Raw genomic sequence first — 72,089 nt, forward strand, 5'->3', positions numbered from 1 at the left:
GATTTTGGTCAAGTAAAACAACCTAGAATCATCTTTGTAGGCTTTTGCCTCGTTAGGTTTGCTTTAGAGTAAATGTCTTTTTGATTTGCTTGTGAGTCATTTTTTCATAGATTTTATAGATTTTGAGATTGATTTTCGTTACAATAGATTTATATGCTTTATTAAATAAGAAAAATACAAAAACATCTCCTTTGAAAAGTTTTGTTTCAAGTAGCTTTGAGGGATTTTGAAAGAAAAAGAATTTTTCGTGCACGTAAGGAGTGGTCATGTTTGTATGCTTGGAAAGATAAAGAGAATTGTTTCTTTGATTGTCTTTACTAAGAAAGTTGTTTTCTATAAAAATTTGCATTTTCCAACTCTCTTAGTTAGGAATTTCATCGAAAGAGAAAAGTAGCGTAAATCATCTTAGGTGCATCTTTGTAGTGGTTTGAGTCGAGTCTACACACCATTGGTTTCATTTCCGCTACTTTTTGTCTTTAAGAAAAACCATAAAATTAACGCTTAAAGTAAAATCAACGTAGTAACTTTTATTTACTAGGGCTCTGAAACACCAATTTAGATCAGGCTAGTGTCTTGGAGTAGGAGAGTAATTAACTCTCCAAGACAACAAAATCAAACAAGTAGCTTATCTTGTGATAGAATAAATCCAATTGTCTCATTTGTACTCTTGGAAAGCTCCTCTTAAAGGAGAAGCACGAGCTCGTGTCCGAACCAGTGAGGGGATCAATCCTCCCTCATTGGGGACGACGCCAGACATGCACGTATTACAAACAGTAAACCTCTGATTAACCATTGTCGAGGAGCCAGGGGTCACTTGTCGGTAAACCTTGGATTATTGTCAAGGAACCGGCAAGGGGATTGAGCTTGATACTCTGCCCTTGCGTGCTGTCGGAGTGTAGACTGTTCCCCCAGGTGCATTTGTTGCGGTTGGTAACCTTAGTGACCATTATCTTTAGGATTCTACCGAGGTGACGGTGGAGGGAAGATCCCACTGTACCTGGAGTAGACGTCGGCTAGACTCACTTGGATTTTCCGGGGGGTTCACTTCACTCGAGACGGTTAAAGTGGAGGAACTTGTGCCGGTCTATTCATTAAGCAGGTTGCCGGGGTAACTGTTCCACCCGCCACTTCTGTACTGAATCCGGCCATGTTGGGTTTCATCTCCAACTAGCGTTTTTGGTCTGGAAGGCTACTGTTTGTGCTTGGTTTGATGCCCTAGATTCTTTAGGCGTGTGATTCAAATTTGTTTGGTTCTTTAGCGACTTTAGGTGGTTCGATTTGAGATTTTACTTTGTTTTAGTGTGTAGTAGTTAAAAGTTTTTAGCTGTGGCGGAATTACCGAGACAGTCCCGTAGACTTCGGGGCAAGTCACCTGAGATTGTTACCGGAACTGATTTGTTGCGGAAACTCCGTAGATCACGGGGTGGATCTCCTGAAGACGTCTCGGGTCAGTACGAAGGATTGAAGGTCCTTGTAACTCCTCCTAGTGGCAGTAGAGTAGGTTCACCTGAAGAAGGAGAATCTTCCTTGGTAGTCCATCCAGATTACCAAAGTCTAGAGACAGGTTATAATCCCGAAGCTGTTACAGTTTCTGAGCTTGCTGGTAGTTTTTCGTCTACTAGTGATATAGACGAAGAACCTGAAATATCTGAACCTGTTACTCCGACTTCTAGTGTTCCAGATTCACCAAGAGTAGAACGAGTTATCACCGAAAATCTTCCTACTGGTTTGATTGCTATTGAAGAACTTGCTCCAGAGGAAGAAATAGGCATCTCTAACCTTGAAGGTCAACTTACTATTGACCTCAGGGAGTGTGAATCTATCTTTTACAGTCTTCCTAGAAGTACTACTTGGTACCTTTCGCTAACCAATTATTTAGACAACTCAGGGATAGGTTTTTCTACACCTCGTACTCCTTTTCCACCTAGAGGTATTTATACTCCTGTAAATATGTCTGGTCAGTCGTCCGTGTTTACTCAAACTCCTGAATCTTTCTTACACGGCGGTCCTTCTGTTCCCACTGGGTATCAGTCGCTTTCTGGTACCTTTGCGGGGGCATCTCCTCAACCCGTCAATCATGGGTTATTAGCTGGAAACAATGGTAATAAACCGTTGGGTATAGGGGACATTTACATGATGTCAGGTTCAGTTCCCGTTTCTCAACCTCAAGGTGGCCAATTACTGCCTGGGGGGCAGCCTCAGTTAACGCTTGGGGGGCAACCTCAAGGTACACAAATTGTGTCTGGGGGGCAGCCTCAAGGTCAGTATGTACCTATGGTGCAATACATGCCTCAGGGTCAACCCCAGCCTCAATATGTACCCCAAGGTCAACCTCAGTATCAATATTTACCTCAAGGGTATCAACCCCAAGGGTATCAACCTCAAGGGTATCAACCTCAAGGTCAAGGTCAACCCCAGTATCAGTATTTACCCCAAGGTTATCAACCTCAAGGTCAATACTCGAGTCAAGGTTATCAACCACCTCAAGGTCAGTCATATGTTCAAGGTATGGGAACTGTACCTTTCAGTTATCAATCCTATCCTCAATCCGGTTATGGATCTCAATATCCTCAACCTGTCATGGGTCAAACGGGTCAATACCCCGGAATGATAGTGTGGGATCCATCCCAAGGTCAACAGGTGTTGCAGCCAAGTATACAGTTGTTACCTCAAGCTGGACAACCCGTAGTTTCTGGTTCACCCCAGCAACCACAACCTGTCCAGTCAAATGTTCAAACTTCTGTAACTTCGGTAGTTACTCAGCCGCCAATTGCACCTAGTACTCCATCTCAAATGGCTGCTGCAACTACTGCTACATCTGCTGTACTTACTTCTGGAGTATCGACAGCTCCGGTTTCTACTGTCTCTGCAACCACTCCTTAGGCATCTTTACCGTTGTCTGGATCTACGATTCAAACCATGGTCCAGATGCCTATAGGTCAGCCTGGTATAAGTACGGTTGTCACTACTCAACCTCAATTTGTTCAACAACCATACCAGGGACAGTACCAACAAGGGCAATCTATCCAACAGTCGGTTTACCAGTATCAACCGTATCCTGGGTACACTTATCAACAACCTCAACAACCCCAGTACGGTCCGGTTAATCCTGGTTTTCCAGGAGGATATAATATCCCTAATGTGATTCCTGTTCCTAGTTATCCTGGATATCCTCCTCCTGGGCCTGGTCTTATGACCCAGAGTTTTATAGATCCTAACCGGCAATTACCGTTTATCGCAACTTTGGATTTACTAGACTTGACGCGCCTAACGAATGATCCAATTCAATATCTTCAGTTCTGGCCGCCAATGCCAAATAAGTTGCCTAGTGATATACCCAAGTTCGAAGGTAAGCCTGGAGAGGATCCGTCCAATCATGTGATGACTTACCACCTCTGGTGTGCTTCAAATTCTATCTCGGATGATTGATCCGCTTACGTCTTTTCCAGCGTACACTCATTGGTCTCGCGGCCAAGTGGTACATTGAGTTGCCATGGGCCTCTTTTTACAATTTTAGGCAGTTAGCCACCTCGTTCTTAACTCACTTTCAGTTTCCAGTCAGATACGATAACGGCACGGAGTTATTAACTTCACTAAAACAATCGACGTCCACGTATATTTCTGATCACATTCATGAGTGGAGAAGTCGAAGAAGGTTAGTGAAAGTTTTTATTCCGGACCAAATCTTAGTTGAATGGTTTGTTAAATCATTATTACCGAAGATTACTGAAGATGTAGCTAAGGCCGGAGTAGTTACTGAGGAGCAAGTCATTGCTCAGGCGCAGTACCTTGACTTAGTTTATACTCAGTCAGGTACGTTACACGAGAAGATCCCAGATCTTCCAAAATCGAATCAAATCGCTGCTGCTCCTTCGAGATCTCATGCCGCTGATGGTATGATTGGTACGGTGAACACAAAGAGTAAGAAGAAGTCTTCCAAGAGTTCTACTACTCCTATAATCACCTTGCCTGATTCCCCGACAGGAGAGTCTTCTCCTGAACTTTCCGCCGATATTCACGCTGTAGAGTCATCTATGGCCAAATCAAAAAACGGTGGAAAGAAGAAAGGGAAGAAGAAGGCTAAAGCAGACAAGGCTCCGAAGGAGAAAACAGAAAAGTCGGAAACCAATGACGAAAAGCGCAAACCTCGATATCCTTGTCTTATTTGTGAAGAGGATCATTTTACAAGAGATTGCCCTCATCGGGCCGAGGTTGTGAAAATAGTCAAAGGTTCTCCCACTCCTGCTGTGTTGAAAGATCCATTTCGAAAGCAGGAGAGTAAGATGATAGGTTCTTCCTCGACTGCCAGTGAAGAACCCATTTTGATGATGTCTCATGTGAGGATTGCGACTCGGTCGCAAGATTATGGTAGTAAGAATCCTGTTGATGGTAAGGAAGCAGAATCTTCTCATTCTAATCCATCAACCTCAGCTCCTGGTTCCGATCCACTACAGATCGAAAAACCTAACCCGAACTTAGTAATCAAACCGCCCGCTAAGGGTGTACTTCGAAGGTCTGCTTTTAATCCACATGCGAGAGCAGCCCAGAATTACAACATTGTTGAGGACTTAGCTATTTCACCCTCAGCAATGTCGGCTTTAGAAGTGCTGCAATCATGCCCAGCACAACGAAAATTACTTTTGTCGGCTATCAAAGCTATTGATGTTCAGGACCCGAATCTGATAATCTTCGATCTAGAAAATAGTACACCGTGTCTACCCCATCAAATGGCTTTCCAAATTCCAGTGATAGTAAAAAACAAGCCTATTCATCGGACTGTGATTGATGAGGGAGCTTCTACGTGTATTATGTCGATTCAATGTTGGAGATCGCTTGGTTCTCCTTCGCTGAACCAATCCCCAACCATCCTTAAGGCCTTTGATGGCCGTGGGTTCCGTCCATTTGGTATTCTACAGGAATTGCCTATAGGGGTAGAAGGTAAAACCGTTAGTCTGGATGTGGAAGTGGTTGATGCCCCTCTAGACTACAACCTTCTTTTGGGTCGAAGTTGGTCATATGCTATGACAGCGGTCGTTTCATCGGTCTTCAGAGTAATAAAGTTTCCACATAATGGTAAGATCATGACAATTGATCAGCTGACATACTTTTCATCCGACCCAGCCTCTTCAGAGAGTATCCAGCATGTCGGTAAGACGACAATCCCTTATAGGGACGTTGGCGTAGGTTTAGTTAAAGATTCCGGTTTACTGGGAACTTTTCCTTTCCCTCCAATCAACGCAGACCCTTCATTTGCATCAATTCATATGATTACATCAGACACCATTATTTACGATGATCCTTGGATTGTCCCATCTGAATCTGAGATAGACTCATTCGGTGATGCTATGCCTTTGAGTCCATATGAAATTGCTTATGAAGCCGTCATGTCTTTTACCGACTCGCGTTCAACCCAAATCGACCAAATGAATGTGGTCAGTGAAGAGTCACTTTTCACATCAACCTTAGAATGGATAGCGTTTCCCGAAGTCGTGTCATCTGACGAGCAACTTCGCGAAATCCTAAGTGTAGACGATCTACCATGGGAAGATCTTCATCATAGATCTTCGTTTTTACCTGAGGATGATGCTTTTGAAAATGATTTTTCATCTATCTTTACCACCGAATATGTCAAAGACGCTCAGAATCCAACGAAACATTCTGATTCAGAGTTGAATTTAGGGAATATTTCTCGCACTATTCCCATTGACATTTCAGTGAAGCCCGGAATTGAGGAAAACATTCATATAGGTGCCTCATGTACAGAAGATGAAATTCGAACTTACAAGGCCCTATTCCAAGAATTCCGCGATGTGTTTGCCTGGTCTTACGAGGAAATGCCAGGAATCGACCCTGCCATTGTTGTTCATGAAATAAAGACCTACCCGGACGCTAAACCCGTCCGGCAACGGTTGCGTCAGATTCACCCTCGGAAAGTGGCTGCGATTAAAGCAGAAGTCGAGAAGCTGTTGAAAGCAGGTTTCATTTATCCAATCCCGTTAACGGATTGGGTATCGAATATTGTTTTGGTTAACAAGAAACAAGGAACAATAAGAATCTGTATCGATTATAGGGATATAAATCGAGCTTGTCCAAAAGACAACTATCCAACGCCTTATATCGATCAAATAATTGATGATTGTGTCGGAAGTGAAATGTTTTCCTTTATGGATGGTTTTTCGGGCTATAATCAAATCAATATTCTACCTGCCGATCAACCAAAAACGGCATTCATTTGTCCATGGGGGACATTTGCTTACTGCAAATTACCTTTTGGGCTTAAGAATGCCGGAGCCACTTTTCAATGGGCGATGTCTTACGCATTTCATGACATCAAGCACATTGTGCAACCATACCTCGATGATTTTCCTGCTCATTCTTTACATCGAGCTGATCACCTTGTCCACTTACGAGCAATCTTTATGAGGTGTAGGCATTATCGAATTTGGTTGAATCCCCACAAGTGTGTATTCTGTATAGAGACGGTTCGATTGCTGGGATTTGTTGTTTCAAAAGCCGGCATTCGCGTCGATCCCTCGAAGGTCGAAGCTATCATCAAATTGCCTCCTCCTTCGAGTTTGCGCCAACTCCAAAGTTTGCAAGGGAAAGCAAACTTTTTACGCCGATTCATTCCAAACTACGCCGAGGTCACTAAAGGTTTTACACGGTTGTTGAAACAGAACGCTCAATTCTTTTGGGATGAGATTGCCCAACAATCTTTTGATGCACTTAAACACGCGTTGACCCATGCACCGTTGTTGCATCCTCCCAACTACAACCAAGACTACTTCTTATACCTCGCAGCTTCGCATTCCACCATTGGAATGGTGTTAGTTCAAGAAGATGAATTCGGAGCGGAACATGTGATATATTATCTTAGTAGGACATTAAACCCCACTGAGCTAAAATATTCGCATGTGGAGAAATTGGCCCTGGCAGCCGTTCAAGCTGTCCAGCGTTTTCGTCACTACATTCTTCTCCGTAAAACTACAGTTATTTCGGATTGCAACCCTATGATTTATATTTTGACAAAACAACTGCTAGGGGGCAAGTACTCTAAATGGATCGTTATCCTGCAAGAGTTCGACTTGGAGTTTGAGAAGTCCAAGTCTAAGAAATCCTTAGTTTTTGCGGAATTGATGTGTGATTTCCCGCGTGCTGACACAGAAACTGTGGCAGAGGAGTCCATTGTGGACGAATCTTTGTTTCTTATCAGTACTTTAGATCCGTGGTACGGGGATATAATCATCTATCTCCAAACCCAAACCTTTCGGCCTGAAGCTTCAAAGTCGGAACGTCGAAAAATTCGGTTTCAATCCCAGCAATACAAGATTATTGGAGATACACTTTATCGCCGGGGGGCAGACTTAGTTTTTCGACGTTGTTTAACTCACGAAGAGGCTGAGAGGGTTTTGAATGATTGTCACTCTGGAGCATGTGGCGGTCATATGTCTGGGTATGCCACAGCTCAGAAGGTGTTGCGCGCTGGCTATTTCTGGCCGTCCATGTTTAAAGATTGTATCATTGCGGTCCGGAAGTGCCACAACTGTCAAGTGTTTGATCGCAAGATGCGCGCACCACCTGCTCCTCTCCATCCTATAATTGCCGTTGGTCCTTTCGCCAAATGGGGTATCGATTTTATTACTTGTAACCCTCACTCGGTCGGGGGGCATGCGTATATCATCCTCGCGGTTGATTATTTTACTAAATGGGCCGAGGCGATGCCTACATTCGACGCAAGCGGCAAAACAGCTGCAGTTTTCGTATTCAATCATATTATAACTAGGTTTGGTGTCCCACAAGCAATCATCACTGACCATGGGAGCCATTTTCGAAACATCATGATGACTGAGCTTACAAGCCAGCTTGGTTTGCGCCACGATAGCTCTACTCCTTATTATCCGCAAGCCAACGGTTTGGTTGAGTCTATCAACAAAGTTCTGGTTATCATGATCCGACGAACCATTGGTATTCATCGGTCGAATTGGCACAACATGTTATTTTCAGCGCTATGGGCATACCGAACTTCAGTGAAAACTTCAACAGGGTTCACTCCTTTCCAGCTAGTTTATGGCTTGGAAGCTGTGTTACCCATTGAATGCGAAATCCCATCACTTCAAATGGCTGTCGAATTACTCCCAGCCACTTCCGAAGAGGAGAAACGTTTATTATACTTAGCTCAGTTAGATGAGACTCGACGTGACGCTGCATTGGCAATCGAGACTCACGCGAAGCGAATGAAAGCTCAGTATGATAGAAATGTGACCCCTCGAGTTTTTCGGAGGGAGACCTAGTACTATTATATGATCAAGCTAACGATAAACTAGGTGCTGGAAAATTCGTTCCTATGTGGCATGGACCCTACATTGTAAAGCGAAAGCTAGCAAAAGGGGCCTATGAGCTGGTAGATTTTGATGGGGACTCTTTGGGTAAACCCAGAAATGGACTTTACCTTAAGAGGTATTATGCTTAAATGATGGGTATGGAGAATTTTAGTTAGGTTAGGTTTTCTTTCTAGCTAGTATGTTTGTTAGTTTAGATAGTGTGCTTAGCTTAGAAAGTGTGTTTTTCGTCGTTATTCTGGCTTATCTTGGTTTTACTCTTGATATTGCAGATGTCGACGCCTCTCCAAACATACATTGGATTTGCTGATGGTGCTTGTCGTAGTACACGGAATATCTCTTCCACAGCTTGGGTTATCTATTCGCCCTCTGACGAGTTAGTTTCTATGCATGAGGTGAGCCTCAGTCAAACGACGAACAACATTGCAGAATACAGTGCAGTGGTTGAATTATTGTCTGAATCTATTTCATTTGGAATTCGACGTTTGATAGTGAGGTTAGATTCTGAACTCGTTGTATTACAGCTTAATAGAGTATATGCCATTAGAAATCCTGTGTTATTAAGGTTGTTTTTGAGAGTGCGTCTCTTGGAACGTGAATTTGATTACATTGAATATCAGCATATTCCAAGGTCTTTAAATACATTAGCAGATGCAATTGCTTTTTGAATGTTGTACAGACATTTACGATAATCATGCAAGTAAATTTAAAAACATTTCATCACATATGTTAAACAAAATGAGCCGGTAATAATGATATATATATAGATAGGAGTGTGTCAAAAATATACATCGTCTTCGATCATAGGTTGAAAAACACCTTATGATCGGCAAAAATGATAAGTACAAAAAACCAAAAATGTCATATGTGTCTACAAAAGTGACTAGCCAATCACTGGTGGTGCTCTCTATACGAGACCACTGCCCGCACTACCCTACACAAGAACCTCCTAAAAGGTCCTGGGACTGCGACCACATAGCGCTGAAGTCGAATAGGAATGTCATCTATGGTGGTCTCTGGTATATCCGCCGTCAGACGCTCTAGATCCTGTTCCAGCTCGGCTAAGGTCTCTGCGGCCACATCCTGTGGGGCTGGTGCTGGTACAGCTGGTACTCTCCTCTCAAAAGCCCGGAGGTTGGCTGGATGCCATGGACCTACATCTGCATTTTGAAAATTTGTGCTGTCAGTTTTGAGGCGATATATAAAAACAAAAAAAAAAAAAAAAAAAAATACATAATTTGAAAACTCGTGGAAAATGAAATACCTCTGTCATCCCACTGTTCTCCCTGTGGAAGAACCATGTCCGGATCATTCCGAAAATCCATTCCGGCATAAGGAAAGTCCTGAATAGCAAAGACCTGGCTCTCTAGCCAATGAAAGTAACCATCAGGAAATCGAACAACTGCTGCGCCCTCATCAGGATGTCGGGCCATTACCGCAACCCATCTCGTCAACTTAGGCTCCCGAGGCGGCCCAACTGGAACTGTAAGATGCTGGGGGACCAGCATTGGAACTCTCTCTAGGGCAAAGCTCACGACTATAGGCCCATATCCAAAGGTCTTCAGTTGTCCTCTCTTTGCCCTGGTTAGTTGGCCCTTCAAATTAGCCAACACAGCATCGCACCAGTTGAAAATGGTGCCGTGGAAGCAGTCTATAGCCATCCGCATTTGGGACCCGGTGGCTTGGTGCAAAGCGGCCACGCCGCAAAGTCTGGTAACAGTAAAGGCTATCACCATAAGTTCAGGTCGGGATATGTACTTGATTTCTATCCCCTTCTCATGGTTTTGGTTGTTGCACCACTCTAGCCGGAGACTAGCAAGGGATTGGCCACCCGGCCTAGTCCCGAATAGAGAAAGTTGCTCACCCCTGTTAGGAAAGCCAGTGAGAAAATATATGTCAGAGGGCTCTATCTCGAGCTGGTGCTCTCCGATGTAGAAACATTGCTCCTGAATGTTCCACCTTTCAACCAGCCACTCAAGAAAAGGCACTTGGCCCCTCATGCCAGGTATGGCCCAGTATTTGTACAGTCCGCATGTTTTTAATGCATCAATCGAAGGTTGATGACCTATTGCGGCCAAAGCAACGTCCTCGTGCTCTCTTTCACGCCAATCAAGCATGGTGTGCTCCCTGCGCATCATAAAACATCAGTTAGGATCCATAAAATTTAAAAATTTTGGTCTATTTTGGAGGTATGAGGGTTTCAATTTGTGTTTTGCAGGGTACGCATCCCGACCTTTAGGGACAGAGCGTCCGGACGCAGCTTCCCTTAAGGCCGGGTGCGCACACCCCGTAATTTTCCCATTGGGAAAATATCGGGGTACGCAGGTCAGCAGTGCATGACCTGCGTACCCCGAAGTGCGCATCTTGAAACCCCAAGACCCCCAAAAAATAAAATAAAAGCTTAAAAATGAATTCTAAACGGATGGAAAACAAGAGAGGGGTGTTGTAGAATACCTGGTGAAACGGCGTTCAGTTCTGACGGTCGGATTCTCCGCAATCTCCACGGGAAGTTTCTTGTCAAAAGCCCTTTTTTCAACCTCAATAGTAAAATGGTAAAAATGACATGGTAAAAAGTCTTTTTATAGGTTTTTTGGATGAATGAATGCTAAATTTGTTTATTTTTCACCATGAAAGGACATTTTTCAATTTATTTTTACCCATCTTAAACAGGTATGAGTAATGTGTCGTTTTTGTGCAGGACAAAAGGACTTTAGAGTAAAAACATCATTTTTCATGAACCAAAACATCAGAGTCATCTTTTAAGCTCTTTTCTGACTCCTAAAACATGAAAAGATTGCCGAGCGTTTCTTTAACACTCGTTAAAACGGAATTAAAAGACGGTCCCCTTATAGCTCTTTTCTGACCGTAAAAACAGGAAAAGATTGTCGGGTTTTTGTCGTTTCAAACTCGATATGGAAATAAAACGACGTGTCCTTGATCGCTTTTTACTTTTCAGGTCAGAGACACTAATCATGAAAGTACTCCTTGGTCGCAAGATCAAGCGGTTCTCCCAGGTATTATTTTATACTTTTTCGGGCTTGGGGGACACAAATTTACGAAAAAGTTCAACCTGGAGTCTTCTTAAGTTTTTCAGACTCTCTAAAATTGAAAAACGCCGAGTTTCTCCTATACTGGGCTCGTTAAAATTTCACAGTAAAGGACCTGTTCAATTACAAACAGGAACAAACCACTCCTTCCTAGGGTTCGAATCAAAACTAGGTTGGACTCATCCAAAGGATGAGCTTATAATCAAGCATATGTTATCCTCCTCAAGCTTGTTAAAAATAAAGAGGTACTTGCCAGAAATGGTGGGGGAAAAGAGAGAAGAATGAGCCTATTTGTTATCCTTTGTCTCAGAAGAAACCTTATTACCACTCTTGAACACGACACTTTTCATTCACCTGGGTTGGGAAATCCTTTACCTCACAGTTGATCAAACCACATTGAAAGTCTTCAGCCGGGTTCCGGGGATTAACTTTGAGTCGTTTATCACCAAGCCATCTGTTGTGTCGTTATGTGTTCAAGAGGTCTGCAAGCAAAACTTTCATCTGCAAAATACTTGTCATCCATTTGACCATCCCTGAGTCAGTCCTTACAGCAACATTTCTTCAACTTGAACAATGATTTCGTGTTGTGGGCTTGCCTGCAACGGGTCGCTTTCTATCGACATCAGCACATTATCTAGAGAGATGACTTAGAAATCGTCAGTACCTTGAAGTCTGCATGCATCAATGGCAGGTTTCTCGCCTTTGACGTCAGTTTACATCATTGACTTTCGATCGAAGGATTCCGTGAAATGTTCGACATCAACTCATTCATTCACATCTCATGGATTGTACTGGGTACTTTGAGAACCATTGACATTACTGGTGGTCTCTCTCACACTTGTTAACAGTTTACATCATTGATTGGTAATCAAGTGGTTTCTACCATGTTCGACATCAACTCATTTATTCGCATGGCTAGAATCGTACCAATTCGGGAAGTAGAAATGAAGACCCTGGATCTAGTTTCCACCATCCAGGCTGCGAGGAGTTTTGTATTCATTATCTAAGTAGACTAATCATAAACAGATGGCTACGCCCATACTGTGTCTACAAAAGTCTATGATTATGATGTACTGCAAGATCATTCCTGTATCAGAGTAGTTAGTCTGTTAGTTAAAGTTTTGATCTGAGTATGGGAATGCCTACCTCAGCGATGATATAATCTTATACATGTATTTTGTGTTGAAAATTGCAGGTTCTGACCAGGCTCTCCACGAGATAATCCTTGAAATGATAAAGCGCTTCACCCTTCCTAGATAATACAAAACCCTAATCTACTACAGGCTTCGCACTTTAGGGGGCAATCTGTTACAATAAAAAATGTCACCATGACTATTTACAGTTAGTATGGCTCTATCAACAGTCATGCTATCCTCCTGGGCAAGTATTATGCCTCTGCTCTCCATGTCAAACTCCAAAAAGAGAGAAAGTCTTTATAAATGTATTTATCTCTGGGTACGCAGGTTCTCTCAACCTTACCTGCGGATACGCACCTAATGTTCACAAAAGCTGCATACTTGTAAGCTCTGTATGTAAAGGGGCAGGTGCGTACCCCTGTAAAGGTCAAAATGCGCAAGTTTCATCTTTAAAAAGTTACTTGTGGTCATTTCTAGAGCATTCTAGAAGGTTGTTCGACGTGTATTGAGCGCCTCCAGATGGTTCATGTACCCCTACCAAAGAGGAACTTATCCCATCAATAAGGGAGCTATCCCATCCAAAGAGGGGATTATCCCATTGATGGTGGACCTGATTAACTTCCTCTTGAGCACTATAAATACAGGCATTGGGCCAGAAGGAGGAGAGGTTGGAAGCTAAACATTTCTAAGGGTAGATGCTGCTGGAATTAGGACTCCCATTTAGAAGCTTGTGAGGAGAGATTACCATCTTTGCTTGTTCTATTTGGAAGTGGGTGAGCTTTGTCAAAGTAAAGGAGAACTCTTGATGGACCCTGGGAGGGACTTGCACAACACCAAGGCTCAGGTTGTAATTGTTCCTTTTGTTTCCTATTAATGCAAATGAGTCCATTCTTCTCAATAACTTGTTATTTATGAGTTGTTTCATGTACTCCTTGGTCTATGTGTTAAATATGTTTTATTTTATGAGATTATCAAGTGCTATTTAATCGTTTGATTGTTAGTGAATGCAGGTTTCGAAGTGAAGGAGGAGCTCATCCGGATCAGCGAGGTTGGACTACTACAACAGCGTTGGACTACAGGTAGGATCTAAACACTTGATTTCTTATATAGTAAATGCATGTTTAGAGAAGGATTGCTCTTATTTGTCTTGTTTGTCACTAGAGAGTCTTAGGCTCCTAGGGAGGTTGGTTGTGTCCGCACTATCGACTCTTTCCGCCTGACAATAGGCCTGAAAGAGGTTAACACTCAAAAAATATATTGGCCTCTCATTGTTATGATAATCCTTTTGTGCAAGCACGACGACAAGAGATGTGTTAGAAGCAAAGATATAAAGTAGAAAATCCTTGTTGAAATCTAGGTTGTACAAGGCTGGTGCTTCTATGATAGCTTTCTTAATATGGGAAAATGTGTCCTTTTCCCTTTTTTCCCACTTGTAAATTGCATCCTTCCTCACTATCTCCTGCATATGTTTCACAATTTGAGCATAATCAGAGATGAACTTGAGGAGAAAGTTTATCTTCCCCTGGAAGGACTGCATGGATTTCTTGTTCACATGGAAGGGAATCTGCATAATATCCCTGACCCTTTCAAGGTCTACTTTAATCCCATTTTTAGCTATAATATGGCCCAAAAGGTTTCCCTTGGATGCTACAAAAATTCTCTTCTTGGAATTAAAAGATATCCCGTATTTCCGACATCACTCAGAGATTTGCTTCAAGTGGTGTAGGTGGTCAGATATCTTCTTTGAAAACACCATGAAATCATCAAGATACACCGCTATGCTCTAATTGATCAGTCCATGAAATATGATGTCCATCACATGTTGAAAGGTTGCACCAACATTAACTAGCTAAAATGCGATTCTTCTAAATGCGTGCATGCCCCACTTTGTTTGAAAAGTAGTTTTAAGTCTATTAGGCTCTGAGCATAGAACCTTCTTGTAGCTAGAATATTCATCAAGTAAAGAAACCATTTTTGACCTTGATATTGTTTGTAATATATGTTTGATTGACGACATAGGATAATTGTCTTTGTCCTAGGTGTGGTTTAGATTTCGGAAATCCATGCACAAGCATATTTCCCCTAACTTATTTCTGATTGGGACTAGATTAGATACACATGTTGACTGTTGCACTTTGTAAATGATCCAAGCATCTAGCATCTTCCTCAATACCTTCTAAATCATGGGCTAAATCATCGAATGCACCTTCCACAACTTCTGCTGAAAATTCTTGGCCCCTTCCTTAATTGGGATGACATGATGGATTATTTGCATGTTGTAAGTTTTGAGCTCATCATATGTCCACGTAAAAACATCTCAATACTTCTTGAATAGGCAGATAAATGATTACCGCTCTTGAGGTGTGAAACAAGTATTGATATTAACAAACTTTGGATCTTCCTTTGTTCCAAGATTAATCTGCTCATGTGACAATGTTGAGCCATGGGTTTTGGCATTGAATGGTCCTCTAAAGCAATTCTACAAGCCATACAACTTTTCTAATGAAACCGTGCCCTTCGGCATGGGGTTTTCCTTGCTTGCCCAAATTGTATCTGGAAACACTTGATAATGCTCATCTTCATCAATGGCTACATCTTTGAATACATCAACGTTTGTCAAGAAATGAAGTATCTGCTGGTCATCATTAAAAATGCGTAAATTCATGATATTATCATCGATGAATGGCTTATAAAATATTTCAATAGAAAAATCATCCCTAAGCGGTGACAACCTAGCAGTGACATTTGCTAATGCATATGTAGTTGTGTTACACATTCTAGGAACATATACAGTATTGAAAGCTTGGAATTGAGAAATTAAACACCATACCTTTTGTTGATAACTTTTCAAATTAGGTGACACACATTGTATAGTATTTCGCACCTGTCATACGACAATCTCGGAGTCACCTATTGCTTTAAGAACCCCAACTTTGAGGTTTGTAAGCCCAGGTTGAGTGCTTCATATTTCACAGTGTTGTTAGTGCACTTGAATTCAAAGTGGCTAGAGATCAGGTGTTTTGTCTGTCACGGGTCTATTAAAACACAACCTGCTCCAGAGCCCTCCTATGTCTTTTTTTTTTTTTTCCAAACATCATATGTACAAGAACTATGCCCTACACTAGTACTACTCCTATCTATTGTACAAAGATCATTTCCACCAATTGGACTAGGAAGGAGTTCTAATTATGTGCTTGGTGGGACTGGCACTTTAATTCCAAGTGGCTATAGATCAAGTGTTTTTCTCTGTCGCAGGTTTATTAAAACACAACCATCTCTAGAGCCCTCCTATGTCTTAGAACCGTAAATTGCTTTTTGCAAACATCATATGAACAAGAACTATGCCCTACACTAGTACTACTACTATCCATTGTACAAAGGTAATTTCCTCCAATTGGACTAGGAAGGAGTTTCAATTATGTGTCTTGTGGGACTGGGGAAGGTTGAGCATGGTAACACCCTAGGACAGTCTCCAAGAAGAAATTTCCAAAGATCATATATGCGAAAGAAACTAACTCATTTTTCTCCTCAAAGGGTGTGACAATTGCTTCATGTAAGGTTTTGAGTCTACATGGATTTGGTTATTCTTGCCCTTATACGGAAGCCATAATGTGTCCAGTCAGTAGAAAAGTACCCCTATAATTTTTTGGACCGGTCACTACTCAGTAATACACTGTAGGCTTTTGGGATGTCTACAAGTACGATGTTTATGCATTGGTGAACTCATTGATTAGATGATAGGCGAATAAGCACATTTTTGAGTTCACCAATAACTCAGACAAGAGTCTTGTCTAGCTAATAATTTATGCATTTGTCTTATCCCATGTAGCATTGATTTCATTAGCCATGGAAAATGGAATTACGTTTATAGATGCACCAAAATCAATTAAGAAATCGTGTACATTGTAATTAAAAATTTCAAATGTTAATAAAAATGAAGGGCATAGTGTATTTTCTTCTAATGTTAATGCATTCAGAATAGATTACAGGGGACTAGAAGACTTACTAGATCCCTTCTGCGAAGAAGCATTATCACCTGAGGAAGACTGATCAAGAGCTCAGACAAGCAGTTCCCACTGGCTTGCGATCCTTGTAAGCTAGAAAATTGAAATATTAGCATGAGCTTTCTTCATGTCTTCAACTATATTATAATCGAGAATGGTGGGCATCGCCGAAGTGTATGGGGGAGTGAATTTACTTGACACTTCCGGAATGGTGGGATTTATTTTTCCATTTGCAAAAGTATTTTTTGTTGTAGCAATATTTCTAGAATTATTCTGTGTTCTGAGTTTAGTTGACAAGTGTTGTGATCTTCCTTAACAAGTGTTCTTTAAATTTATGCCTCACCAACTCTTGTTTGGAAAACGACCCTTGAATTCTCAACTTATATTGACTATTCTGCTTTTGAGTCGGGTCATCACTCAGTGATGGTTCTTTGATAGTTTTCTTTTCAGCTGCAAATACACAATTGAAAGCATTCACTGCATTCCCAACACTCTTAATTTCTTGAACCCCAACAATTTCTTCCTTTTCTTCCACTGGCTCAGTTTTCTCATATGAAAGTATAGTGTCAATGATATGCACATCCAGAGTGTTCATGTTGTGATTGCACTGTGGGCATTCCTTTTCTGAATGATATTCTTGATGGAAAGAACAATATTGTTCCATGCCCATGCTTTCGACATTCAACACAACGTTCGAGATTTGTGCAGACTTAGCTAGGTGATTGCTACTATTGCTGGAGTTGGTAGCCCTTCTCAGGAAGTTGAACTTTGGGGGCTTACTGCTGACGGTGGTCTCGCTTTACCTCTATTTTAACTTTGCCAACTCATTGGACTGAGACTTGATGTTCTAGGTCAAGCATTCAAGATTAGTGGCTTCTTTATCCTCAGCCTTACTTGAAGAGGACTTCGACTTTTTACCCATGTCCCTATAGTCTTTTGATGGTTCATCATTGAAAATGACTCGAATTGCATGCAAGTACTTTTCAACCGTAATTTCTTCTTTGTAACTCTTAGACAAAGTTTCTTTCACAATTCTATTAACGAACTACGCGATGCTTGTCGGTAAGGCATAAGTGTAGTAATCAACCGTGATGGAGTCATGAGATTTTGTATTCATTGGAAATTTGTTCAATATACGATTGAACCTTTAATTAAAATATTTAACTTTTTGTTTCTGCTCCATATTTAGATTACCCAGCTCTTTTAATAACATGGTTGGGGTTTTTTCATCGACAAAATTTTCAAGGAACAAATTTTTAAACCCCTTCTAATTCTGGATTGAGTTTAGAGGAAGACCGTGGTACCATACAATACCTCTACCATTTAGGATACAAGGAAAAAGTGTACATGGGACATCATACTAACGTACCTTGAGAGCATTTGCAGGTGCAGGTAGAAGTTTTCCAAATGGTCTTCCACTTTGGCTACTTTGTCAGGGTCATACTTCATTAACAACTTTTATGGGTGTCTTAACATCTTGCGTAAAACACTCGATAGAGAAAGTGGGCCCTGAGACATCCAATTCAGATCTTGGTCTGCCATGTCTTGATCTTTGTGCTCCTCCTCTTCTTCAAAATTTGAGGGATCTTCCTCCTCCTCTTTGTAAATTCCTAACCCATGGAAAGTGTCATCTGAGAGTACTCGCCATCTTCGTCACCTCTGTTAAAAGATGAAGACTGCTCTGGTTTCTCTGCATTTTCTATAGTCTTTGTTAACTCTTTAAGGGTGGCAAGAACCAAATATTGAATTGTAGAGATCATTATCCTTGTAGGAGTGGCTGTGTTATTCTTTGGAAAATAAGGAATATTATGTACTCCATGGATCAATCCAATAACCTTTGCAAATCAACGGGTTATAGGACAGAGGGCCCCAATATGTTTGTAAGAGATTTCACAAGTTTGTCCAAGACTGGGCAAAGAGGATCTGCCAACTTCAGGAATATGAGTAGGGGAGGTGCTGGTAATATTGTTTCCTTGACTGAAAGAAGTATGATGAGTATTGGTGGAGTTATCAACCATAAAAATATGGTTTGCCTCCTTTTAGCGTCTGAAATGTTGACAGTGTTGGACTTGCTAACATTCAAAGGGGTCTCCCTAATATTTTGTGCCAATTAAACCTCACACCTTTTGGGATTGGATCCCCATCTGAAATACGACCCAATTACCATTTTCTTAAAGGTTTTCCTTGGCTCTAACTGTTAGCAATAAATAGGAATGCATATGTGCCTTTGAAAAGCAAGTGAATGTGCTTGGTGAGTGTTTGGTTGTAGGTGTGTCTAAGTTCTTCTATTGCAGAGGGAAAAAGAAAGTGAGCCTCTAACAGAGAGGTAGTAGTACCACTCTAGCAAAGACACGCAAAAATAGGAGAGATCCATCTAAAATCCATCAGAATAGTCCACAAAGATGTGATGATCATTGCGACCATTACAACACATTCTCAATATGATAAGCACTAAAATAATTGAAATAGTTCAACTACTTTAGTATTGGTGAAAACAAACATGAACCAAAAAATTCACAAAAAAATCTTACAAATATTCATAATCGATGCATGAATAACGTGCTAGCCATCAAGAATCATATATTAAGTAAAATTCCTAGGACAAATGTATTCAACGAACACAACTAGCTATAATAGTGGAGTGTTGAAGCCACTACTTGCTCCCCAAAAGGACTAGCTTGTCTCTCTAATGCCTTGTGGGAGGAAGTAAGGTGAAAATTCCTTTGCTTGTATAATGCGGGTGTATATATAACCATTGGGGTGATCCTTCACTTCCCTTGTGACTTTTAACTACCATCATCACTGTTTGACTTCTCTATGACTTTTCGAATTTTACATGACTCTTCATATTTTGTACATGTCCCTTGGACTTTCACTTTACAATACATTTTGGAATAAGAATTTACATAATCCACAAAATGGTGTGGGATATGATGTCATGACATGAAACTGACGAAATAGTAGTGTCAAGCCATTCTTGATGTTTCTTGTTGTATGTCTTATTGAGAATGATCTCTTTTCCACCTCCATGTGGCTTAGGGATGATGAATCTTCAGTGTTATCTAGTCTTGAGTTGTGGTCATAAACTGATGTCCCTTTGCTTTCTCCTAATCGATCAACTTGCATCTTCAGCTACAAAGGTGTCTTCTAGCATGTTCTCCTTCTCCATCTCCTTCTTTATCATAGTATGATAGAGTACTTGCATTGGCAATTCACTCATGACAAAACAACATTAGTTTGATAAACCCCTAGTCTAATACAATGCATGTTGTTCCACAGACTGAGCCTAAATTGGGTGGAAAGATGAGGGAGAGGCTTAGTGATTGTTCCACAACTCAGGAAGTCAAGGATTAGGTTTGAGCCTTGAGACTAGGCAATGCACAATTCGGCCTCGACTAGGCTTGAAGATTGCACAGTTGGGGAGATCAACGAGCCAGGTTGAGGGCCTAATGACTGAAGCCCACTACATAGTGTTGGAAGGACATGGAGGGTAGGTGATTATGCAATTGCATAGTTCAACATATCAAGGGCTGGGCTTGAGGACTGAGATTGTGTAATTCGTAGTTCAGGCCTAGCTAGAGGGAAATATTGTGCAGTTTTGGGGCTCAGGGGCCGAGCTTGAGCACTGAGACTGTGTAGTGTGCAGTTATGGGAGGATGGAACTGTGCATTGTACAATGCCAAGAGGCAAGTTTACTACTTGAGGGCTGAGACTGCACAATGCGCAGTTCAATAAGGCTTCTTTAAGCTAGGTTTCCTAGTTGGGAAGTTTTCTATATTTAACTAAGTGTGGCATCTATGCAACTGATGTGAAAAGTAACAAGACTTTTCTATGATCAAACACTTGGAACACTTTACGACACAATATAGATCACCCAAAATTCATGAAAAACATACTTCCCCTAGTGTGACAACTTTGCAATGACTTACGCCAAGTGCGACATCGAAGATACTCTTTGCAACGACCGTGACGACACTTATTCGACAGTGCTTGAAACTTTGGAAATGAGTGTGACACATGTTTACATGGTAAGACCAACTCATTTACACAAATAGTACCCCTTGAAATAACCAAAACTAGCTTTTGTACAACGTGCAAAACTTGACATGTGAAAATAAGATACTTTAATTTTCTTGCAAATAGGACCAAACCACTTAGAGAAAACACATGCAATAAGTCTTAATGTTTGTGAGGACAATATGAAAGGTCAAAGTAGGCTCCGAAATTTGGGTGTAGGCCAAAATTTTGGAGGGTGTTGTAGTAGTGACAACACCACACCAATCAACAACTCAATTCAATGGTTAGTGGTTAAGACTTTAATGAGACACATGATAGTAAGAAAAGTAAAAGTTCAGAAAGTTGGGAAATTAATCTTATTAAAAATTCCTTTATTCCTTGTTTCAATTTTCCTTATAGTGGAGACATAAGCCCACGTATTCATTCTCTCTGCTAATAGCCTTCGACCTTTATATTAATTTTCAAAATAAATTTTACATATATTGAGAACACAATGGCAAGTCTACCACATGGTATAGAGAGAGTATATTTACAATAATTGTAAGCTTAGCCATTCACTAGCTTAGCATTAGCCTTGAACTCCACACTAGAAATGTATACAAGGTATTTACATCATTTTCACAAGGGTGTTGGCATTATGGCTAATGGTTGGTTGGAATTGATGTCAACTTGGGTTGTTCATGGTTGGCATTGATTGTCCCATGTTTGATTAAGTTTTGGTTACCAACGATTGATAATTGAATTGATCAATTTGGTTATTGAGAATTAAGCTTAGTCCTTTGGTCCAAGGAGAGTTGAACATATTTATTCTATATTTTTTATCTAGTCTTTCATACGTATGTTGGGAATTCTATTTAATTATATGGCTATGGATCATTGTTTGAATGGATTGAAGAGAACACACATTGATCTAGTGGTGGAGTTACTAGTATAATGATTTAATTACTTCCTATGACTTGCTATGACTTGTTTATATATCTTCTTTCATTACAATTCCATGGTTTGCGAACCATGGGCGGGTCAAAAAACATCCTATCTTCTAACAAACTAAGGGACTAAAGTCCCTTTTGAATCCTATGAAGTTTGCGCTCTGCTCCCTCAAAATGCATAGAATTTATAAATATAAAAAAGTTAGTTACAAAATTTACCCCAAGGGACCCTATCCCAATAGCCCCCCAACACAATTTCATGACTCCTCCTTGAGTCACTCTATTGGTGGCGCCTTGATCTTCGCCTGCAGATCATTGAACTCAATATTTAACATGTGCAAATATTATTTTCCTTGTGTAGCTTCTTAATGCACTTCCTTGACTAGTTTTTCAATGGTTAGGCCTTCAACTGCAAGGCCCATGGTCCTTTGTGTCTGCTGCATCCCTTTGAGCTTGCTCTACACTGACAAAGTCAACTGATTGACCTCATCTACCCACATTTGCATCCTTGAAGATATGATCACTTCCTTGCGTTGCAACTAGTTAATTTCACTCTAGATGAGATTTCCTTCCTGTAATCTAGTGAACCTTTGCATTGGTGGTAAGGTGCGTGTTGTTGATAAGATTTCATCAAACTGTCTCTGCTTTTCCCAGATGTCCGCTCCAATCTTTTGCAGAGTTGGATCCTATTGCAGCGAGGTTCATAACTCCATGGTTTGTTCAAATAGCTCAGTGCATCCCTTAAATGCATCTTCAAAATTGGCCATCCCTTCTTTAATAGCAGCTCTGTGCTACTCTTTGACTTTTGGAGGAGTAGTGGACTATAAATTTAGTTGTAACTCTGACATTTGTAGCTGCAGCTCAAACTTGACTCGGCTAATATCGTCCTTAGACTCTTTAACTATAGTGGCCATCTTTTGAATTTTATTTGTGGAGGCTGCTTCTGTTGGGATCTTGAGCTCTGGAAGTTCACTACAAGCCTATGCAATAGCTGCTTCTGGCTGCTGGCTTCGTGCTATTACCCCCTCCTTTTCCTTGAGGGCCTGCACCTTCTCCTCAAATATCTTATGGTTATTAGTCTTGACCTCATTGATGACCAACAGTGTGAGTTGCTCCCATATCCTGAGTTCGTCTGACACTCCTTGGAGTAGCTCGTGCAGAGTTTGAATGGGAAGTGCGACTAGATTCAGACTCAGGTTCTTCATATGTAGTAGATGTCCCTACTCTTTGGTTGAGTCACCGCGTAGTGACCCATCCAGAAATTGCATGGTGCGGAGATCCATGGTGATTTTTGGGTCCAAGACTGACCCACTCGCTTGATTCAGGCTTGCTTGCTTCTTGCTTGCCTATCCAACGCTCACTTGAATGAGACCTGTTTGGACCTACAAATCCCAAAGGACCTGTTGTACCTTCCTTAATGTTTTTTGTTACTACGCTTCAAAGTGGCTCATCATATCCATCGTTGCATCGTAGAACACATCCCAAATTTCATCCAAGTCCCACTCAGTGAGGACCAAAGGCGTCATGCCCACTGCTTTATCTAATGTTTTCTTCTTGCATGTCCTTGTGGAAGTCCTATTCTTCTGCTTCTTAACAACGAAGGGGGACTCCAACTCTGCGCCCCCTTCTTCTTTCAGCTCTGTTTCTTCCTCTCCATGTGTTTTATCGGTGTCTGACTTGTCGATGTCAATGGTGGCCTACGACGTAGTCATTTCCTACATTGGTTCCTTTTCCTTGGCCAATGCTTCTTTCTCCCTCGAAGAAACTTCTTTCTTCTGCACAAAATTTTCTCAAGTGGAAGCTTTCTATGCTTCCTTCTTCTTTTTTACGGTTGTGGTCTGCACTGTTGAACCTTTAGCAGTCGTACTGGTACCTGTGCTGGCATCAGAAGAGATGAGTCAGTCACTTGGCCACTTGATGACAACCCCTACGATATCTTCCTTGGAAACCAAGTAAGGTAACTTGTTTCATATTCCCTTGGCATCCTTCTTTGCATGAATGTGCAGATTATGGAAATATTCTTTAAAATTAGCAATAGTTTCGTACTGCACGTGCAAAGTGGGTGATAACTGTGGCCGCCGATTGATCACCATCCATAGTTCTATCTCAAACAAAACCCATGATATCTTTGTCTCTATTACGTGCGCATGATATTTATTAGCCCATAGTGAAGCAAAATTCGTAGCCTCCGATAGGTTTAAGTCATGCTGAGGGAATTGGCTCTCTTCAGGCATCCTCCAAGCTACCAAATCAATCAATAGCAACAACTAGGTGTAGTGAAATGCCTTTCCCTCATCTTGAGCCTCCCTGCAATCCTCCAAAAACTCTTTACATGAGTATTGAGCCCAGTTATACTAGAATCTTTTCACACACTACGTAGCCAAAGAGGCAACTGTTGGAAATAATATTGAGAGCGGGGGGTGGTGAATCAGTATTAGCAAATCAAACACTTTTTCATTTTCATATTCTGATTCATATATGCTACTTCAATTAAGGATATCCGTATATATACGCGACTGTGTTAAAAGCAACTAGCGTACATCCAGTAAACTTTATGTTTTAGTTAGTTCATCTTCAGGGAATGTATCAGAACATTATTAACCATATGAATAGTAAACATAACAGATCATCACACATAAAGAGCACACATGAACACCATGACATAAGGTGGAAACCCAATGTGGGTGAAAACCACCTGCTGCAATTTGTTTCTATCTTCCTTTAATAAGAAACTTCTTTTACAATGTACTGGTGCAGTCCTTTACCAGCACGCAGGCTGCAACCTGCAGAGGGCTACAAACCTCTTTTCTTCCAGGGACCACGTTTCATAAATTTTCAGACTGGATCCATAAGAACAAAACAATCATTGCTGCAATACAATCATCAACTTATACCTGTATCATAAATCACCCAATACTGAATCACTGAAACCCTGTCATCAAAACACAGTTACCAGAACATAGACCAGAGCCCAGAACTCTGCAACAACCACTAGAACCAATAGCAACCTGAAACTCCAAATCTCATAATGCATACGCTACTAGACTATATCAAAACTGCATGTATATGTGCTTTCACCAGAGACAACCCGCGTACAAATCTAAAGATAATTACTTATACCTTTGTTGTCATTTCCCACTTGAGCCAAGCATCACAAACCCGTAACCAGCATACTAGATCTTCACACTTCATCAGACATCCATTCCTTACACCCATTCTTTGCCTAATGATCTTCTCCTTATATAGGTTTAGGCTTCTCTCAATACCATGGTCCAAAACCATGTAGAAACAATACCATGGACCCAATACTTGGGATCAACACTTTAGACGAGATACCATGGACCCAATACTTGGGATCAACACTTTAGACGAGATACCATGGTCCACAACCATAGGTTCAAATACCAAGGACTAAATACCACGGACCAAAACATAAGTTCTCCCACATGTACGTGCTTTTCCTTGCGTGAAAGTGCGTGTATACGCATACGCGTCTTCAGAATGTATAACCCACGTGTATACGCGGCTTTGTCACAATGAACCTGCGTATATCTCTCTCTTGACCTGCTGTACTAAGATCTGTCCTCTGATTGAGTTACCATCACCTGTATCAACCTCTGAGTGAGTTGCCATCAAGGACAACACTTATATCATAATGCCAACAATCTCCCCCTTTGGACTTGATGGCAACCACCACACCAAGTCACTCTCCCCCTTTGACATCAAGGGCAAAGGGCAGACCAAGAAGTTCTTTCCCTCTGCTGTCCATACTCCCCCTGAGTACCTGTTGAAATCTCTGATTGGGCTCCCCCTTTGTATATTCCAAGTTGTATCAATCCATCCATGCTCCCCCTGAGTAGATGCAAGTTCAAAGACCAGCAATCCATTCAAGACCATGATAGTCATTAGCCACTATCATACATCATATATGATCTGCACCATAAGCATCAGCATCCAAACCTGCAATACCATTCCTTTGATCAAACGGCAAGATGTATCTTTTAGCTTCATAAAATTCATCAAAGAATTCTAACCATAATGCCAAAAATGCATTATTTGAAGTATATGCTCCCTTGAGCCTGTGCCAACCATTACATATCATGACCGAACCATTTCCTGAGTCTGTTCTGCTACCTTTTCTTCTGAACTCCATATACGCGACTCTGCAGCCTCTAACTCGCGTATATACGCGACTTATCTTCATTATATCAATGTATGCAAGATGGAATACTGAAGGTCTTCACTTTTAGTTTCCCCTGTGTTTGTTAAGTTAGCTAACTGAGTTATGCCACACCTTTGTGTCTCTAATTCTGTCTTCTTCAATTCTTGGAACTGTGATGATGTATGGTCCTCTTGTTTTGAATTTTGAAATTTGCTCCTGCATTCCCTTGCTTTATGTCCAAGCTTGTTGCATGTATAACTTCTTACATGTTTCATGTTACTTCTATTGCAATCAATTGCTTTGTGTCCAAACACATTGCAGGCAAAACAATATCCTCTGAAATGTGATGATCTTGTGTGATGGTCTTGAACCATTCTACTTCTACATTTGGCTGCAACATGTCCAATATTATGACATACATAACATTCAATATTATTCAATGGAGGAAATAATCGTCTATCACTTCCATAGTTAGGAGCAAAGGATTTTCTTTGAGGATTTTCTTTCCTTGGCTGTTCCTTGTTGAGCATCTCATTAGAGTTCCTTGCCTCACCTTGTGAGCTAGATTCACCTTCAACAGATTCATAAAAGCCAAGACCAGTTTTGATAGTAGGGGATCTTTGACTACCAAGAATGTCATCCAAAATCTTAGTACTATCTTGAAATCATAACAATTTATCCTTTTCTTCTAATTTACCTTTTAATATATTTACCTCATCCTGATGTTGTTCTTCCTTTTCCAGATATTGTTTCCTTAAGTCTTCTTCAACTTTTCTTCCTTCTTCCACTTATTGCTTTAATTTGATCACTTCATGTTCTTGTTCTTCAATAGATTCTCTATTCTGCTTCTTTGATTTTTCAAGATATTCTTTTAGAGAGAGGATCTTTGATTCAAGTCTCTGAATTGTTGTGCTATGATCTTTTACTATATCCTGCAAATTCTCCCTTACTCTGGTTACTGACTCCAATTGTTCGTTTAATTTTGTAACTTCTTTAGTTTCTGCATCCTTCTTTTCATATGCCATGAGACTTCTAATGTCTTCACTACCATTGAATGAGTCATTACTTTTTACATGGGTATAATAGCTTCTATTACCTTCTTCAGACATCTTTCCTTTGTTATGAGGGCATCTAGCAGCGTAGTGACCAACTCTACCACATGAAAAGCATTTGAAAGGTAGCTTAGCTTTGAACCGTCCAGTTCCCCGTTCAAGGTTCTTGACAAAATTTACCTCATCTTCTTCTCCTGACATGTATCCTGATGCTTCGAATGCGGCTTCTGATGGTCCCTCTTTTCTCATCTCAAAAGCAGTTAAGATTCCGTGAAGCTGCGACATGGTGATTTTCTGCAAATTCTCCTTTTCTTCTATGGCAGACACTTTGGAATCAAATTTAGCAGACAGGGATCTCAAAACCTTTTCAACTAAGACCACTTCCTTAAATTCTTCACCCAAATTCCTCATACAATTTACAATCTCATCTATACGCAGGAAGTAATTAGCTATGATTTCATTACTATGCATCTTAAGATTTTCATACCAGATTCTGAGAGTTTGAAGCTTTTCTTTTTTTACCTGTTCATCTCCTTCATAGCTTAGAATGATTTTGTCCCATATTTCCTTAGCTAATTTGAAATGCATGACCTTCATAAATTCTGATTGTGACAATCTTCCCAATAAGACAGTAACAGTTTTGGCATTGAGCTCATATTGCTATCTCTCTGCTGTATCTGTAGGAGTTGCTGATGGGTATTTGTATCCTCCTTCCACAATTCTCAAAACTTCTGTTCCAAGTGATTGTAGATATGCCGTGGTTCTTATCTTCAATGGGTAAAGTTGTTCCCGTCAAAGATTGGTGGCCTAATGGGTGCCTCTCTTTCTAGATTAGCCATTTTTATGGATCTTTCCTTCAAGCAATCAAGCTTCTTCTAAAGGACCTGCTCCGATTCCAATTGCTAGAAATAATACTGAGAAGGGGGGGGGGGGGTGAATCAGTGGTATAAAATCAAACACTTTTTCATTTTCATATTCTAATTCATATACGCTACTTCAGTTAAGGATATCCGCGTATATACGCGACTGTGTTAAAAGCAACTAGCGTACATCCAGTAAAGTTTATGTTTTAGTTAGTTCATCTTCAGGGAATGCATCAGAACATTATTAACCATATGAACAATAAACAGAACAGATCATCACACATAAAGAGCACACATGAACACCATGATATAAGGTGGAAACCCAATGTGGGTGAAAACCACTTGCTGCAATTTGTTTCTATCTTCCTTTAATAAGAAACTTCTTTTACAATGTACTGGTGCAATCCTTTACCAGCACGCAGGCTGCAACCTGCAAAGGGCTACAACCCTCTTTCCTTCTAGGGACCACGTTTCATAAATTTTCAGACTGGATCCATAAGAACAAAACAATCACTGCTGCAATACAATCATCGACTTATACCTGTATCATAAATCACCCAATACTAAATCACTGAAACCCTGTCATCAAAACACAGTTACCAGAACACAGACTAGAGCCCAGAACTCTGCAACAACCACTACAACCAACAGCAAACCAAAACTCCAAATCTCATAATGCATACGCTACTAGACTATATCAAAACTGTGTGTATACACGCTTTCACCAGAGACAACCCGCGTATAGATCTAAAGATAATTACTTATACCTTCGTTTTCATTTCCCACTTGAGCCAAGCATCACATACCCGTAACCAGCGTACTAGATCTTCACACTTCATCATACATCCATTCCTTACACCCATTCTTTGCCTAATGATCTTCTCCTTATATAGGTTTAGGCTTCTCTCAATACCATGGTCCAAAACCATGTAGAAACAATACCATGGACCCAATACTTGGGATCAACACTTTAGACGAGATACCATGGTCCACAACCATAGGTTCAAATACCAAGGACTAAATACCACGGACCAAAACATAAGTTCTCCCACATGTACGCGCTTTTCCTTACGTGAAAGTGCATGTATACGCATACGCGTCTTCGGAACGTCTAACCCACGTGTATACGCGGATTTGTCACAATGAACCTGCGTATATCTCTCTCTTGACCTGCTGTACTAAGATCTGTCCTCTGATTGAGTTACCATCACCTGTATCAACCTCTGAGTGAGTTTCCATCAAGGACAACACTTATATCATAATGCCAACAGCAACTGGTGCTGGTACTTCATCCGCGCAACACTTTCTCACGATTTTACCAGCTAAGATCTGCGCAGAAAACTACACTGTGACATCTGAGATGGACTAGATGGAATACCCACATGAATTTTTCACTAGACCAAACTCACCCTTCATTTGGTTCGCCAACTTCTTCTCCTATGATTTACCTACAAACGCCTCCATAGGGTCCACTCCTTGGTATGGCAACAATGTTATTCTATGGATCAACATATCAGTGATCAAGATGGGTTCTCCCAACCAGAGACACCCATCATGCACTTGCATCAAGAGTTGGCACACACAAATGGTGTTAATATTGGTGCGACTGAAGTGCAGCACCCACAACATATTAAGGAGCCCCATCGCCCCAACACCAGCGACCCATTTCATTGGTTCCAGCCACATAACATTCGACTCTTCATAGTAGACTTTTGTTAGGTACTTGTTCAATGCCAATTGTGGAAATTTCTCATGGTCCCCCAGGTCCCAATCCTCCATTTTCAGACTCAGTATATGGGCCAAAAAATTTCCCTCAAACAACACACTCTCCAGGAACAATGGTGTGGAAACCGTAAACTTTGTGTTATTCGAATCTTTCGACACTTTAGCGGTGGATTTTTAAGGTGGGATATACTTTTGTATCTGAGTTATCAACTCAACCTCTTCTGCATCAATTTCCTCTATGCCCTTGTGAATTTCTTCCTCATCCAGGTCCAGGGGCTCTGTCGGTTGTTTGGACCAATCCATTTTCCCTTTTGTGGCAAATTTCAATCAAGTTTTTCGACAGTGATTGTCACACCAGGACTTGCTGAGGCTTTTTCTACTTCTTATCTCCTGTTGTGGAAGAAGATGGCTTAGGCCTTTATGACCTAGATGCAGTCGATACAGGTTGGGTTGGCTCCGTCTTATGGCGATTTGTAGTCATTATCTCAATGATGATATTATGGTGCCAAACAGGTAGGTTTGCGAACTCCCACTGTGAAATAATTTCCTCCTAATCCTTATCAGACATACAATGCTTTACTTGGTGCAAAGCAAGGTGAAAAATATTAAGGAAAACTCTCAGGAAGAAAAAAGTTCAAACGCAGAGTGACATGCCATATTTATAGACAAATTTGAATTCAAATCCAACCGTTCCCTCCAATTCCTGGTCATTAATTCACCTTTGGCGGCAGATTTCCAAAGATCGACATCTTAAATTCTCCCCCCCACCAGTCCTTTCAATGAAAAATTCTCCATCCTATCATCTATAATGCTTCCAACGGTCACTTTTTGGCTCGGCTATGCGGGACCCCCAATCATAACGTATCTCCTTCATCGCAGCTTCCCTCTGCACCTTGCTGTGATATGTCATGCAGCCCCATTACTTCGTCCAACCTTTCTTTTGGCAGTTTAGTTTAGAGTCATGCATTCCCTTGTAGCTACCTGGAACACTAAGACTGTCATGCAGTCATATAGTCATTGCACAAGGGTAGGATCACCCCTATACAACTTCAATCGATTCTCGTTTACTTTTCCCGAAAATACTTCCCCATTCAGCTTCATGAGCTGAAATGCACCTCCATTCGTAATTTCCTTCACAACATATGACCCCATCCAGTGCATTTGGAATTTTCCCAGGAACTTTGTGAACTTACTGTCGTATAGCAACACTAAATCATTGATCTTGAAGGCGCGTTGTTTGATATGGCAATCATGCCATGCCTTTTCACGGTCCTTCTACACCTGCCGATGAAATCCAGCCAAGAAGCAATCTTCCTCCAACTTAATGAGCTATGCGAGTCGTTCCTCGTGGTATCGCAACCAGCCATTTCCATAACTACTACAATCCGTAAGCTTGGAACTATGTACTCCTCCCCATATACCAGTCTGAACGGTGTTTGTCATGTCAACTTTTTATAGGTAGTCTTGTACACCCATAGGACCGCTGGTATGTGCACATCCTAGTCATTTCACTTCATGTTGCAAATATTCGTCAAAGCGCTTTCCAGAATTTTGTTGAATGCTTCTATTGTGCCTTTCACTTGAGGGTTATAAGGCATACTCTTCTAATGATACATCTGGAATTCCTCCAACAATTCAACAACTGTCTCATTCAAGAAGTGTGTGCCCCTATCACTCATCAAAATATTAGGGCAGCTGAATCAAGACAAGATATATTCAAAAATAAACTTTGCGGTGGTAGCGGTGCTACAATCTTTTACAGGCTGTGCCTCTACCCACTTGGTTAAGTATTCAATCATGGTAATTGTTATTGTGTTTTCTTCTCGAAGGTGTATGAAAAGGAAACACTTTAGATTTTGGATGACAAACAATCCTAACAATATAAATGACTGCTAAACATTGTAGATATGCAACAAATGATAGAAACAAAACCTGCCAAAGCCCTGATCTATGCCACAATCATAGTTAAACAACAAAATGGAATAGTAAAACAAACACAAATAACTCCAATAATCCAATGGAAACCAGATATATAAAGAATATATTTTATTAAAAAACAATTGTGAAGGAAACAAATAATGTTACCAGTCCACCTCTATGGGATGGGTTCTTGGCTATCCTCAAATGTCTTCAGCTTTTGTAGAGTCTCTCTCCTCTGTAATGTATAAAACCCAGCAAATAAAATATTTGAACTTAGTGAGAACTCAAATTGAAAAGAAAAATGGTGTGCGACAATGATAATAATCAGAGTTACAATAATGAGTGCAACAATGAAAATAATCGAAAGTGAATAATGAATGGAAAACCCTTCTATTTATAACAAAATATTAAGTTATCCTTGAATAATGAACAATAATAAAATATTATTAACCCCATTATAGGAATAACCATTTGGAATACTTTATTATATTTGGTTAGAGGGAAAAAGTATTTAAACTTTTATTTAGAAATAATAAATAAATAAATGATTTATTTATCATCTCAAGAAATATGGTTAATGAATAATAAACAAATAATGATTTTTTTAATTATTCTTAAGGGATTTGGTCAAACTTGACAATGAATAATAACTAATTAGTGATTAATTAATTATTCCTAGAGAAAAATAAGATAATTAATTATTTATCTATTTATTTCTCATAATTGGGTCAAACGTGACAAGGAATATTAATTAAACAATGGTTTAATTAATTATTCCTAGAAGATAATTAAACAAATAATGATTTATTTAATTATTTCTCATGGGTTCAATTATAAATTGCTTAACAAATGTGGTTTATTAAGTAATTTCTCACAGTGAAAGCAATTTTACTATGGTAAAATTGGCCGTACATGGTGTACTTTGATCCATCTAGTAAATTATGGCTAGATCATTTTTTTGTGATAACATATTGCCCCCCAACATACGAATGTTAGGAGAAAAACGTATGATCGAAGTACATTGTAAGGACACAATCACTAGACAACAAAGTGGAGTCAAAGAGAGAGAGATACCAATAGAGTTGAAGTGAAAGAGGATAGTGACAGAGGGAGCAATACTAATGCAAGTCTCTTTTTTTTTTATGGTATCCAATCTCAGTGAGGCGGAGGAGGCATACCTATACCTGGCGAGATAACTTAGTACAAAATAATGATGCGCTCAGAAACATGAAACTGAGCAATAAAATACATGTTGAATGGTACATGACATGCTGGCATAACTAAGCCAAAAAATAATACAATGTTTCCCATATACATAATGCGCCTAGAAAAACCATGAGCCAGGACTGAATACAATAACATCTGACTACATGAGATATAATGACCCTTCCCTCGAAAAATGGGTGAGAGGGAAGGTAGAACAACCAAAGAAGCCTTGTTGAACGGGAATGGGCTCTGCAAAACCGAATGGATCATCTGAAGGAGACGGGCATGCTATGAATGTTGCAAGCGGATGGATCCGAACCCATCAAATCTATAGAACTACATCTAAGGTTGTAGTATAATAGGAAGGCATCTGGGCATGTAGGGGGCTACCTAAAGGGCCACCTCCTCATGAGGTCTGAAACATCTCACGCACACCCAGGAATCACTGGTATAATATGTTGCATCACTGGACCATTAAGTGTATGAATCACGAGCATGAAACAACCAAGAAAATGGGAAATGATGATTCCCTTTGCTTGATCCGAGGCACTGAATGAGACTGGAATTTGGAACCAAGATACACCCTCTAGGCAGTTCTTTTGGAATAAATGAGCTGATGTCGACATAATAGGGACTGCTATAGGTGAGGCAATGAGGATCCTCAACTAAGGCATGAGGGAAAATAGCATTGTCACTGATGGACTAACACCAGGGACAATGGAAAAAGGTGGGACTATGGGACAAACATATGGCTTCCCTTGTCAGAGCGTAAAGTGCATGGTTGAGTTGGCAATGGCTGACTCGACTCCAGAGGGGATGGTGGACAGTATGAATAAAGGCCAAAATGGGCAAAACGGGATGAATAATATGCAAATATGGATGGATTACTATGACATGATACAATGGGAGGTGAAACAGACTCCATGGATGCAAAGGTGACTCATTGTGGATGCTCTAAACAAGGGTGACTCAATGACGCTGCCACACAGAATAGGCCCGATGGGGACCATGAAGACATGAGCACATAATGTTTACTCATGATGAAAATCGACACGTGAGATGACAAGTATTAAGAGGAGGTGGGCCTCAAAGTACAAGTGTCACTTTATGAAGAAATTCGATTTTGAGAGGTGATGAAGTGACGCTTCTTGGAAAAATAGCCTCCTCGTGAACTGTCAAATCATCAAAAATTAAGAGAGACCCATTATAGTAGTCGATGAGAGATTTCCAATGGTGCTAATAGTTCATCAAACTAAGCTACGGTTTCGTCGCAATGGCTGACGGGAAAATAGTGGGTTTTCCTTTAAAAGGACGTTTTCCCTCCAACTTGAATTCATTTTCTGAGTTGTGGTGAATTTGGAGAGGAGGAAAAGGCCATAAATCTTGTGGAGGTCGTAGTGGACAAACCGATCATTGGAATTAGGATCAACGACTTTCAAGTAGTTGGCATTAGTTATATCTTCAGTTTCAGTGGTTTATTTCTTGATTTTATTGCCTCACAGCTCCCTAGGAGACCCCTGCTGCTCCTCACGGCTGGCTCGCACTTTTTTGGGCCTGAAGTGTGATCTGACTCACAGGAAATGGTCAGAAACCTACGAGATCGTACTTTTCTGGCTGAAATCTGTGAGTTGGACCTCAGAGAGAGGGTGATTTGTTGGCCTGGTGAGGGCTGCAGGCTGATCAATGTAGACGAGTGTTTTCTTCTCTGAACTGACAAGACATGTGGTGTTTTGAAGGTACGAAAAAGTTGAAAATTAACTAGCATGAACGAGATTTAGACACCCTTCGATCCAAGATTCAAAGGGATCAGGGGGTTTGAGGGGTGTTGGCTCGCTACAGGGTTCTTAAGTTGGTATAAAACTGATTGATGAGGGTAGGTGAACCCTTGTTATCAATGATCGTGAGCTATTGAGATCCCGACCAAGAGGTCTTTGTGGTGCAGGGGCATAAGATCGAGTTCACATTATAAGATGTTTACTTTTTTACTGGACTTCCTCCCCTAGGGGTGGTGGGGGATATTCATCCAGTGTTGCCTTGTGGGAGGAACATTACAGAGTTTGTGGAGAGCCATTATCCATGGGGTGTTCATGTGAAGGGCACGACCATCCTGATCGATGATCTAGGTAGGCTAGAGACACCCGTTGTTGCCACAGCAGTGCTATGGGTCTTAGGCAGCCAGGTGTTCCACCACATCACTGGTGGGCAGATGTTGCTTTTTGAGAGTGTTTTGGCAGGGACCTACTATGGGTGGGCCCAAATGATGCTATTGTTGGTGAAACGACACTAAGTCTATGTAAGAGATAGGTGAACTGCAACTCTGCATTTGATACAGTGTTATGTTCTTTCTTCTTTGAGAAGATACCGACCATCTATCCTCATGTACATATTCGGAATGGGGGTCCACAGGAGCCCAGGATGCGCCGCTGGGGGCAGCTACTGTTGAGAGGGGGAGGAGTGGGGGTTGGGCGGGTGTTATGACCTGAATTTTTTGCACAGTTGGATCAGATGCCCCTTTACATAGACAATTATCCTTATAGTGGAATGAACTATCAGGGTGATCCTAACCTACCACTTCCACTCGGACGAGCATGGGGACCAAACGGTAAGTGTTAAGTTGCTATTTTTATGGTACATTTCATATTTTTATCACATGTATATGGTAATGAGTGTAAAATATGTGGTATGCAGATATAGCACCGGTAAAACAGGGAAGATATTCAGATCAAGCTGCAGCATCGAGGGTTGCAGATCAGGGATCATCATTGTCACGTCACGGTCCAGACGATAGTGCTATACTTGCTGACCTACGTTGTAGGTGTGATGTGCTTCTAACTAGAGTTTCTAAGCGTGGATGGCATGAGTTAGACGATCGATACACAAATGAGTGTACAGGCCTTCCCTCAGAGTGGCAAGGGATCATGCGATACATGGCGATGGTTGGTCAGGCAGTACGTGATCTACGGGCAGGTGGAGCAGAGCCTTTGGTGTGGGATCCGCCAGACAGTGACTAGGGACGGGGACATGTGGATCCCCTTTGTTTTGATTGTTGTAACATGTTATGGGCATGTCAGATGTATTTAGAGCTATGGGCTCCAAACACTTATATGTTTTATGTGATACATAATATGATTATGCATTTTTATATGACGATGATGGTTTGCCATGTGTTTTGTTTATGGTTGTCTTCTGTGGTATACATGTGATAAATTCCAATCTAGAATGTTATTTGCAATGGTATATACATGGTTATTTTGGGCTTTAGGAACATGACTGAAAGTGATGTTTTCAGACTCATGTACCAAAATCTTAACATGTAGATATTTCCTAAATAGGACTTAGTTATGCACATGATACACACCATTCAATTGCATGACAAGTAGCAAGGAATCTAAACGAACATGAAAATGAAGGATCCGATGAGCGAGGGCATCGAATAAAAAACCTATCATTGCATCATATTCGGCCTGATTATTGGTGGCAGATCCAATGCACATGCCATTCGAACAGACTAACATATGCAAGGGGGTAAAAATGGCCCAGGCTGCCGAGGATAGATTCTTGGAGAAGTGACTCGCTCCGTCCACATAACCGATACATGGTGTAGATGATGGATCCATTTGAAAGGTGCAAAAGACAACAGATGAGATGATGAAACCTACCTAACTTCATGACAGAAATAAAGACACACAAATGAAAGGGATATGCTATGAGGAAATTTATTGAGGTAGATTGCAATGGGAGAATTAGGAAGGAGATGGCCTTCAAAATCCTTAAGAAGATATGCTCCCCTGTTGAAGTGCAAGGGTAATTAGGGGTAGACATAGCTTCCATGATGTCCCCATTAGAATGGAAGATGGGCGGACGGGAGGAAGACTAACTACATGATGCGACAACTGTACCTAGTGCATCATCTTGAGAAAGAAGGTTCACATGTGCATCATCTAGAATGGTAGACGACGAGCTAGTAGATAGAAGATCTACTGATGTTGAGACTTGGATTTGCAACGAAGGAGATTTGATAGAAGTGCACAAAGAAAGCTCAGAATGGTTTGTCTATGAGGAACTCAAGGATGAAGACAGGTAAAGGATAGGGACCATGGAGTTTGTCATCCCGAAATCGAGGGGATGGATCACGATAGTAGGACCAGGGTCCCCCTATTTTGGTACACTAGGGGTACCAAAATCCACAGGTAGAGGTGTAGATGATCCACTATGAGTGGCCTCGTATTCGCAAAGCGCTTGAAGGAAATCATGAAATTCATCAAGATGAGGGAAATAATGGCAATAGTGGCCATAATGATCACACAAGGCACAAGGGTGATTTATGCACAATGTTTCGAGTTTCTTAGCTGGTCCTAGTAAGGTAACTTGGACCTCGGGGATATTTGACTCATGGAACATTTCATGAACCAAAGGTTTGAGATGAGGAATCTTAGGAAAACTATTGGTGGCATGCCCAACAACCTCACACAAAGCGCATGGAGATGTCGGCTTTGGAGCTTTGGGAGACGAAGGTGCTTGGGGAGAATTTTCCTTTCTTTTGGCTTTTCCCCCTTGTCCAGATGCTTTCACAACATGAGTGGGTTCCTGTTGAGGTGGCGGTGGAGCTGGAGCATTGACAGGGATCGTAGGTACCGGTTGAACCGGGTCAAAGCATGATATATTTATAGATGACCAAGGGGAGTGTTCACAGCGGGATCAATGTACCATACTGGGATCCCCAAAGTCATATTAGGGAGGAACAATGAAGCCATGACAGGGACAAAAAATATTCCCGGAGGAGGAAACAACAAAGGTCTCTGTCCTGCAGGGAAATGTCCTGGTAGAACAGCTCCAGGATGGTTAAGGCCTCGAGGAATAGTGCATGTACATATGAAATTAGGAGCATTGTTGAATACAAAGTTTCCTTTTCTCTTGCCTCCATTTTGAAGAATCAGTGTGAAATCAATGTCACTTTGAATCTCCTTTCCTGTGTGAATGTTTTGACAAATCAATGTGAAATCAAAGTCACTTTGAATTTCCTTTCCTGCGAGGGATCACATCCACAGTTGATTAGTAAAATATAATCTACTATATATTATGTTCAAGAAACTGACTGCAATCTACAGTGGAAACAAGACCTCAATTCTTATTCTGAATTTGAATATCTTAGGACAACATAAGAGATAAAAATGCATATGGCCTTAGTAGCTAGAAAAAAATCACTCCATCATTACAAGACCACCTAGATTTCGACACTTAATCTAAATAATGGCACTAGTTGTAGTGCTTATTTGCATTAACACCATGGAAAAGCAACAACAATGTTTCAAAGTACACTTACTAGAAAACTTGTAACGTTCTGAGCATCTGAGATGGTAACAACAAGGTGTTGAGGAGCTAGTTGTTGATCACATGTACCAGACTACTTGTGAGCAGACCGTGACGCTTGTAACATGAAAACACTCAAAGATATAGGCTAAGAGATAGGAGCAGGGAAAATTTTAAGAACCCCCCCAAATTTATATGTATAATAAATGGGCGAATCTCCATGGTATATAGGCAAAATGGAAGGCGATTTTATCAATAATATAATATGTATATATAATTTTTTGGCGAATCTCTTACTAGGCATGGCGAATATTTTACTCAATTATAAAATCTTGTAATATCTTGGTAAGTCTTTCACTAAATAATAAAACTTTGTAAGGTCCTAGTGAATCTTAGCATTGTGAACTCTTAGAGAATTTTTTGAAAAAGTATAAAACCATATATGAAAAGAGCCACATGGTGGCAATATCATTGTTTTTTTCACATTTCCACGAAATGGAACTTGTTTATAAAATTATAAAAAAGCTAACCAAGTCCCTTATAATATACAGGTAAGCTTATAACAGAGTCTGATACATCTACTATGCTTGTCTTCATTCAAATGTCATAACTACTATACTTAACACTGTCAATCACAACTCTCTTAGAACTCAACTCTATAGTGTAATTAAACCCTTTGGAAATTGAATCTGACAACTCTATAAAAAGGATTAGTGAAATAGAAGCTTTTGTGAATGAGCCCACTAATTATCACTGCTAAACAATCAATCCAAACTATGAAGTCTTCCATCTTGATCACAATCGTGCTCACGATCAAGGGAGTGCGACCACCTAGCTCGACATAATGGCCATCATAGCTTCCAATAATCAACAACCACCTTGCAAGGACATCCTAGCTCATGTCTCATGAATTTTATTCATCAATCTTAACTAATATAATTCTTATAAAGATAATATTAGAATCCTCTTCGGATTCACTGTTAATACAAGGGTAAAGGAAATTTTCTAGCTCAAGGCACTAGCCAATACCAACTTTGGTATTTGTGACCCCTTTGTGGGGATGCACCTACCCTGCCCCGTTGGGTTTCTGCCTTGTAACATAGTTCAAGGATCACAATACTTTCCAATCTTCCTACTCCATTGGACACACTTTATATGCTATACATAGTGAATGGAAAAGAAGCATTATAGAACACACAATTTCACAGAAGGAAGAAAAATCTTAGCTAGTTCAATATCAAAATCTTAACCACTGATTAATAAAGAATAACAAGTAGTGTAATGAATTGTTCCGAGTTATTTATTTACAAGCTGTAAAGAATGTAGTGGAATGGAAAATATTACGTAGGCAACCCTTCAATATTTTCTACTAATATGTCTGTGCATGTACATATGAAATTAGGAGCATTGTTGAATACAAAGTTTCCTTTTCTCTTGCCTCCATTTTGAAGAATCAGTGTGAAATCAATGTCACTTTGAATCTCCTTTCCTGTGTGAATGTTTTGACAAATCAATGTGAAATCAAAGTCACTTTGAATTTCCTTTCCTGCGAGGGATCACATCCACAGTTGATTAGTAAAATATAATCTACTATATATTATGTTCAAGAAACTGACTGCAATCTACAGTGGAAACAAGACCTCAATTCTTATTCTGAATTTGAATATCTTAGGACAACATAAGAGATAAAAATGCATATGGCCTTAGTAGCTAGAAAACAATCACTCCATCATTACAAGACCACCTAGATTTCGACACTTAATCTAAATAATGGCACTAGTTGTAGTGCTTATTTGCATTAACACCATGGAAAAGCAACAACAATGTTTCAAAGTACACTTACTAGAAAACTTGTAACGTTCTGAGAATCTGAACCTCATAGCTATGGTGGGGAAACTAGGGAACCCAAATATTGGAAGATATCTCATACCAAGTCTGAGAAAAAAATAAAAAAGGGAAAAAATCAAAATCTATAAATCAAGCAATGAATTGTTTACAAATCAAATACAATTCCTTTAACTAACAGTTAAATTGTGGTGATATATTTAAATATTTAGTAAGAGGGTAACTTCAAACCATGGAATATTACCTTTGTCATTACTGTCATCCCTCAGTGACTGAGATTACAAATCAATACTTATGGAAAGATTGTAAGAAATTATGTGAAATAATAAAGCGTAACCTCTATTTTCAAGCAACAAAATCAAGACATTGTTACATCAAGAACCATAATTGATACATAATCAATGAATCAAGTCCTTGTATGGCACAAGCTTGTTTCACAACCTCTATTTTATCAATAACAAAATCAAGACATTGTATGTGGTTATTGCCAAAAGGAAACTGTGTTCTAATTTGGAAGAGGATCTTATCAAAAGACATGGATTTATTCAAAGCTACAAAGCCTAATGGGTTACTGAAAAATAAGTTGGAATATGGGATCATGATACTTAAATTGAAAAAATATTCTTCCCTTTTAGAAACATTACAATTATACAATGTTTTTTGAAAGCATTAGAATTTGAAATTAAGCCTTTCTATCAAAACAAATTTTCCTTAACAGAATGTACTTTCTTACCTAAAACATTGTAGATATCCAAGAAAAACTTGAAAAGCATAAGAGAACTTAGCATAATGTACTTTCTTTCCTTCCTTAACATTCTTAAAGAGTTGAGGTTCCCCAAGTCATCAGGTAACTTTCGAAGGAAATGACAGTTAGTAATAGTCCAATTCGCAACTGAAGATGTGTCACAAATACGAGGGGGCATCTCCTCCAAATCACAAAAGTGCTCCAGGTTAAAATCTAGCATTATTGGAAGCTTAATGCTCGGCTGGTTGTTATTTAACCCAGACATTTTTCCATTCTTCACTAAAAGCTTAAAGATAGCTTCTCTAAGTTCTACATGACTTTACTATGCTCTTGAAGTGGGGGCACATACAGGCTCTCCAAGTGAATAGTCTTAAACTAAGTGAAGATAAGGCCGATAAATCATTCAGTGTGGATCTCTTTAACCCATAATTGAATACTATGTCTCTCTTGAACCCATAATTGAATACTATTAGGAATTTCAAATTTTTCATGGAACTCAAAAATGTTGGAAGAAAGTATTTGCTTCCAAAAAGAGTAAAACTAAAGCCTTTGCTTGAGGACAATTGATGTCACACCACTAACACTTCTCCATGGAATCTATATAGGTAAACCACAAATGCAGAATTCCATTAGAATATTGTGTTTATTGAATACACAAATGAAATCATTGCATTTCTTTAAAATATCTTTTGAAATCAAAATTACTGAAATTACATATCAATAACCTAGTGGGTGTAGGATAAAATTCACCCATGTCATTCACAGAAAACATGAGGAAAAACCTAATACTATATATAAAACCAAGAAAAAATCAAATTCATCACTTCTAGGGACCTCGTAACCACCTTGCCAATACACAAGTATGTTCCTGTTTGCAGTTAGAAAAATTACCCAAATTACAATCTGTTTACTCCAGCATATGTTGGAAAGTTATAGAAGGATGACTAGTGCAATCAATCCATTCCTTTTAGCCCTAGATTTGTTTCAGTTTAAAACATAAGTATACAAATATACTTGTCCAATGTCTATGCTTTAACCATTCACCTTAATAAGTTCTTACAATATAATCTCCTAAGTCTATTTAATATCTTCATTATCATAAAAACCAACCTATATCCATCTTAACTCCACATCTACCACTCTTAGGGGGATGAAATCTATTTATCCCTCTGAGCACTTGGTAGACCCAGAATTAAGATGGATCTAAGATGATAGAATTTCCCCTTTAAATAGTCTATGCTCACATGAATGCCATGGTATTACCATGGGTCAATACCATGGGTTATCATAAACCTGGAGCTTAAAAATTACTATTAGTAATTTATAAAAATTAATAAAATTAATAGTTGAATTTTATTTTATTTTTTATTTTAACCAAGCCCCGAGAGGGATCAAATATTTTTTCACTCTATGCTAGTTTGCATATCACGATATTTGATACATCTCGGGGGTTAGTAGATCCAGAGTAAAGATGGATCTATGCTAGTTTAATTCCCGCATTTAAATAGGCTAAATTCTAGGTGAATACCATGGGTCAATACCATGTGCCATTTTTATTTTTATTAATACTAATATTAGGGTTAATAATGTTTTTTTGCATGGTATTAATAACAATCTAGTCCATGGTATTTGGACCATAGTATTTTTCCCATAGGTTTCACCTAAATATAACGCATTTTTTGAGTGTTCGTAAATATAAGGTGACTTATGGAGTAAATATAAAAAAAAATGTTTTATTGTTTACCATACCTCTCGTTTATTTAAATTTTTATTAATTTACCATACCTCTTTTACAAATATGGTATTTGGCCCATAGGATTCACTTAAATAAAACCTCTTTCTTGAGCCTTCATAAATAGAATGAGGGTTATGGACTAAATATAAAAAAAGGTTTCTTATTTACCATATGTCTAGTTTATGTATATTTTTATTTATTTACCATACCTTTTGAGTAAGTATAAAAAGACATTTTATTTATTTACCATACCTCCACTTTACTTATATTTTTATTTGTTTACACCCTTGCATGTATATAAGGTGACTTATGGAGTAAATATAAAAAATGTTTTGTTTCTTTACCATACCTCTCATTTATTTATATTTTTATTAATTTACCATACCTCTTTTATAAATATGGTATTTGGCCCATAGGATTCACTTAAATAAATAAAACATATTCTTGAAAATGGGCGAATGGAAGGTTGTAACTCCTAGTTTCAAGGGCTAAATTTACCTTTTTTACCCTCTCCCTTAAAATAAGGTGGGCTATTTGAGGTGATTTGTAAAAATGTGCTATGATACAAAATATTCACCCACTAAAAATTTAAAATCCCTTAATTTCGCCAAAGGGCGAACATTCGCCCCTAAAATTTTCTATGGATAGGAGGGGGAGGACTGGGGAAAGCACCTAATAATGAGGAATTTTTGTAGAATCTGGGTGAAACACCGGTGAGAGGGGTAGAAGACTGCTTTTCGGACATCGATGAGATAATGGACTCAGGGGAGGTCAAGGATGTCATCTCGTATTATGTGAACTGATTGATGGTGACGATCTTCCCTTCATGGGGGAAGCACATCTTGTGGAAAATTGCAGATGCAATGGATGACATGGCATAAGTGTAACTACGACCGAAGAGAATGTTGTAATTTAGAGGGGCATCAATAACCTCAATGTTGACATGAATAGTCTTGCCTGCAAGGGTCATTGGACAATTGCAATACATGCCGAGAGGCTGGGAGGAGTGACCATCCCAAGCATGCAAAGTGATGGTGGATGGGGACAACTCAAGTGACTTGAGTTGCTTCTGAACAGTAGCGGACATCACGCAAGTGGATGCGCCTTCATCAATAATGCATCAGGAGATGATGGAATTACAGACTCGGATTGGTATTTGGAAATCAACGGATGGAGGTAATGGAGGTTGTTCTGCCGTATCAACGGGGAAGACAATCAAACAATCGTCTGAAGGATCTATTGCGCCCAAAGTAGTGATTAGAGATTTCTTTTGCGATGGGCATGACTAGAGGACTTCCAACGTTGACATTGAAGTAGGGGACTGTGCCAAGTCGTCTACTATACTGTATGTATGGGCAACTTGGTTAGAAGTCATGTTTGGATGTAATGGTCCCTTGGGGACCTTAGGAATTGACTTAAATTTAGGTTGAGGGATCTATAATGAACCATTTCATATCATAAGAGGCTCAGTAGATGCTTTGTTTTTGGACTCAATGGCGGACAAAGTCGACGGCTTGTCATATTGACGTGATCAAGTTTGCAAGTTGACATCAGAGGTATTGACCTCGTCAAAATTCATCATGAGGATTTGGTAGTCACTAGGACCAGAAGGTTGGGGAAGGTGAGATGCTTGATCTGGCTGAGGTTGAGTAGCAATAAATCCTTGATGAGGAAAAGGATTTGTGAGCACGACCGGTTGAGATGGCGTAGAATTCTTAGGCGGTTGTTGTATGGGCGGTTGACCTCTACAAGATTCTTGGGCTTCCCACATTTTGCGCATCTGGGGTAAGATGGGATAGTCATGGGTATAATGGCCATGTACACCACAAAAATCACAAGGCTTGTTCGAGCGAATAGCCCTGGTCTGCTTGGGCTGGCCGCCCTGTTGCTAGTTGTTGGTGTTAGGCTAGTTCCCCTGTGGTTCATTAGGTTGATTACCTTGGTTACCCTTGTTACCCTTCCCCTTATTCTTTTTCTTCGAATTTTTGGGATTGGTCGCACTCTGATGTGAAAACACTTAACCAAGGATAATTTTAGGGGCGAATGTTCGCCCTTTGGCGAAATTAAGGGGTTTTAAATTTTTAGTGGGCGAATATTTTGTATCATAGTACATTTTTACAAATCACCTCAAATAGCCCACCTTATTTTAAGGGAGAGGGTAAAAAAGGTAAATTTAGCCCTTGAAATTAGGAGTTACAACCTTCCATTCGCCCATTTTCAAGAATAGGTTTTATTTAAGTGAATCCATTCGCCCATTTTCAAGAATAGGTTTTATTTAAGTGAATCCTATGGGCCAAATACCATATTTATAAAAGAGGTATGGTAAATTAATAAAAATATAAATAAATGAGAGGTATGGTAAATAAATAAAACATTTTTTATATTTACTCCATAAGTCACCTGGTGTAAACAAATAAAAATATAAGTAAAGTGGAGGTATGGTAAATAAATAAAACGTATTTTTATACTTACTCGAAAGGTATGGTAAATAAATAAAAATATAAATAAACTAGACGTATGGTAAATAAATAAAACCTCTTTTTATATTTAGTCCATAACCCTCGTTATATTTATGAAGGCTCAAGAAAGAGGTTTTATTTAAGTGAATCCTATGCTCCAAATACCATATTTGTAATAGAGGTATGGTAAATTAATAAAAATATAAATAAACGAGAGGTATGGTAAAAAAATAAAATATTTTTTTATATTTACTCCATAAGTCACCTTATATTTACCAACACTCAAAAAATGGGTTATATTTAGGTGAAACCTATGGGGAAAATACTATGGGACAAATACCATGGACTAGATTGTTATTAATACCATGCAAAAAACCATTATTAACCCTAATATTAGAATTAATAAAAATAAAAATGGCACATGGTATTGACCCATGGTATTCACCTGGAATGTAGCCTATTTAAATGGGGGAATTAAACCAGCATAGATACATCTTTACTCTGGATCTACTAACCCCCGAGAGGTATCAAATATCATGATATGCAAACTAGCATAGAGTGAAAAAATATTTGATCGGTATCAAATATCATGATATGCAAACTAGCATAGAGTGAAAAAATATTTGATCCTCTTGGGGCTTGGTCAAGAGTAAAAATGGATGTTGTAATTTAATGTAGGTTAAACATTTTAGCTTGGTTAAAATAAAAAATAAAATAAAAATCAACTATTAATTTTATTAATTTTTATAAATTACTAATAGTAATTTTTAAGCTCCAGGTTTATGATAACCCATGGTATTGACCCATGGTAATACCATGGCATTCATGTGAGCATAGACTATTTAAAGGGGTAATTCTATCATCTTAGATCCATACAAAGTTTTATTATTTAGTGAAAGACTCGCCAAGATCTTACAAGATTTTATAATTGAGTAAAATATTCGCCATGCATGGTGAGAGATTCGCCAAAAAATTATATATACATATTATATTATTGATAAAATCGCCTTCCATTTTACCTATATACCATGGAGATTTGCCCATTTATTATATTTATAAATTTAGGGGGGGTTCTTAAAATTTTCCCTGCACTTAACCCTGAGGGGGCGGTGGATGCTAGGGCTGAGGATGCATGAGAGGCCGCGGAACTAACGCCTGAGAGACTGGAGCGCTCGACGGTGCATAGGTATAATATGGTGAAGGGGCAACGGTCTGGTAGATAGGTTGAGCACTAGCTGGCCTTGACATCTACTAATGTGGATGGGTAAATGCATAAGATGTGCTTTTTCCTGGATACACGTAGATGGCAGGAGGGGCATAAGTGTTAGAGGAACTGGTTCCCCCCTATGGAAATCCATAACTTTGCTGAGTATATGGTGAACGATGTGAAATAGCACCAATGATACCGTTGGTGGCGTGAGATGCCCTTGGTGCATTAGCACCACTAGGACGAGGGAGGTCTGGTATAATTGTATAGACATAAACAGATTGAGCATAAATCAAGTCATATGTCAGATCAGGATGGAGAGCCTATTCCTCTGCCTGAGGAAAATGAGACACGACATCTTTGGAAACAGATGATAAAAGAGTTGTAAGAAACCAATCGAGGTAGACATGGTCTTCGAAGGGCGGAGCATGACACATGTTCCTCCTTCTACGCCATTCCTGGACATGATCAGAAATACGGGTGACAAAGGACTAAAGGAATGAGCTCAAGAGCTCTGTACTGGTGTTGTATCAGAGAGGTTACTAAAAGTATGAAAGGAATGCTTTAGCAAGCATCGCAAAAATGGAATGAGAGGTGGTAGGCTAGTCAACATGCCACTTTGCAGCATCTCCAGTGAGCGTGTGCTGGAACAACCGAAGAAGATTGGAATCATCAGTGATGGAATTGGATGAAAACCACATATGGAAGGAGTGGACATGATTGCTAGGGTCCTCTCCAGAATTGCCATCAAAATTGGGAATGTCAGAGGGAAGCTTAGTCGGCATAGCTGGCCAACCAACATCGTGGTGTATAGAGTCATTGATCAACTGGCTAAAACTTGGGAGGCTTAAACCATCCATGAAAGATAGCATGGGAGCTTCCAGAATGGTTCCTGAGACAGTTCTGCTAGATGTGACCACCAGGGTAGAATCAGAGCCAACACCAGGTTGGGTTCCTATACCTGCAATGGGTCTTCACATGATGACGATATGTGGTGAAGGAGGCTTGGAATTAGATGAGGAATCAGATGAACCAGAAGAGGAGTTGGTATGGGGACTTGGGGGACTATGAACTTGAATCCTATGGGGAGGAGTAATATGTCCAAGCGGAAGTTGGGGATGAAGGCCTAGGAGCCTTCGCAACAAATGCTTTGGTGGCACAATGGTTATGAGACACAAGTGACGCGGAAATGGTGAAGGGAGATCAACAAGATGTTTCTGTCTCTATGTGGGGAGACAAATTAATTAAGTTAAGTCTTGGCTTGGCGGTGTAAACCAAGTGCCCTTCACTTAAGATGTGCTTGTGTGTTTATTAATTAAGCCCAGATTGTGTTTGAAAAAAGAAAAATATTGTTGAAATAAAATGAAATTAAAAATATAAAATAAATAGCAAATCAACTTTCTAAACCCCACCCAAACTAGGTTTGCAAACATTATGCTGGTTGGTGGCGAAATCAAATGAAACCACATGAAAAAGGTCAAGAGATCTAAGTGTCAGTGTGACTGGGATCAAATGAGACTATGCTGCTGGAAAGTGGCGCAGCAACAACAAAAAGCCATAGAGGAAAATCACTGCAAAAAGATATGGAGATGGGTGTGAAACCTAGGGCAACCAATGGGACCCTAAGGTAAATGACCAAACAAGTTTTAAGATGAAACTTTGGATGGAAACAACCTATATTTGAAGATCTGAAACAAAAAGGTATAAATCTAGAAAATATGGCTGGAAGCTCTACAAAAACTTAGCCTTCTTACTGAGCTAAACTCCTCCTATAAAGGTGGAAGCATAATAGAAGCCCTAAGGGGATAAATTCCACTTCGACGAGCAAATCAGAGTAGATCAAGGCCTAAGCAGGGTGAGACAGCGGTCAACCAACCCAGTAGGAAGCTCTTGGAAAAACCCATAAACAAAAGGGAAAAAAATCCAAGTAAACCTAAAATCGCAAGTACTGACTTGATTCCTGGGATATCACACTTTTTGGGCCAGAAAGTGCGCTTTGGACCTCCAGATCACTGTTTTGGGGAAGAAAAATGCGATTTTTGCTTGTTGATTCTCAGTCAGCAAGTCTTAGAATTTTTATTTATTTATTTATTTATTTTTTATTTTTTTTGTCTCTATCACAGCTAGTTCCTGTGACCTGCGAAAAATACCAGAAAACTTAAGGAAGTTAGAAATTTGACTGATCTAGGGTTAAAAATCTAGTAAACAACACTAAGAGACTAAAAAAGAAAAACCCTAATCTAAAAACTGAAGGTCACCCAGGATTTTGGATCAGAATTAAAAACGAAGTGGAGTCACCAATTTGTTGGCAATAATAAGAAAATCCCCAGTGCAGTCGCCAATTTTTGTTATTGTGTTTTCTTCTCGAAGGTGTATGAAAAGGAAACACTTTAGATTGTGGATGACAAACAATCCTAACAATATAAATGGCTGCTAAACATTGTAGATTTTCAGCAAATGATAGAATCAAACCTTCCAAAGCCCTGATCTATGACACAATCATAGTTAAACAACAAAATGGAATAGTAAAACAAACACAAAATAACTCTAATAATCCAATGGAAACCAGATATATAGAGAATATATTTTATTAAACAACACTTGTGAAAGGAACAAATAATGTTACCAATCCCCCTCTATGGGATGGGTTCTTAGCTATCCTCAAATCTCTTTAGCTTTTGTAGAGCCTCTTTCCTCTATAATTTATAAAACCCAATAAATAAAATGTTTGAATTCAGTGAGAACTCAAATTGAAAAGAAAAATGGTGTGCAACAGTGATAATAATAAGAGTTACAACCATGAGTGCAACAATGAAAATAACCGAAAGTGAATAATGAATGGAAAACCCTTCTATTTATAACAAAATATTAAGTTATCCTCGAATAATGAGCAACAATAAAATATTATTAACCCCATTCTAAAAATAACCATTAGGAATATTTTATTATATTTGGTTAGAGGGAAAAAGTATTTAAACTTTTATTTAGAAATAATAAATAAATGATTTATTTATCATCTCAAGAAATATGGTTAAGGAATAATAAACAAATAATGATTTATTTAATTATTGTTAAGCGATTTGGTCAAACTTGACAAGGAATAATAACTAATTAGTGATTAATTAATTATTCCTAGAGAAAAATAAGATAATTATTTATTTATCTATTTATTTCTCATAATTGGGTCAAATGTGACAAGGAATATTAATTAAACAATGGTTTAATTAACTATTGCTAGAAGATAATGAAACAAATAGTGATTTATTTAATTATTTTTCATGGGTTTAATTATAAATTACTTAACAAATGTGGTTTATTAAGTAATTTCTCACAGTGAAAGCAATTTTACTATGGTAAAATTGGCCTTACATGGTGTACTTTGATCCATCTAGTAAATTATGGTTAGATGATCAATTTTTTTGTGATAACAGTAATGATATATCTGGCCCCTATCTTCTTCCCTAGTGGTTGTATTGGTTGCACAAAGTCTATTTCCCTCTTATCTAACACCTGTAACGTCAGTTACGTATTTTGTGGCAATTCATCTCTTCGCGATAATCTCCCCGTCCTCTGGCAGACATCACATGCCCTGCAATATATTTTGGAGTCCTTATGCACAGTCAGCCACCAAAGTCCTATGCGTAGGATCTTCTGTGCAGTTTCTCTTCCTGCATAATGTCCTCTCGCTGCTCCTCCATGCACTTCTACAAGGATAGTTTTCCACTTATACTCCGAAACATACCTATGCATCATTTCATCAGAGCCCATTTTGTATGTGTTTGACAATAACAGAGAAATCTGCAACCCAAACCACCAGTTCTTTCTTTTGTTGCATCAAATACCCTTCAGGAGCAGTGCCTGTAGACAAGAATTGAATGATATCTACGAAATGATCATCTGCAACGTGAACAACAAAGAGTTGCGCATTAGGCAACCCTTCCTCCAGACTCGTAGGCTCATCCCCATTCTCAATGCGTGATAGGTGATCTGGACCAACATTCAGGTGCCCTAGCTTCACAATTACTTCGAAATCATATTCCTAGAAAAGCAACAACCATCTGCAAATCTTCCCCCCCAACACAAGCTTGTTGACCAAGTATTTCAAAGCAGAATGATCTGTATACATCTTGAAGTGTGCACCCATTAGATAATGCCTAAATCTGCCTCTCACAACTTTCTACTTGCAAAGGCTATTGGATGGTCAATATCTCCTTTGCCTAGTTGGGCCAGCACAACTCCTAGCGCGATGTAGGAAACATCTACATGAATATGGAATGCCTTCTTCCAGTTGGGGAATACTAAAATGGGTGTGGTGACCATCTTCTCCTTTAAGACATCCAAACTTTTCTGGCAATTTGCGTCCCAACAAAATGTCACATCCTTCTTCAATAAATTTTCCATAGGCATGGTGATTTGTGCAAATGATTTGATGAACTTCCTATAATATCCCATATGGCCCAACGTTGTGTGCAATTGTTTAACATTCTTCAGAGCTTCCAAATTGATGATTACGACAATTTTGGCAAAGTCTACCATCAATCCCTGTTTGCAAACAACATGGCCCAAGAGTATCTCATAGGGTACATAGAATATGCATTTCTTCAAATTAAGGGCTATCTGATGCTTTCGACAAGTATCCAACATGAGGCGTAGACTAGAAACATGTTGATTTACTAACCCGAATATTGTCTAGTCACCGAAGTAGACCTCCAAAAATTTATGGATAAATTCCTTGAAGGCTGCAATTACCAACCTAAAGAAGATTGCAGGGGCATTCTTAAGCTCGAAAGGAATCGCTATATACTGAGAAAAGCCCCATTTAGTCGTGAAGGTGGTCTTACTCCAGTCCTCCAATTCGATCTTGATCTGATGGTACCCTAAGAAGTCATCCATGAACAAATAGCCTTCCTGTTTGCCAACATTCTCCAGTACCTCATTTGTGAATGGCATAGGGAATGGATCGGGGAACACATGTCATTCAACTTCCTTAAGTCTACACATATATGAATTTCACCCTGCATTTTCTTTTCTTGAATCACCATGGGACTAACCCAGTCTGATTCCTCGACAAGTTCAACGATCATGGCTTCAATCATTTTATCCAATTTATTGTGCACTTTTTCCTTATACTTAAGATTTAATCAGTAGCGGTGTTGTTTCACTATCTTTACATATGGCTTCAAAGTGATCTTCATGACTCCCAGATCCCCTACCATCCCTTTTAGATCATAGAACTTGGTGGGAAACAAGTCCTTAATCTCTCGCAATAGCTCTGCGACCTTATCTACTATATCTTCATCTCAATAGTCACCCATGTTTTCAAACTTTGGCTGTGCTTCCGATCCAATATTCACCTACTTGGTCTCTAAAGGCTCTAATATATTAATGATTTCTACCTTAGGTCCCTAGACTTCACATTTCCCTTCAAACTAAAGAATGTGGATGTTCCTGGGATCTTCTTCACCATCCTCCGTAGTCACATTATAGCATTTGAGTGCATGGCGGAGTTGCGCACCCTAATCTGTTTGTACCCATTCAACCGATTCTTCAGGAATTTTGAATAGAGCAACTTTGATCTCCTGTAGTGCTTCATCTATACACTCAAACCCATATTCAAAGCTAAAAGTTAATAGAAAACTTTATTTCAAAACATCCCATTCTGCAGTCCCGTGTCACAACTCCATTTCCAGATACTAGTTCATTGGTATTGTATCCAAAGTGTGGCAGAATATATGAACCCACTCTGGCTATAGTTCTTCTCCCCACGCTTTCGTCCATCGAACCAGATGTTTGCGCGAATCATTCTTCCCTGTGTATTTCTCCACAAGGTGGGTATTAGCGTAACTAAACCTCAACTTCATCATTCTTCGATACTCCTTCCAATCTGCAAAATTGTTCTTATGCGTGCCCCACCAATGGGCAGGCATAGCTCGCAGTGCAATGTCTAGCGCTTTGTTATGAAACCAACTCACAAAAAGATAGAAATGATAGATGAACGCCTTAGAAATAAGCCTCTTCGAGGGGGCAACCTCCTTTACATTACACAAATGAACAATTCTTGGATGATACAAATGACAAAACCTCCTTTCTATATATATGAGTCTAAGGGGTCACAATATAACCAAGCCGACCTAACAATAATAACATAAAGGCACAAAAATAACAATAGAGGGATTCTATGGGGCACAATAATAACAATATGGGGATAATAGGGGCACAACAATAACAATAAGGGATATAACAACAATAGTAATGGGGGAATCAATAGTATTATAAGGACCTAACATCCCCCTCTCCTTCAAAAAAGTGTTGTCCTCAATGCTTGAGTAGTTTTGTATGCTTCTGTATAAAATTCTCATCCTCTCATGTGGAATATTCAATGGGTAAGTTCTTTCACTTGATGAGATACTCTGAAATTGATCCATTTCGTAGCTGTCAAGTTCTTGTTTCTTTGACTGCTTCAGGTTCCAATATGATTTTTCCTTCCTCATCAAGCTCTGGAAATATTGTTTGAACTGGAAGCTTGTCACCTATAACCTTCTTTAAGCATGAAACATGGAAAACTGAGTGCACTCGGGAAGCTGCAGGAAGCTCCAATTTGTATGCCATAGTACCTATGTTTTGCAACACATTGTACGGACCATAATACTTTGGTGATAATTTATTATCCTTCTTAGCTTGCTTGAGGGACATTTGTTTATATCGTTGTAGCCGTAGGAATACCCAATCACCTACATCAAAACTTCTTTTGCTGTGATGTTGATCTGCCTGCTGTTTCATTCTATTTTGCACCAAGGTGAGGTTATCCTTTAAGAGTTGGAGAACTTGTTGCTGATGCTCGATGTGATCTTCCACTGCTTGAACCTTAGAATTTTCTCTTAAATATGATGTGATGGATGGTGGATGATATCCATAAAGTGCCATAAATGGGGTCATTTTTGTTGCAGTATGGAAGGAAGTGTTATACCACCATTCAACTAGAGGCAACCATTTGACCCATTGTGCCTGTTTATCAGATAAAAAGCAACAAAGATATCCTTACAAACATTTGTTTACTATCTCAGTTTTCCCATCAGACTGAGGATGATAAGATGAGCTATGAGCTATGAGCTAATTGAGTACCAAGACAAGAAAATAATTCTGTCCAAAAATATCCAGTGAAAATGGGATCTTTGTCACTTACAATAATCTTTGGGTTTCCATGTAGCTTTTGAATTGTTTCCATAAATGCAGTAGAAACTGTACTCGCTTTAAATGGATGAGACAATGCACAAAAGTGTGTGTACTTGGTAAGTTTGTCAACTACCACCATGATGACACTCTTTCCTTTGGACTTGGGTAAACTTGTGATAAAATCCATTGAAACCTCCTCCCAACGTTGGCTTGGAATGGATAAAGGTTGTAATAGTCTTGGGGTCTTAATTGTTTCAACTTTATTTTGTTGGCAAACCAAACATTCCACCACAAACTTTTGAATATTTGATTTAAGGCCATCCCCAAAAAAATCCTTCTTAACCCTGTGGTAGGTTTTTAGAAATCCTGAGTGCCCTCCTAAGGGAGAGGTGTGCAATTCCCTAAGAATATTTTGTTTGAGTTGGGAATTCTTACATAGGTATAACTGATCCTTGTACCATAACGAATCATTTTTCCAGCTAAATGTATTAGTTGTACTGCGATCTTGTTGTATCTTTTGAATGAGTGCCCACACTTCCTTGTCATTCTTCCATTCATCCCTTGCTTCATTTATCCAATCTAGTTGGATAATAGAAATGGCGCAAAGAAATACTTCCACATCTTCATCCTTTCTTGAGAGTGCATCTGCCACAACATTTTGCTTCCCTTTTTTGTAGATGATTTCAAAGTCATAACCCAATATCTTTGTGACCCATTTTTGCTGCTCTTCTGAAGATAATCTTTGTTCTAAAAAGAATTTAAGACTATCATGATCTGTTTTTACCTTGAAGTGTCTTCCCATTAGGTAGGGTCGTCATTTCTTAAGTGCATGTAGTATTGCCAACATTTCCTTCTCATAAATAGCTTTGTGTAAATACTTTCCTTTGATTGGATGACTTTCGAAAGCAATGGGTCTTTCTTCTTGCATTAAAACAACACCAATTCCATTTCCTGAGGCATCACATTCCACAATAAAGGTTTTTGTGAAGTCTGGTGTAGCTAAGACTGGTTCTTGGCACATTGCCTCTTTAATATGTTCAAAGGCCTTCATTGCTTTTAGAGCCCATGAAAATGCATCTTTCTTCAATAATGTTGTTAGAGGTGCTGCTATTCTCCCACAATTATTAACAAACTTGTGATAATACCCTATCAACCCGAGAAATCCTCATAGATGCTTTATGGATGTGGGGATTTTCCATTCCTTAATGATTTTAATTTTGCTAGGGTCTACCTTAACACCTTCATGAGATACAATATGACCTAGATATTCCACCTCTTGTACTCCAAAGAAACATTTGGAGATTTTTTCATATAATTGTTTCTCCTCCAATAGTTTGAGCACCATGTCAAAACTACACACCTTTTTTCACTTTGTAGGAACTCAAAGTTGAATCCAATGTATCTTTGTAATTTTGGATCTCCTAGGTTTGAAATTGCTTCCTGTGGTAACCCACTGAGTAATATTTCTAACCCCGCAAGTCTAATCAATATTGGATTCTCCAATTAAGAGATGCCAAATCTCCTACGATGACCTGAGTATAGACTGGTTCAGTAGAGTGAACTTGTACGACATGCCGCGGGTCACTGTTTTAACCTTAGGTTTTAAAAATGTTACCCAAAAAAGCTATAGTCCGTTCTATTTTTGTAACTTCTTACGAAAATTCAATTTGATGCTCAGAGCAAAAGTTATGACGATTTTCCCAAGGTGACCTGTTTGGAATGTAATTCGGGGGTCTACAAAAACCCTAACTTCCTCAGATTATATCTCTGAAAATATAGCGATATAGGATCTGAAATTCAGAGCCTACATTCAAAACAATTTCTTCTCAAATGGGTTTTTTTTTAGCTTCTGAAACTTCGTAGCAAAATAGTTATAGTGAAAATTCCATGATGACCTGTTTTAGATGAAATTCTGGAGCTTGCAAAAACCCTAACTTCCTCAGATCATATTTCCGAAAATATAGCAAGACAAAATCTAAAATTCAGACTGGAGGTTCAACATGATTTCTTCTCAAATGGGTTTTTTTCAGCTTCTGAAACGTCGCAAAAAAAATCTTATAGCAAAAATGCCACGATGACCTGTTTGGAGTAGCGAAACCCTAGAATCCAAAGCTTTGATACCAAATATTATGAAACCAGCTCATAAAAAGATAGAAAAGATAGATGAATGCCTTAGAAATAAACCTCTTCGAGGGGGAAACCTCCTTTACATTACACAAATGAACAATTCTTGGATGATACAAATGACAAAACCTCCTTTCTATATACAGGAGTTTAAGGGGTCACAATATGACCAAGCTGAACTAACAATAATAATATAAAGGCACAAAAATAACAATAGAGGGATTCTATGGGGCACAATAATAACAATATGGGGACAATAGGGGCACAACAATAACAATAAGGGATACAACGACAATAGTAATGGGGGAATCACTAGTATTATAGGGACCTAATACACTTGGAACCGATGTTCCTTTGGTACATCCCTTTCAAATTTATCCAGAAATAAATTGACATCCTCTAAACCATCATAATATGGTAAATTGCGTACCTTGGTGGATATACATCGTAGCGATTTGGTAATCCTGTTGCAACGCAATGATGATACTTCATGCAATTAGTTCTACCAGTGCTTGAGCTCCTCATTTGAATCTAAATTACAGGAGCTATCCTTCTCTCATGTAATTCACCCATCCACCCATCCACCGTAGGGTTGATCCAATCTTCATCTGGCACAGTCAGGTTATAGATCTACTCAATATCATCATCCTCCTCATAATCGCAAACTGGTTCAGTATACCACGCACCTTCGGTTGGGTCTAATGGTACAATAACCCTCAGTTCTTTCTTTTCAAATGTCATACTGCACTTCTTCAGATTGATGATTGCATTCATATGACATGCCAAATTGATTCCAAGAAGTCTAGATATGGGTTACTATCATCCACTATTTCAATTACTTCAAAATCAACTATGGCACACACCCCTTCAATATCTACAACCACTCCATGTAGGCGCAACATAGGAATAATATTTTGTTGATTGGTCATTCTTAGCTAGATCGGGGACCATTGTACCAATGACCTTCCCATTCTTTCCCAGGTTTTTTTGACAGAACATTTGTATAAAACCCTAAATCAAGAATTACCTGGTCCATTTCATATTCTCCAATCTGGGCAGTTAATCTCATTTCGCGACCAGTCCTCTTCTTACTTTTTCCCACCTTATGTATTGCATGTTGTTCTGGTAGAGGCTTATTCTTACCAATGCAATTATCTATCAATTCTTAGAGTCCTTCTACTTCCTTCTTATTTCATGCAAGTTTTCAAAAATGATGTTAATAAGGAGGGGTCTACCTCCTACGTAGTATTGGTATCTTTAGGCTTTCCCATATTTTGAGTCCTTGACATAGAAGCTCCTTCATCCATGAAGCTCCTTTTTGCTTCCATAAATATTTCCTTCACCTTATTTACATCAAATCCAGTTTCCTTATCAACAGCCTTGCGAACCCACACATTCTCCTCTGGTTGCTTCCCTTTATCTTCCCTGGTAGCTATGCCACTTCGCGTGACAATATTAACACTAGGACCTTCTTTGCACGGTTTAGATCTCATCATATGGATGGTCAGGTAGGTTGTTGATTCTAAGTCTTATTTTCTTGCATCTTTGCAATGAGAGCAGGGAATTATTCTACAACCTGATCAAACTGGCGATAATATTGACATGAAGGGTGCATTGGATTCTAACAATCATGCATGAAATGACCTGCTTCCCCACAATTGTAACAAATGATTTGACCACAACCACTTCCATCTCCTCCTTCTTTCCCTCTTCATCGACCATGGAATCCTCCGCGCGCTGTAGTTGTGCCCTGATCTTGTTGAGGATGAGTCTTTGCTTGCATTCTATACATAGGGGTTCTATCCATCATCAATTCATAACTTCGACAATGGCGCTCATCATGACCTACATATTTGCAAAAAATGCAAAACAACTATTGGGGGGTCTGCACAAACTTTTGTAGTAGATGACAATTATCTGTTGCATGTTGTCCTGTAACCTGGCATATAGCGCACCATGGTACTACTCCCGTGCTTGGCCCAACGGTATTTTTTGGCTTTATGGGGACATGGCCTCCCCCAATAAGATAATTCTGATAGATCGGGCAATGGTCCTTATCATGACCATGGAATTTGTGTTTCAAGCCCCAAGCTTCTGCACGAACCTTAGTCTAGACTTCCTTTCCCTTTTTGAGGCTCTGCAACTCCATATGTAAGCTAGCCATTTGCGACTGAATCTATTGCACCCCCAGATTCTTATCTTGAATGGGTGAAGCTTCTAATCTCATAGAAATCTCTAATGCTTCAGCCTATGTGCCAATTTTCTATTGTGACAATGACAATCTTAGATGGGGTAACAACAAAGCAATGTTCCGATCCCTATGTTGATCAACTGTGATCTGCATATTAGCCTGCTGGAGCAAACACTTCAATATCTAATCAAAATCCCATGCAGACTCATTTACCTTCTGCTAAATCTCTTTGACCTCTGTCACACACTGGGCTTGCGAATTAGGCTTTTTGAATTAATTATTGGTCGTTGTCTTTGTCTCATCCAGTGTTACATTTGGATACGCTAAAAAATACTTAATATACTAGCTTAGTGCTCTATCTGTCAGTGTTGTAACTAGTTTTGCCTTCTTCAAGTCATCATCTGTAACATGCTATGACTTCCACACAACATCTGCTACAAACCAAAACTGTTCAAAGTTTTCTATCCCCAGACCTCTAAATATGGGGATCTTCATAGAGTTGGCCATGTTGAACGGCAGCGACAGAGATGGAGGTGGAGGTGGAAGTGGAGGTGTAGGTGTGGTGTAGGTGTGTGAGGCAGAGGTGATGGTGGAGGTGGAGTGATGGATTTGGTATCCCCACGATACCCCATTTTACCATTTGTAGCACACCTAGAGGTGTCCTCAGAACACTACTTTCTTCGTCACTATCAGACGCTCCTAACAGAGGACTGTACTCAACACCTGAATCTAGATTTCCTCTTAATGTTTTTCCACTTCATGTAGCTCCCTTTAGATCTATTCTAAACATTAGTTTAATGGCATAACCCTTTTCTCGCACAATATCATTTTAATCCAAGTTTTTAGGGAATTTAGATACTTACCTCTTGGTCCTTTGAAGAATCATCATTAAGCTTTTCTATAAATTACAAACGTATCGATCATCAACTCAGTGATGAATCCACGCAAAATTCTATGTATCTAGTACTCAAAAACCCTCACGATCTTGTTTTTTGAAGCTTCCAAATGCCTTACCAACTCTGGAGTCCACACAATAGGGTTGTCCAACTTCCACGTACCTTGACTATTTTCCAATTTAGATAACCACTAGTGTAATTCGCATGGAAAAGAGTAGAAGAAAAACTTGTTTTTGTCTATATACAGGTATCTATTCAACCATTGTTCCTTCAACAGGTGCGTATTCTTGTTTTCCTAAGCTGCAAATTCATGCAGATTCTGATCTATCCACTTCTCGATTTCTTTCTTAATTGGAAACCGTTTATTCGATATCACACATTCCTCATGTAGAAATTTTGAATAATTAAACAATTTTTCACAGAGATTATCCTGATTATACACTATTGCAGAATACATGCATAATACCTAATCTCCTCTACGTTGATCATCAATTTAGCAGCATCAAAAACAATGAAACGTCAGTCGCATGCACACATTAACACAGTATGTAACCCAGGGAAAGCATACAGCTGAAAACCCCACACTATCTGTATATTATAATGATTGAGAACATGTAACAATACATAGTAAAATACTCCTCACAAGTATCCAGCACTATCTCCACCTGTTACACACAAAACTAGCTCAGATCTGATCAATCACAGCTCAAATTTCCTCCGCTGCTTTGCCTGCCTCCACTACAAAATGCTAAGTGAAAATCACGTGAGCACAAGCTACAATTGCCTTGATATTGGCCCACACTGCGCAGTCCTCATTGGCATTACTCAAATCCATGCATGTGCAAATCTCATGCACAACTGATAGTCACAACTCACCCTTTCACTTACCTCTAACACCTGTCTCTGTTGAACTGTACATGCACTGAGTTAACTGATGTATTCTTTAGTTTCTTTATAAGTTAATAATTAGTGAATTAATTAACAATCAATTCACACAACTCATCACTAGTGTATTCTTTAGTTAGACTAAATACAACTAGTTCAACTAAGTCAAATTGAACCCAACTCCATCAACTCCACATCCAACTCCACAGAACTCACATGCATGAGTTATAACTGAAGTCTTCCATGTAATAGCTCAACTAACACATAAGAAACCATGTGATTCCTTTTGTCAGTTGCATGTTCCACATCCGTAGCTCGAACTGAAGTGCTCCAAGAGAATAAGATAATGTTTTGAGTCCAAATATTACTAAGGGCTAATAATATTCGACTGTTTCTATTTTTAGCCTGGCAGTCTAAAAGTAGACTCTGATCACTCCACTGTGAACCAAAAATAGAAGTCCATCTATTTTTCCCAACATGACCAATCATCCATAAACAGCATCCTGCAACTCATAGACCATGATCCATATGTCTAAAAATAGACATAGTCTAAAAATAGACTTTGCGCCAAAAATAGCCTATGGGCCCACTTAGTGAAGGCGACTCCTTTCCACTAAGCTCCATCATCTTGTTGCATTTTCAACACCTCAGACAAATCTCGGTCTCGACAACAGAACCATTTGTTGGCTTGAGGGGTCCTGACCCAGGTTCAGAGTTACATGCGCCAACCAACAAAACCCTTCACTGATGGCCCTTTTAGCAACAACTCGTGTAGCGCAGGCTGCAGTCTCACCCAAAGGAGTATTGGGGGATGAAAAAATCAAGTTTTTGCATCTAGAGGTCTGTATGATGGGTTTCTATTACTTCTAGGGCTTATTCCAACCTTCGTGAACCCTAACCCTTAAAATGTGGAAATTACAGTAACTTATAGAAAACAGATTCTAACTCTGCGCTTATTGCTTTAAACATTCATAACTTCATGTAAACTATCAGATCTACTACTTTCGCACACCAATTAAGTGTTTCTTCAGATAATTACAGAAAATAGAGTGAATACACAAAAAATTCATAAGTAAACAGAATCACAGATACACAAATATGGCTCCAAAATAGTATTTATTATGATTAATCCTTCTGCTACAGACTCTTTCTTCCCTATGCACACAGCTGTAGGGACACACACACTCAGCTTGCGGACTTACCAAGGTCTTCGCGCACACAGCTGCAGGAGCCTTCCCCTTCACCTAAGTACTAGAAAACATACTTTTCTACCTCAGACTACTTGCCCATACAATGATCTTCAAGAATTTAATTACTTCCTATGACTCGCTATGACTCCTTTATATAACTTCTTTCTTTACAATCCCATGGTTCGCGAACCATTGGCGGGTCACAAAACATCCTATCTTCTAACAAACTAAGGGACTAAAGTCCCTTTTGACTCCTATGACCTTCATGCTCCACTCCCTCAAAATGCGGAGACTTTATATATATATCAAAATTAGTTACAAAATTTACCCCAGGGGACCCTTTCCCAACAGTAATGATAAGTTGTATGACACTATTACTTAAACCATAATATTATTTGTAGCAAGGAACGATGCTAGAGTGTCTTATGCAGTGACAAAATATGGGAAATTGAGGTAATAATTTTATGGTTACAAGTAATGCTCTGTTGGGAATATATGTTTAGGGTATGATGTATGATAAAAAAATTGATGTCAGGGTTTTTGGATTTGATGTCATGTTTTTGTGGTGTTTATATATTGTTGTCAATAGAGATTGATTGTTGGTATGAGTTGTACAGAGCTTAAGAGTGCTTTATGTGCTGAGTCAGAATATGTTAGAAAATGAAGAGTATGTTGATGAGTTTCTTGATATATGTTGTTGTTGTATCAATAGTTTGTTGATTGTAACTTGATGATATTAATGGTGATGTATCGATTAAGAGATTCTCTGCTAGGGTTTGAGTAGGCTTATGTTTACTAAGTTTCGCTTAATGAGCTGATGCATTGGTTGAGTTTGTTGAGTTGTTATTTGTTGTAACAATAGAGGCTGATTTATGGTTTTAGATATGTGTTAGGGTTTGGACTGTATAAAAATAATTATATTGAAAAGTATTGTATTGATGCATTGGGTCTATTTCTTATGTAATTTCTAAGTTGAGAGATGATGTTGTTGTCATTGAATTAGGGTTTGTGCTAATTGTATGAGCATAAATTGATAGCGTTTATTTATGGACAGAGAAATGATGACTAACAATGAGTTTTGTAGAGGAATAACACTGGTATAGATTTCATGAGAAATATATAGAGGCCACAACCATGTATAACTATAAGTTTCTCACACGTTAGGGTTTTGTCATTGTATGGATGCTAGTAATTGTAGTTTCATTTTATGTATGTTCCTATCTAGTTCATGGTCAACTTTTTTGTCAAAATATGTTGCTAGGGTTTTGTCAGTGAAGTTGGAAAGTTTATGTCGTGATGGGGAGGTGTTGCTTGAATTGTTGAGAGGTTTCTTATTAAATTGTTGAGATTGGTTTGTGTTGCTGATGTTTGGGCAGAGACTATGATGCCACTAGGTTGTGACAATATTTTATTACAAATAAGCATTGAGGCAAAATTATCTTGATGATTATATGAACAACATTGGTGAGCCGATTGATTATTGATGAAAAGATTTGGTTTTGTATTAAGATTAATGAGTAGAATGTTTAATATGGGTCCAGTATGAAAATGGATGAAATGAAGCCCATGATTATTTGTATTTGAGTCAGGTGGATCCAGTTTGAAATTTTTTTATACGAGGTCCATAAGAGTCTTAGGGTCAAAGCCTTTAGTAAGGGAGTGGTAGCTTCCTTCTGGTGGTGGCCAAAGAATTTGATCAGGGAGTAGTATCTTCCTTCCAGTGGTAGCTACATAAACAATTGGAGGTGGTTTCCTCCAGTATGTAGGGGTCTGCACAATGGTAGAAGCATGCACTAGCATAAGATGTAAAATAATATTTTCTAAATATTAATAAGAGGAAGATAAAGACTATAATGGTGGTAGTTTTTCCCAGTTGGGGTTTCCACCTAATATTTGGTGTCTCTATGTGATGATGATGATGATGCTGACTTGTTGATGTGCTGTGCTTGACTTGCATTTATGATTATATGTTTCTCATGGTTTACATGCGTTATTTTCTTATGCATAGATATGATGTCATAATGTACTTTTAGCTAAATGATGTCTACTTGTAGCTAATAAGAGCCCATAGAAGTTGATGAAACTTGCTAATGAATATGTGAGTGAAAATTTGATGGTTTGAGAGAGAAACAACAGCTAAAATTTCCATAACTCTTGAAGTAAACATCTTTAAACCTGCAACCCTATTATGTTTGTTCCTTGATTGTTTTGAAGCCAAGTGCCTTCTATCCTAGCCTATTCCGAGAAGGCAACCAAAATTTTACTCTCTCTGCATACACCAAAAAGCATTGTAGAGGGAGAATATCTTCAAGGGATTATTGAGCAATGAAAGGAAGGTATTCCTTTTGTTGTGTGGGGAAATGTAACTGATTACCATTGTTGTTTGATGGCTAGATGAGGGCCTAGAAATATTTGTAGTGAAAAGTTGAGCTTTGTCATGGATGTAGTGAGTTGGGTTGAGAGAGATTAAAGCCATGTAAGCAATTACTTCACCCTAGTGGTATCATGGTTTAGATAAGGGGTGGAATCCATAGTTGATTCTTCTGGCTAGGAAAAAAATCACTCTTCAACAACAAGTTTAATGGAAATGGATTTAACTACAAATAAGAATTCAAAGTCGTATCCCTACAAGATGCTTTCTATTTTTCTCATAAGGCTTAATCAAATGGGAAAATGTGAAATGTTGTTTCCATTTCTATTTGTGTAAACAAATAAATAACATATTGTTATTAGAGGTGAAATTTAGTCTGGTAAATGATTAATGAAAGAAAATTAATCTTGTCAATAATGTTGGATGGTTAAGGAAAACATCTAGAGATGCAAAAGCATATCCATCTAATAACAATGACATTTGTTATCATGAACTTACTTTGTGTTATTAAAATACAAAAATACTCTTTCTTTCAATCAATATTTAAATAATATGATGATCCATAAATTGCAATGGATATTCCATTGGATAGTTCATCACAACAAATCTATTACGATATAATGAAAATACAAAATATATAATATGAGGATTAATTTTTCCTTAGCTTTATGGATTTGTTAATTATTGTGTTATACTTATGTATGCAATATATGAAATATGGAAAATAGAGAATAGAAATAAATAAAATTACTCACAACCATAATAACACAAGATATGACCTGGGAAACCCTTAAAATAGAAAACCTAGCTAGAAGGTGAGTTTTCTATGCTCTCTCTTTCTCTGAATGGAAATGGATGCAAGTACATAGAATGAGATCTGTGGCCCATGGGATGACACAATACACAAACACTTTATTTTCTCTCTCTTTATCCGCTATAAAATACTCTACACATATATTGAACAAAATGTGCTCAAATAGAATGGAACCCCTTTTTCCTCCTAGTTGCTCAGTTATAACATAGCTCGATAGCCTACTAGTGGTTAAGTTTGACACCTTCAACTCTTAACTAGAGTTACAATATTGAATATTCTAGAATATTATTCATCATGATCATGTGGATAACCCCTTTTCCATGATAAATCAGGACTTACATGGCATCCTCTTGAATCATAGTAGTCAAAACAAGATGGTCAACTTTTGGGTGACATAAGTTTTGCATACGGACTTTGATTGAGGCAATTCATAGGGGAATTTTGAGGTCTAAAATGGGTCTCCTAAGAAAAATGTACAACCAAAATAAACTTTATAAGAACTAATAGGATTCAAGATGATGATGTCAACCATGGGGGATGATTCACCATTTTTGGAGTAAAAAAGTAAAAAGATTAAAAAATAATAAAATAATAAAACTACTTTTTCAACACGTATTTTCAACTTATCTCCCTAAGGTTTTATTCAAATTTCAAGCGGGAGTACTCATTGGATGCAAAATTTAATTCCTCATCCAAGGAGTACCTAGGTTGCATACTTTCAATGGACCCTGCTACACGGAAAATGAGAAATACATGAAAAAACGTGATTACAATCATGTTTTTTATGTATTTCTCATTTTTCATGTAGTAGGGTCCATAGAAAGTATGCAACAAGGATACTCCTTGGATGAACAATCAAATTTTACATCCAACGAGTGTTTCCACTTGAAATTTGGGTAAACCCATAGGGAGATAAGTTGAAATATGAGTTGAAAAATGTTTTTCCTTTTTTCCCTCTAAATTTTGATGATGTATTCTAATCTTATTTTATTATTTCCACTATTGTTTTATAATTTCCTTAGGAGGTCCATTTTAGACCTCAAAATTTCCCTAATGTTTGTGTCAATGGAAAGGTATCTCTGTGTAGAATAGTGCTAGGGGTGAACACTTTTGCAGCAAAGTTTTATCCCCAAAAAAACGTTGTTTGATGCCTCAAATTGCTTGTGTAAGGTTTTAGATCCCAATTCACCAAACTAGGACTAGTTAGTAAAAATGGTTTTGTGAGTTGATTCCTCCAATTTTACCACCTTGAAATAATCAATATGGATGATAAATAATATAATGATCCAATCTAGATCACACCTCCCCATTTTGGGATGCTATTGATCCCCAAAATATTTTTCTAAGTGATGTGAGGAATTTTTTCCTCTGCCTTCTCCATAGAGTACTATTTAGCATTTCTTAGAAGTTATCCTTTCAATCGATTATACAAAAGGTCATGCTTCCATTGTCTTTTAGTTCTAGATCTATTTTGAAACATTGTATCTTACGTCATCTCTTCATGAGCTTCCGATGCCAAATCCTCTACAGAAGGTAGGACTTGTTCCTCTTCCTAATCTAGTTTGGAATGCTTGTAGAGTTTCAATTTTTCCACATTCACAAAAAAGTAAATGTACATGTATGTGGGTAGATTGAGTCTATAGTAGTTATCATCCCCTTCTCCAATATCTCAAAGGGACTATATCACAAAGCTTTGATTTTATTACCAAGACCTTGTAGCCTCTCCTGGTTCAACTATAACCATACTTTGTCTTCCACCTTGAATGACTTATCTATTTCTGTTAATCATGCTTGGCCTTGTATTTTACCTATGAATTTTGCAGCATCTTTTGTACTTATAACTATATTTGCCTAATGTTCTCCACAATTTTTCTTACCTTAAGGAATCCCTAGGGAGATATTCCCTCACCCCTCCTTATTGCCCATATGCAATATCAAAAGGTGAAGGTGGAAAATATCCAAAACAAATTTCAAATGGGGACTTACCAATAGAAGTGTGGACTACTCTATTATAAGGGTGATGTATATATACCATATTTTCATCCCAAGTATTTATATTCTTTTGATCGTAACCCCTAAAAATCCCATACAATTTTCACCAAAATCATATTGACTACTTATATTCTCCCATCTTTTATGGATGGAATGTTGTAGATCCCTTCAACTTCATGTCCATCTTCTCCCAAAATTTAGTCCAAAATGCACTGAGAAATATTGTGTCCCTATATGAAATGATGGTCCTTGGTATTCCAAAGTGTATCTAGACCTGTCCAAAGAAAAAGTTCACTACTTCTTTCCTGCTTATGGTATTTTTACAAGGCATTAGAACACACATCTTTATGAACATGTCAACTACCATGAATAGGTAGTCATGTCACTTCCTAGTTGTTGGTAAACCTCCCACAAACTCTGTGGAAATGCTTTCCCAAGGACAAGTGGGTACTAGCAAGGGATGATATAGACCATGTTTCCTAATACATGGCTTTCTAGTATAACAAAGAATGCATACTCTTATGAACCTAGCTACCTCTTATTACATCTTGGGCCAATACACATGTTTCTGCAACTTGGCCATTGTCTTCTCTATGTGAAAACCCCTTTGAGAAAATTCCACGCTTACAAAAAATTGTAAATATCTCATGTATTTTGACTATAAACTAAAAGTCTTGAGAACTGGGACACAAATTCCATATTTTGAGGAAGAAGATTACTTAGGACTTGAAGGATCCTTGATTGGTTTCATGATATCCATTGAAGCGCTAACATGTGTGTCTTAAATGGACTGGTGTTATAAATTAATTAGGTAGGAAATAAGGAAAACATATTCCATGCCTGCCTTGGATAATTCCAAAAGGCAGAGAGGACAAAATTTAAGAAGGATGGGTTTCGTTGGAAAAAATTATAGTTGAAGTAAACCAACAAAAGGGTGGGGTAGGGAGATGACACAAAAACATCCCCACCATGACTCAAAAGAAGACAAAACTAGTATGGCTAAGAAGGAAGTTAGGGCGCGACACAAAATATATGCCCACATAACCAAAAATGGGTGAAACTACATAATGTGAGGATGATCACACTCCACACAAGGGACACAAGGATTCTGATCCAAATTTAAACAAGAATGCATCAAATTACATATATAACCACAAACACAAAGATGCAGTAGAAATAGCACTTCATTTCATTAATATCAAATACTGAAATATGCTTACAAACAGAATGGAAATTAGACTAGCTCAGGTGACGGTAGCTTATATCTGAGAAGAGATGTGGTGGATACATGCCTCTGAACTGTGTTACAATGAGGCTCAAGGGCCTATTTATTATTGGAAAACATGATAAAACCCTAAACAATAAAAACCCTAACCCCAGGAGATGTAACACCAAGATTTTGTGGGCCCCGTTGGGGTTAGTTGGGCAGCCAACTTCCCGGGGTCATAACTTGGTCATATTATCTCTGTTTGGCGTGTACGATACCTTGTTGGAAAGGTCTCTCCAAGTACTATAGGTTTTGTTGTAGGCCCTTGCCCATGGCTATGAGTGTGCTGTGAACCTCAAAAAAACATTGTTTAGGTTGTCAAAACTACTCCGGAAGTTCAAGACCCAAAAAAATGCTAGAAATAGTAAATGTTGAAATAAACAAGGAAACAAATGAAAATGATTATAGGTCTAGATGGGATAGGTGGGTGGCCACCAATATCCACCTGCATCAGATTTCTCTTGGGGGATGACACCCCACACACTGAAAACAAGAGATGCATTCGAGTGGAGGGCATTCATAGGTAGTCAAGGGAGAATAACAAAGAGAATGCAAGATAATAGAGAAAGAAGATCAGGGGAAACAAGACAAGGCTCAAGGAGAGGTTCAAAAAGGCATTGGTTATGTTGCAGAGGAGGAAATAAATCATAACGCGGGAGGAAAAGAGCACATAGCTTTGTGTCACTACTAAAAGGCAAGGAGTAGAGAAAACATTCGATTGAGAATTGGGAGGTGAAATAACATCTTCCAGGTGAGGTTAATAGCCTTTGGATTCCCTATAATACTGGACGGTGGAGATATATTTCTCTTGATTCCCTTGACAACTTGGGTGGAGTCCTATTCCTTGGATTCCTTATAAGGATAGTTATTTACCCCCCTCTACTTATGTTTTGGTTCATACAGTGGGTTCTAGATTCCAGGGATTGGTTGGAACCACTATGTGAAAGAATGTGTTGAGGGTTGAGGTGATAAACCTATGGATTCTGTTATCTCAAAATCAAGCCCTAGAAGGTTGCAGACCAGGAAGACTTCAAGTAACTGTTTCAGACCAATCTTTTAGCTAAGGCTTAGCTTCCTTAGCTCGAGAGGGCTCTCTCAAAGGATTTAAGGTTTGTGATTATAATTGAGATGGCTAACTCTTTATAAAACAAATATGAATGAGGCTGGTAAAATCTAAATTAACAAGCATCCATTGGGCTCATGGAGTCATATGTCATTTAGCATCAACAGTGAATTGGCTTTGCAATAAAATCAAGGCATTCATACTTCAATATAGATAAAGTATAACAGACACAAAAGGACAGTATTTGAGCATATGAAGGAAATTAGAACACTGCAAGTGATTTCTAAGTGATCAAGTACTCATAATACTACATACAACATGAAAGACAACAAGAGGAATTCATACATTGAAGTCACTATGATTCTTGAGTAGCAGAACCCATTTACTGTATTACCAAAAGAAACTGAGTCTTTACATAAGCTTGATAACAGAGCTTTTTTACATAAACTTCCAACCCTAATTACATTTCCCTTTCTCTTATATATAGACCTGACTGAGATTCCTCCTTAAACATTAGGGGAACTCGAAATATACTTCTAATGACACCTATTTAACTTTTAACTGCCTATTTAATGTAGCAAACTTCAACTAGACTTTCTAGAGGTCTAAATCAAGAAGGACTCTAACACCCTGTTATGCTAATAATAGCCTCGATTACAATGGTTCTCATTCTTTGACATCTGGTTCATTTTTAGTTGGCTATGATGAATGTTCAAAATTCCATGCTGGTCTTCAATGCCACATCTTCTCCATTGTCCTGAAACATAGGAAACTACCTTTGCTCATCGGTCTTTAGTTTGCCTTACAATTTTCGAATCCAAAGAAGCATGTCCTTTATCTTTGATTATCCAAAATGTAACAGATGGCCACGTCTTTGATGTGCTGTCCACCTCCTTTATGTGTAAAGGCAAAAAATATTTCAAGCTGCTTTGACATATCTTGAACGGTGGTAAATGTGCTCACTTTATGACAAAAAAATTTAAAGTTGAATTCGAATCCATATTTTCTCCACCTGTCTTGACTTGGTTGAATGTTGAAGCTTCAGATGATGCCTTGTATATATTCCCCTTTCAAATTTCCCACTTATGTTTCAAAACCGGTTGATTGATATTGGATTATTTAGCTTCAGCAGTTTCGTAGCGCGCTACAAAACTGCTGAGCTCTAGTCATCACCTTCAACAGTTTCGTAGCACACTACAAAACTGCTAAGTTGTTTCAAAAATCACAGTTTCAACCCAAAACTTTGCTATTTGAGAACTTTGCTGTTAAAACATTCTTTCAACTGTTTCAAGACCTTCCAAAACTGAATGGGAATGTTTGAAAAGATTATACCAAGCAAAACTATCAAAACTTTGAAACATATCCTTACTTGAAGTGAGATTTCTTTATGGAGATTCTTTTTGCTGGTTCAATTGTATCTTTAAGTCTTCAATTTGTTTCTTCATTACTTTGATCCCAAACCTGAGGTTTGTATTGAATTTTCTGATAAATTGAGCTTCTTTTATTGCAGGAGTAGTCCAGCTACAGAATTGAACACTAAAGTCAACCACTTCAGGAATTTGAAAAGTTTGGTCCTCCCACCGAGCTTGCATTTGGTTGAAATAAGCCTCCTTAACTGCAAATTTCCTAGCAGCTTTCTTCAATCTAGCAATCTCAAAGTTGGCAGATTCCAATCTCCTTTTCAAGTCTTCCACACTACCTTCTTCCTGAGTGGCAACTATTTTTCCTTTATCCTTTCTTTCATGTGGCCGTGTCACCTCCCCTATTTCATCAGCTCTTGGTGGTACCTCCTATACTTGTTTGAACTTCCTTGTTATGGGTCTCCTGGGCTTAAAAACAAATTGATCAACTTGATCATCAAACTTGAGTTTCTTTGAGGCCTTGACCCTCTTAGCCTTCTCTTTTCCTGACTGCATCAAATCAGCTTGAACTAGTGGGGACTCTTCAATGTCAATTGCTTGCAATAAATCATTTAAGTCTCCCTTTGAAATAGGGCTTTCTTCAATACTTACTGACTTACCTTTTTCTTTGGCCACTCGGCTCCTAGTTCTTCTTCTTTGAACTCCTCCACCTGTGCTTGATTCATGTGCAGTTTCTTTGACCTGAGTTTTTTCTTTAATTGACTGCTGAGGTGTATCCTGAATAGTCAGTGGCTTGTTAGACTCTCCAACTTGTTTCCTTGCTTTTAACTTTGAAACCCTCTTAGATCTTGTTTCTACTTGAGGACTGGTTGTTGTTGAAGGTTCTTTTGCCGCTTGAGCGCTGAGACCGGTCTTGCTCTTAAACCAGACATGAATATGAATGTGTCCTAGTCTCTGCCTACCCTCTGGAGTTCATGCATAACCATTAACGTAACCAAGCCATGGTGGAATAGTGAAGTCTCGTAGGCTTCTTTTCTTAGTTGTACCTTGTCACACATTTTACTTAAGCTGCGGAACAAGTAAAAAGGTAGATCAATAGATGTTTTCCCTGCGAAATGCAACAATAGTTTAAAATGGTATAAATACACTTTGTTATATCTCCCTTCACAGGTCAGATACTTCTGTATACAAGTAAGCAATTGGGTATATGATTCTTTAACATAACTTCTAGGAACAGACTTGCTCAAATCTGAGTTAATGAACTCCTGCTTTAGAAATTCTTTGCATGGATTCATGTCAAATTTGAAATTCTTGAACCAATTTTCTTGCCCTCTTGGAATTTCTGTAACTGTGGATATCATGTCTGGTGAGACCTGCAATTCCAGCATGCCAACCTTTGAGTTTAGCCCTGTGAAATTCAATGCAAATTCCTTAGTCACTTGGGCATGTCCTCCCTGGAGCTTCTTGCAAAAATTCCAACATCCATCTTGTTTAAATGCCTGTTCGACCTCTCTGTTCTTCAAGGTTATATCCAAACCTTCAGGCTCGTTTCTCAGACATTTGCCTGATCTATGGTCTTTCCTTTCTACCGATCCCTCCATGAAGATTCAGTGACCTGTAGGCTGGAAATGCTAGCGCTGCTCAAACTCCAAACTCTGCCTCGCTTGATGACGATGTTTTCAAATTGAAATCTAGTAGATTTGTTTCTCATGCAAGGCCTACAATCATCATTAAAACTGAGCATACCTGGCCTTTCTTGGAACTTGTATTTCGTGTGTACCAACGTACTTAGTGATTGCAATAATGGAGATAAGTAGTTGGAGATGATATATGGAGTGCATAAACTGACAATGAATGACGTAGCCATAGATTAACTTGACAGATTTGACAGTTGGGAAAGATTCGTTGCGGAATGCACGAATCTCCGATTTCGCAGCGCGGTCAGTGTAAATTTTGAATGATGCGCTGCGAAATCACCTAAAACCTATCGCGCTGCGAAAACACCTAAAGGACTATTGCGCTGCGTAATCACCTAATGAACTTTTGCGCTGCGAAACTGCTAAACAGGATTAATGCGCTGCGAAAACACTTCAGAATGGTTACATGCGCTACGCAATCACCTAAAAAGGCTTTGTGGTACATAATGATTTTTAAACCAAACTGACACATGGCTATGAGATTGGTGATGAATGAGGGTGACCAGTGATAGATGAGAATGCATGCTTGACTCAAGACCTCCTAAGACTCAGACTCTAAGGAAAAATGAAATCAAACTTAGACTAACACTGACCTTTATCATCAAGCTAGTATGAGAAATTTTGGCATTAGAATTCTTAAGTGATAACAGATTCCATCATTCTTTTTAGGTGGAGATAATCGTATGGATTCCACACTTTGGCCTGTAACAGTAGATCCACATTTTATTATTAGATTAGTTGAAGGGGTGAAGGTGGTCGACCTCCAGATTTCCATGTGAGATATTGACTGTAAGAAGTCATTGGTGGCTAGAGGTGGATGGTCCTCTGGAGACCTTGTTTCAATTAGTAGTTTTGGTTAAATCCCTTAATAACTCATCCTTAAGCTCTAGAATCTGGCTCGGGGGTGACTACTACAAGAATGACTTGGCTACAATGTGTCTAAGGTTGGGTGGAGATTTGAAGTCCCAATCTTAGTTGCCTGGATCAATTTATCCAAGAGAAGTGTATGTTGATGTCTCTAATGTTCTGAATGCTTATGTAATGCATTGCTTTCTCATGGCTTGTAATTATGAGGAATGAGGTATTCTTGTTTGAATTAACATTGTTGTTTTAGAGACGTGGTTATGGAATGGCTTGAGTTATTATGTTGGCCTAAGGCCTATATTGATATGAATCCAATGTGTTTGTTCAATGCATATATTATGCCATGAAATGTGATGAGCACCAATATTGAAGCAAGGATGCTGCAGCACCTTGGGCTACCGACTTTACTTCATTAACCCGAGGTTCATACAAACTTGGAGGTCATAGTGTCATATACACCCATAGATGTAATTGGTCTACTCTTTTCACTGCTTAGCTGG

This window comes from Pinus tabuliformis, chromosome 8 (genome assembly GCF_031772625.1).
Source record: "Pinus tabuliformis cultivar Carrire ecotype Pingquan chromosome 8, CPIR1, whole genome shotgun sequence".
Taxonomy (NCBI): domain Eukaryota; kingdom Viridiplantae; phylum Streptophyta; class Pinopsida; order Pinales; family Pinaceae; genus Pinus; species Pinus tabuliformis.